The 72089-nt window shown below is 37.7% G+C and overlaps 2 protein-coding genes across 2 annotated transcripts; both read left to right on the forward strand.

The window, feature by feature from the left end:
* The first annotated feature begins 18277 nt into the window (after nucleotides 1–18277).
* LOC142606109 (uncharacterized) lies at nucleotides 18278–19318 on the forward strand. The gene has a single exon (XM_075777511.1). The coding sequence runs from the start codon at nucleotides 18278–18280 to the stop codon at nucleotides 19316–19318; it is 1041 nt and encodes a 346-aa protein (XP_075633626.1).
* A 3719-nt stretch (nucleotides 19319–23037) lies between these two features.
* Nucleotides 23038–25191, forward strand: LOC142606110 (uncharacterized). The gene is made up of 4 exons (XM_075777512.1): nucleotides 23038–23414; nucleotides 23520–23610; nucleotides 23845–24279; nucleotides 24781–25191. The coding sequence occupies exons 1-4, from the start codon at nucleotides 23038–23040 to the stop codon at nucleotides 25189–25191; spliced, it is 1314 nt and encodes a 437-aa protein (XP_075633627.1).
* The last annotated feature ends 46898 nt before the right edge of the window (nucleotides 25192–72089 follow it).

Below are 72089 nucleotides of genomic sequence, written 5' to 3' on the forward strand. Positions count from 1 at the left end.
CAAAATCATTTTTTTTTCTAATCATTAATATAGATCTGAATATTTTAAACAAAAGATGATACATTCATAAGTGGTTTTGTGTTGTTTAGTTTATTTCACATGTTCAACATATCATTCATGACATGCATAAAATGGTACATTGATCACCAGAATTTAGAAGACCAGACTTTGTTTGGGTGGAATGGGTGCCTAACACTTTCCCATTCCGTAACTTAGTTTCCAGATTTAGGTCTTTGGCTAAGTAGATCTAGCTTTATCTTTTTTTTTTTATTTTGGGTAGGTTGTAACTAGGGCAAAAAGCTATGTATATTCGGTAGATTGTAACTAGGACCCAAAGCCATGTAAAATTCAATTTTCAAATTTGTATTTCTTTTTTTATTCAATCAATGAGACGAAGCAATACAGTCATGTATTTGTATATTAGTTTTTCTTATTTTTTGTACATAAAAAATAATTGGCGACTTCATACCATTTACCCAAAAAGAAAGGTGCCCTAAAAAACACACCACAAAAATCTCTCTCTTTTTTGAGGGGCACTCTCAGGTGAGGTTTCTCACAGTGGTGACTTCACTGGGGATGTCGAGGGCTAAGTTTCGTATTAGACTTAAGTGACCAAATATGTACCATTATTTTGCATGGTCTTGCATAATATAGTTGTTGTTTGTTTATTTATGTTCGATGGGATGTTGTATGATATTTTGTTGTATGTATTGTTTGCTAAAATCTTTCCTTAACTGTCATTATGTGTGCCATCCAAACAATATGTATGCACCCCTTTTCAAAAATTTTGTGGTGGTAGTAACCATGGATCACTGGTCTTCTATTGATTCAGGTATGTTAGGACATATGTAATTTGATGTTAGGAACATATGTCAACATTTTATGTAATTGGCTAATCCTTTGACAAAACGCACTTTACTTGTAATTGGGTAGATCTAGAATGTGTTTAATACTTCAAGAAATAAAGTTTCAAGTTCAAGTGTTAAAGCCATGCAAGTTTGTCCAAGAATCAAGTAAGGAAGTGCTAGATTTTAAATCTCGACAGCTCTCTCAACAACTAGTATCTATCGAGGTTTGAAAGCTGCTGAAGTCCGTAGTTCGACAGCTATCTCAATTGATGGCTATCTATTGAGGTTTATGAAATTCAGTTTTTAGAGCTGTTTTTCATCCAATTCGCGAGTATGTGTTAAGAATTCTTTTCTCATGACCCTAAACATATATAAGGATTATTTTAAGGGCCTTCTAGGGTTACGCGAGTATTGAGCAAAGTCTTGTTCATGCAAATTGTGACCGGAGACAAAATTTGCCTTAGTTCATCTTCAAGAAGCTCCTGTGTTTGTACACCGTAGGGTTTTGTGACCAAGAAACTTCATGATCTTCATCGTGTGATGAACAAAAGAACTTTGCAGCCAATTGTTAGGATTGTGCTATTAAATCCTATTGTATGATGCTATGTATGATATTATGTATGACATTGTGCATGACATGATGTATGACTTAATATTGTGATTGATAAAGTTATTTTATTATTATCTAAAATAATAGTAACATGAATATGGGACATTATCATATAGTCCATGAGATGCATTGTATGTGATTTATGTGAAAAGTCACAGAAGATGTAAATCACAAGTTCTTTGTAAATTCAGAATTTATAGTTCGTAGTCGGTGATGAAATTGGGCATTATATCTGCGAAGACTATAACGTGTCAACTAAGATGATTTGTCTTGATCATGGAAGTGGAGACTTCTAGTTGATATGTTGATATGTTTTAAGAGTTAAAACATATTGAACAGGACCGCTGTGAGATTTATTATTCTCCCAATAACTGTCAAATGAATAATAAATCTCACAACTTCTATTTGCATGAACTCTTAATCCTGAGAGAATAATGGACCTGATCATGAGGTGTAGGTTGCTTTGATATATCAGGAGTGAGATCTAAAGTTACGGTCAAAACCTCAGTATGTTGGGCAGCCACATCTAGTGTTGATGGAACATATATTCTCAAGATGGAATTCATAGTCTCTTGATGGAGATATAAAATATTCCCTTGAGATAAGTTTAATGGGTTCAGTTATTCAGAGAGTTAGGCCTAACTACTTTAGTAAGAAATTGCTAAAGTATATATTTATGAAATTGGATTTCATAAATATATAATGAATAACTTTAAAGAATTAAACCGGGTACTTAAGGATAAGATGTAGTAATTTACAAAGTGGCAGTCTACATTTATGACTTTGTGTTACTACGAATATTTTATGAAGGGGTTGCATGTATAATAATGTCTTGGGATATAATTTATTAATAAGGCCTAGAGTGCAATTATATTTATATAGTGGTATTAAATATAATTAATGGTAACTTTGGACTTGTCAAGAGTTGATGGAAAAGCCTAAGGCCCATTGGAGCTAGTGTCTTATTGGTCCCTTTTGGTCCCACTCCAAGCCACACACTAAAGCCCAATTGGAAAGGCCCAATAGGCCAGCCCAATTAGATAATCAGTTAGTTATAAAGGGAGAATCATACATAATTTTTTTTTTTGATTTTTGAAAAAGTGAAGTAAGAAACGGTGTGTGAGAGAGTGTGAGACACACTTTCATTCTCCCTTGAAAACTGATTGAGAGACCACACATCTTGGGCGTAAAGTGGAATTGGAGTGAAGATTAAGAGTGTTCTCAAGTGCTTCTAATCTTTGTTTTGAATTTCTCCACACCAAGATACGCTATCTTGTTCTTAAATTTCTAAAATTTACATAGTGCACGTTATCAATCATGAATGAAATAGATCCTTGTTTGTTGCTTCCGCTGTGTGTTTTGCATGAGATGTAAATGAGATGTAAAACCAGAATTTTTCCTTCAATTGGTATCAGAGCCAGGTTTTCATATCATGATTGTATAGCGTGTGATTGAATTTTAGAATTTAAGAAAACCGTTATCTTTATGTAGACATGGTTTGATAATCATGATTTTATGAATTTACGTTATTAGCGTTGGAATTCATATACCATGATTCATATATGTAATATATAGATTGAAGTTTTATAAACTTATAGATGATCTATATATATGCGAAGCCATTGCAGATAAAACTCGGCATTATTCATTAACTACTTTCTTTGAATGGACACCTTTGTTTGTAATACATATATATGGGGCCGTGTCTTATTAATTGTGAGGATGTAGTTATTGGATGTAAGTGTGTAACTGTTTTACACATGAGTTTCTTATTGCACCATTTGGCTTATATGATACATGCATGTGAATTATTATATAATATAAAATTCATACGGATGGAAGGACACATGCAATTGAATTATGTGTTATACGGATGGAGTCTTGGTTTATATGGCTTGCATGGTTTGAATGTGGGTTGACTATTCAAAGTTTTGAATTTGCACACCAAGCATTCAACCGTGGGCCATAATACATATAATATATATATATATATATGTAAAGTACATATATAGGTATATTATATTATATATATATCGTGTAATAATTATATATTACATATATTAATTTATATATTATATAATATGAATTTTTATATGTAATAAAGGTTTTTATTACGTTATATATATTTATATATGTTAATGCTAGTTTAATTAAATTTATTCCTAATGAGATTAGGATTATGTTTTTTCACGTGTCTAGCATTATTATGGTTCTTAAACTTAAAAACCTTTATTTTAAAATATCTAGTGGGAGAGAGATACAAGAGTTGGATCTCATGGCCTCCATTGTTGGTTCATAGTAGTGTGAAATAGATACTTTGTCTTTGCCTTGAGCTTAGCATTCCATGCGGAGAGTATTTATTTCATGGTCCTACAAAATTGAATTTCCTGGTTTATAGTGGTTTGATAAACACCTTGCCTTAGCTTCGAGCTTTGCATTCCATGCGGAGGGTGTTTTATCATGGTACTACAAAATAAGCCTGTTAAAGGGATGAAATGTGGTTACACATGATTCTAGACAATGGTATACACTAGACTAAGTATTATAGTATCCTCTATGCTGAGTTCTTGCTACTATTACTTAGAGGCTAAATGTAAAACGGCATATTATTAGTGTTTGATAAGAGTTATCATGATAGCACTAATAATGAGAATAGTTCTCAATCAATCATAGTATTTTATGTTCACTCTATGCTGAGGGATATTGAATATGAGATTGGGTTGTCGTTGCATATATTATTTTATGGTTTTGTTAAGGTTCCATATTATATGCTTATATGCTAAATTGATAATGTCCAGTTTACTTATTATATTCATGTTTATGATTTTCAGATTTTGTCATGGCATCATTTAGCCCACTTGTTTATATTCTTAACCAAAACAAACTGACTGGATCCAACTATGTTGATTGGAAAAGAAATTTGGACATTGTTCTTACTGCTGAAGAACACAAATATGTGCTTACTCAACCATGTCCCACCTTTCCTTCATTAGATGCTCCTCTTGAGGAAAAACAGTGATATGATCGTTGGCAGAAATCTAATGAGATGGCCAAGTGCTACATCCTAGCATCTATCTCAAATGTTCTACAGCATCAAATGCAGGATGTAGAACTTGCTTCGGACATAATGCATAGTCTGAAGGAGATGTTTGGTGAGCAATGCCGTTCTGCAAGGCAAGAAACCATGAGGCAAATTTATAATACCAAAATGGCTGCAGGAAGTTCAGTGAGGGAGCATTGTCTTAGGATGATTGCTAATCTGAACACATTAGAAGTTTTAGGTGCCGACATTGATGGAGAATCCCAAGTGGATATGATACTCCAGTCACTACCAGAATCATTCAAGGAATTCAGACTCCATTATAATATGAACAAAAAATTTATTCTTTGTCTGAATTAATGAATGAGTTAGTGGCGGCGGAAGGCATCCTTGGTACTTCTAGTGTTGAAGCCAATGTGGGTGAAGCTTCTACTTTTCAACCTAAGTCGAAAGGCAAGGGTAAGAAGAAGAAGAAGAAGGACTTCACTAAGAAAGATGGTAAACAAATTGCCTTAGGGGTTGCCAACAAAGGAAAGAAAACCAAAGGAAAGTGTTTCCATTGTGGTGAGAAAGGACATTGGAAGAGGAATTGTCCAACATTCAAGGCTGCCAAGAATAAAGGTATGAAAAGTTCATTTCTTCTTGAAATATGTTTGGTACAGAATCCAACAGATTCCTGGTGTGTGGATTCAGGTTGTACTAATCATATCTGCAATTCTTTGCAGGGGTTCCAGGAGACCAGAAAGTTGAATGAGGGAGAACTATTTCTTACTTTGGCTGATGGGAGCAAGATTCCAGTTGAAGCTGTTGGAGTGTTTAATTTGTGTTTTAAGTCTAGAGTTTTAATATTGGAAGACTGTTTGTATGTACCTAATGTTCGTAGGAATTTAATTTCTGCAACTTACTTAGGTAAACATGGATATTGTGTTATCCTGAAAGACAATGTTGTAATAAAGAAGGATAAAGTGTTTATCTGTTCTGGCAATATTGTAGATGGTCTTTAATTTTAACTCCTGATAAGCATGAATTATACAATTCTGAATTAGATAGTAACTCTCATGTGAAATTATTAAAGAGAAAGTTTCCTTCTACTAGTGATGCATATCTATGGCACTTGCGTTTAGGTCAAATCAATTCAAGTAGGATTCAAAGACTAATCAAAGATGGACTTTTACAGCCCATGGACTTTGATAGTTTTCCAGTTTGCGAATCTTGTTTGGAAGGTAAGATGACCAAACGACCTTTTAATGCAAAAGGTAGAAGAGCGCAAGATTTGCTAGAACTAGTACATTCAGATGTATGTGGTCCTATGTCAATCCAAGCAAGAGGTGGCTATGAGTATTTCATTACTTTTACTAATGATTACTCTAGATTTGGTTATGTGTACCTAATGAAACGAAAGTCCGAAGCCTTTGAAAAGTTCAAAGAGTTTAGGGCTGAAGTTGAAAATCAATTGGGTAAACACATAAAGGCCATTCGATCTGATCGAGGTGGCGAATACCTTCTTGGTGATTTTAAGGATTACTTGACTGAAAATGGGATTATATTCCAGTTGACTACACCTGGAACTCCACAACAAAATGGTGTAGCAGAAAGAAGGAATATGACTCTTTTAGATATGGTTAGGTCCATGTTGAGTTATTCAACTCTACCAATTTCTTTTTGGGGATATGCCTTAAATACTGCAATGTATCTTCTGAATTTAGTACCTTCGAAGTCTATTCCTAAAACACCTGTAGAGTTGTGGAATGGGCGTAAGCCTAGTATGAGACATCTCCGTAAGCCTAGTATGAGACATCTCCACATTTGGGGTTGTCCAGCACATGTGTTGAAAGGAAAGTCTGACAAGTTACAGTCTAAAATAGAAGTGGTATTTTTTTGTAGGGTATCCAAAAGGAATAGTTGGAGGTTTATTCTATAGTCATAAGGATAATAAAGTGTTTGTTAGTACAAATGCCAAATTCTTGGAAAATGACTATATGAATAATTTTACTCCTAGAAGTAGAGTTGTCTTGGCTGAAATGAATGAACCTATAGTTGAACAACCAATGGATGAAACTAGGGATGATGTGACTGTATTAGATACACCACAAGATACTACTCATGAGATGTCTAGTACACAGGTGCCTCGTCGTAGTGGAAGAATTGTTCGGCCTCCTATAAGATTCATAGGTTTGGGAGAAACTTATGAGGCTATCTCAAAAGAGGCTGAATCGGATCCTTACACTTATGATGAAGCAATGAATGATATAGATGCACATCATTGGGTCCAAACTATGAAATCTGAATTGGATTCTATGGATTCCAATCATGTATGGGATCTTGTAAAGGCGTCTAACGACATTAAACCTGTTGGTTGCAAATAGGTTTACAAGAGGAAGAGAGGGATAGATGGAAAGGTTGAAACCTTTAAAGCAAGACTAGTGGCGAAAGGGTATACACAAAAAGAAGGTATTGATTATGATGAAACTTTTTCGCCAGTAGCCATGCTTAAATCTATCAGAATTCTCTTATCCATTGCTGCTCATTATGATTATGAGATTTGACAAATGGATGTCAAGACTGCATTTCTTAATGGCAATCTTGAAGAAGAAATATACATGTTGCAACCAGAAGGTTTCATAGCGAAGAACCAAGAGCATATGGTATGCAAGTTGAATAGGTCCATTTATGGACTTAAACAAGCATCTAGGTCATGGAACATCAGATTTGATCAAACAATCAAGTCATTTGGTTTTGAACAAAATCTTGATGAACCATGTGTGTACAAAAGACATCGAGACAAAGTAGTAATGTTCATGGCGCTTTATGTTGATGATATTCTACTCATTGGGAATGATGTAGGGGTAATGTCATCGGTTAAAGTTTGGTTGTCAAGCCAATTTGATATGAAGGACTTGGGTGAGGCTAACTTTATTCTAGGGATTAAGCTTTGGCAAGATCGAAAGAATAAGATGTTAGGCTTATCACAAGCTGGATATATAGATAAGGTCCTAGAACGGTTTAGCATGCAAAACTCCAAGAAAGGATTGCTTCCTTTTAGACATGGAGTTCCTCTGTCTGATGACCAAAGGCCTAAGACTCAAGAGGAAGAAAATATGATGAGACAAGTTCCTTATGCTTCTGCAGTGGGAAGTCTCATGTATGCCATGCTTTGTATTAGACTAGATATTTGTTATTCAGTTGGCATGGTCAGCCGATATGAATCAAATCCAGGACCAAAACATTGGCAAGCTGTAAAGAATATTCTCAAGTATCTTAGGAGAACGAGAGATTATATGCTTGTTTGCCATAGTGAGGATTTGATTCCCATTGGCTATACAGATTCAAACTTTCAGTCAGATCTAGATTTCAGAAAATCCACTTCAGGATGTGTTTTCACCTTGGGAGGTGGAGCCATAAGTTGGAGGAGTGTTAAACAATCTTGTATTGCGGACTCCACCATGGAAGCCGAGTACGTTGCTGCTTGTGAAGCAGCAAAGGAGGCTGTTTGGCTTAAGAAATTCATTTATGATCTTGGTGTTGTGAGAATGGAGCAAGTTCCTATCACATTGTTTTGTGACAATAGTGGAGCGGTTGCACAATCCAAAGATCCAAGGAATCACAAGAAAGGAAAGCACATTGAGAGGAAGTACCACATCATTCGAGACATTGTTGCTCGTGGAGATGTTGTGGTAGCAAAGATTGAAAGTGAAAACAATCTAGCAGATCCCTTTACCAAAACCTTGCCTCAAAGGACTTTCGAGTCACATTTGGAAGCAATGAGAGTTAGATTAGTGCACAATAGTCTTTAGGGCAAGTGGGAGATTGTTAGGATTGTGCCCTTAAATCCTATTGTATGATGCTATGTATGATATTATGTATGACATTGTGTATGACATGATGTATGACTTAATATTGTGATTGATAAAGTTATTTTATTATTATCTAAAATAATAGTAACATGAATATGGGACATTATCATATAGTCCATGAGATGCATTGTATGTGATTTATGTGAAAAGTCACAGAAGATGTAAATCACAAGTTCTTTGTAAATTCAGAATTTATAGTTCGTAGTCGGTGATGAAATTGGGCATTTTATCTGCGAAGACTATAACGTGTCAACTAAGATGATTTGTCTTGATCATGGAAGTGGAGACTTCTAGTTGATGTGTTGATATTATTTAAGAGTTAAAACATATTGAACAGGACCGCTGTGAGATTTATTATTCTCCCAATAACTATCAAATGAATAATAAATCTCACGACTTCTATTTGCTTGAACTCTTAATCCTGAGAGAATAATGGACCTGATCATGAGGTGTAGGTTGCTTTGATATATCAGGAGTGAGATCTAAAGTTACGGTCAAAACCTCAGTATGTTGGGCAGCCACATTTAGTGTTGATGGAACATATATTCTCAAGATAGAATTCATAGTCTCTTGATGGAGATATAAAATATTCCCTTGAGATAAGTTTAATGGGTTCAGTTATTCAGAGAGTTAGGCCTAACCACTTTAGTAAGAAATTGCTAAAGTATATATTTATGAAATTGGATTTCATAAATATATAATGAATAACTTTAAAGAATTAAACCGGGTACTTAAGGATAAGATGTAGTAATTTACAAAGTGGCAGTCTACATTTATGACTTTGTGTTACTACGAATATTTTATGAAGGGGTTGCATGTATAATAATGTCTTGGGATATAATTTATTAATAAGGCCTAGAGTGCAATTATATTTATATAGTGGTATTAAATATAATTAATGGTAACTTTGGACTTGTTAAGAGTTGACGGAAAAGCCTAAGGCCCATTGGAGCTAGTGTCTTATTGGTCCCTTTTGGTCCCACTCCAAGCCACACACTAAAGCCCAATTGGAAAGGCCCAATAGGCCAGCCCAATTAGATAATCAGTTAGTTATAAAGGGAGAATCATACATAATTTTTTTTTTGATTTTTGAAAAAGTGAAGTAAGAAACGGTGTGTGAGAGAGTGTGAGACACACTTTCATTCTCCCTTGAAAACTGATTGAGAGACCACACATCTTGGGCGTAAAGTGGAATTGGAGTGAAGATTAAGAGTGTTCTCAAGTGCTTCTAATCTTTGTTTTGAATTTCTCCACACCAAGGTACGCTATCATGTTCTTAAATTTCTAAAATTTACATAGTGCACGTTATCAATCATGAATGAAATAGATCCTTGTTTGTTGCTTCCGCTGTGTGTTTTGCATGAGATGTAAATGAGATGTAAAACCAGAATTTTTCCTTCACCAACATCCTTCTTAAGTTGGTGATCAAGTTGCGTATTGCAATCTGCACATCTTTTGGTTAGTTACATACTAAGAGCCATGCAATACAAGGAGAGATTGTCACTCTAGAATAAGCCCAATTGGGTATTGGGGTAAGGGTTTAACTGTAGGTTGATATAAGGTACTAGGATTCTTTTACTTGTAACCGCTTGTTTTGATAATATTGGATTCTCTTGAGTGGTGACCTTAAAATCACCTAGTAAGATTTTTTCCTTGGAGGTTTTTCCCATTCGTAAACAAATCACTGTGTCATTTAATTTTCGCTGCATATTTAGTTATTTGGTGATTTGTTTGTGCTGCAACGTACATTGTATGTTTTGATTAATTAATTACACTTGGCTAATTAATCAATTAATCCATCACAAGGGGTCAATACATTTTTGGCCTGTCAAGTGGTATTAGAGCGAGCACACTCTAATTAGGGTTTAATCTTTGTTGTATGATCCACTGACCCCTGTTTGTCATGGATAGAGCAAAATCACTCATTGTACCTCCTTTATTGGATGGAACTAACTATGCATACTGGAAAGTATGCATGAGAGCTTTCTTGCAGTCATTAGATGAGAAAGTGTGGCAAGCTGTAGAGATAGGCTGGACCAAGCCGAAGGAAGCGCCGACCAAATGGGATGATGCAAAGATCAAGGCGAAAAACTTCAACAAGCATTGAATGCTTTATTTAGTGCGGTTACAAATGAGGAGTTCAAGAAGATCTCCTCAACTGAAACTACAAAGGAGGCATGGACCATTCTCTAGACAACTTATGAAGGAACCAAGGCTATCAAGAAGTCGAAACTTCAGAGGGTCACTACTAGCTTCGAAGAAATCAAGATGAAAGAGGATGAGTCATTTGATGAGTTCTATGCTGGGCTCAAAGACATAGTGAACTCAACTTTAAATCTTGGGGAAACCATTCTCGAACCCAAGATTGCGAGAAAGGTGCTCAGATCTCTACCCTTACCCCAGAGATTTCATGCCAAGATCACCGCCATTGAGGAATTAAAGGATATTGACAAGATTCCTCTAATAGAGCTCGTTGGTAATCTGCAGACCTATGAGTTAGGTCTGACAAGGATTGGCAAGTTGGGTAAGGGTAAGAGTATGGCATTAAAGGCCAAGAACAGTGACACGAATGAGTCTTTCGATGATGAAGATTCTAAAATCAAGTCCTACATCACCAGGAAATTTAAGAAATTCATGAAAAATTCAAATGCAAAGGGCTTCGACAAGGACCGTAGGCAATGAAGTTCTTCTCATTCTAAAAGCTAAGACAAAAGGAAGAAGGATACTAGGGATGGTAGTCAGTACATTGTTCCCTCAGGACCCAAGTGTTTTGGGTGTTAAGGTTTTGGTCACATGAAATAAGAGTGCCCTACCTATCTTAAATCCATTGGGAAAAGTAAGGCACTTTCTGCAACTTTGAGTGACACCGAACTTGAGGATGATTCCGAAAATGAGGATAACAAAATCCTAAATGCCTTCACCGCTAGAGTTAATCCTACTGAGGGTATTGTGGAAGATGTGGATGAAGAAGAAGACTTGGTGGAATCAAAATTTGAGAAGATGGATAAGCAAGATGACATCCACACAACCAATGTAAACATACAAGGTCTCAAAAAAAATCATAAAAAGCTATATAGGTTGGCCACCAAGAAGTTCAGTGATGTGGAGCTTGAACGAAAACAACTCTCCACAAAATTTGATGAAGCAAATCAAACTATTAAAGCATTGAGGTTTGAAAACAATTTCTTGGCTGAGAAGATCAAGAAGCTTGAGGCGGAACTGTTCCAAGTTAGAGCTTAGTTGGGGAGGACCTCAAGTGCAAAGCTTGATGAGATGCTCAGCATACAAAAATCTGTCTCTGATCGATCCAGTTTTGGGTATGATTTTTCTTCTCCTAATATTGCTTCTTCTAATATTACTTTTTTTGTCTCTCCATCTAACAATATTGATTCTGAGAATAATGATGCTAAAACTGTGATAGCTAGTGAGAACATAGACAATGTTAAATCTATCTTAGGAGCACTCCCTAAGCTCGCTTAAAAGGAAACCAAAAACCCTAGGGCTAAGAAGAGTAATGCTCAAAAGTCTAAAAAGAAGAAGCAGCATCTCTTTCATTACTGCGCACAGCTGGACATACTCGACCTAATTGCTATAAGTGGCTAGCCACTCAACAGAGCAACCACATGATTTTTTCGGGAAACCAGAATCAACTTCCATCCTCTCTTGCCCCTCTTGGAGATCTCCTTAAGGCCCTCATGTTCCTTTTAAACTTGAATGGTTTCAATTCTTCCCCTTCATCATCAATTCAAGGGTTTTCTCAAAGGAAATGTTCTTCCAAAGTATGGAAGGAAAAAGGCTCCAAGTGATTCTGTCACTTTTTCTCCTTCTCTCCCTCTTTTTGTTATGTTTGCATTACTTGTCTGTTTTTCTTTCTTATTTTAAGACAGTCTAGCTTTTATGCTTTGCTTTATTTGACATGTTTTTGTTTGGTTGTTTTTCAGTTTTGTTTTTATTTTTTTTTTCATTCCTAAAAATAAAAAAAAAAATTGAAAAATCAGAAAAATACAAAAACAATGTGTTTTTGTGTACATTGGTACTTATGTATCTTGAATGGCCAAAGAAACAAAGTTTTCTAAACTTTGTATTTTTTTGTAGCTTAGATGAGCATCTCTATGCACAACTAAGCAAGTGAGCCTTGTGGCTCATGTTTGTGATGAGTAAGATTAAGTGATCTCTTGTACTTAACACTTGTATCACTCTTTTTGACGGGAAAGACTAGAAATCCTAAGAGAAAGGCATAAATAACCATCTCATCACTGTTGTCCACCAATCATGAAATGACATCTGTATGCTTCAGCATAACAAAAGTGCAATGTCAAAAAACTTAACATAATTGGGTATTTTTGTTGGGAAATTTAAACCCCAGTTGATAGAATTAACAAGTTTTAAACCCAATCCCTGTAGATGAACTTACAGTAGAAACATTCTACCGCTTCAGAACCTCTGAACTCTTCAATATATGAACGTCACCCTTTTGATACACGGATCCCAATAATTGACTAACTCCTTTGCATGAATCCAGTACATAACTCACTCACCAACTTAAGGAAGAAGAATGTTGGCTACAAAGTTCTTCACTTCATCAACAATGAAGATCAAGAAGCACTTGGTTACGAAACCCTAAGGCGTAAAGACGCAGTAGCTTCTTTTTGAGAGAATAAGGCTTTGGTCATCTTTTGCATGTGTTCTCCTTGCATTCTCTTGTGTGATAGCCTCTAAAATAAGCCTTATATATGTCTAGGGTTGTGAGAAAAGAAACCCTACACAAATACATAAGCATGGGCCGAAAATTAGATTTGAAAATTCTGATTTTTGTAACCTCGATAGATACCTCGATAGATAGTATCTGTCAAGCCTCATTAAACCTCGATAGATAGCTATCTGTCGAGCAGCTGTCAAGCTATCTGTCTGCAGGTGTCGAGCTATGTATCCAGCTTTAGTGAACAACTTTTCTTCACTTGTTTCTTAGTCTAGTCTTCATGGCTTTAATACTAGACTTGAACAACATGTTTTTTGAAGTATTAAACATATCCTAGATCTACCCAAATACAAGTAAAGTGCATTTTGTCAAAAGATTAGCCAATTACATAAAATATGTCTTAACAATTTATTTTCCCTCTTTTATATACCCATGTATTATATTCTCAATAAAAGAAAAACATGCAAAGAAAAATAAAAGCAAAAAGATCTAAATACTTTATATATGATTGCAAGCGCGTATTCAAGAAGATATGAGAGTTATAGGATGTACCTAAAAGGTGATAGTCCCCATCAAGCAGTTATGATCGTGTGTGAGTTAAATTGATTTACTCATATCTAAAATCATCATAACATGTAGACACACTTGCAATCTTGCGACATTTTTCACACACAACATGCAATATTCTTTGGTACTTTTGATACATGTGCAGGTACAATGTGATTTGGCCATCACAAGGTTTACATGTGTTGATGTATGCTAATTAAATTGTCTTAACTTTTTTTTAAAATATAAAATTTGTTAGACTTGTTTAGTGTGTGTGTGTGTGTGTGTTTTGGATCTAAATGCATGACATTTATCTTGATTGAGAGATGATTTTGAGAGCTTAAATTGTTGTTTCGATCTTTGTTTTAGTAGCATGCTTGATTGCATTCATATCTGTGTTTTTCTCTTCCTTGAAAACCTATTTTTAAGTAATCTCGATAGCTTCTCAATAGCTCTCGACAGCTAGGCTATCTATTGAGACCCTTCAGCTTTTTTTTTTATCGCAATCTCGATAGCTCCTCGATAGCTCCTTGATCCATCGAGAAACTTTTTGTCTCCTCGATAGCTACCTTGATCCATCGAGCTTCTTTGTTGAGAAAACCTTTCATTAGATCCTCGATAGCAGGTTCGACAGCTGAAACATGCCTCTTTACTGCTCGATAGCTCTCGATCGATCGAGCTTTATAGAGTTCTATATAAAGAGGCATCGCAATTTCAGATCTCATTCATTCGATCTCTCTCGATACTTTCAGCGTCTTCACCTCCCAAAACACTTCTCAAGCACTTTAAAATTCTTCCTCACCTTAGTTTCAGTCTCAAAATCTCTGTTCTCATTTGGTATGATACTTTCTTCATCTTTATCATGCATTTTCATGATCTCTGACCTAACTTTTGGGATTTTTTGAGAAGTTTTGGGTTTTTTCAAAATTAATGAAGTTCTTGTGAAATTTTGGGATGGGTCTTGTTTAAATGGTTTTTAAATCATTATGCATTGCATCATATGTGCATTATAACAAAGTTTAATACATTTTAGGTGTGTGTTTACTTTGTTGGCTATGTTTTGTGTTGGTAGGTTTGGATTGGGCTGAGCCCACGATGAATTTATATTTGCATGTCACATGTTCATGCATTCTCATGTATACGTACCTTCAATTCTATATATTTTGATATATGTGTTACTTGGTACTTTTCTGATTGTCTCCCTCTCTTTCTCTATCTCTCTCCCTCTTACGTTAGTTGCATCATGGCACCGAAACATAAATCCACTTCTTCTCGGAACCCTCTTCCTTTCGGGGTATCTTTATCTTCTTCTCCTTTTGGCCCCACTCCATCTCATATTCGGTTTTGTGATGATAAAGCCTGCAAGGACTTTTTGGAGAACTTTTCACGACGAGGCATTCATTCGGAACGCCAAGTCATTCTGTCAGATTTTTCTGACACTGACCTACCCACTGTCATCCACAGTAGGGGTTGGGAGTCACTATGTGACATCCCGGTCACATGCCCTTCTATGATCATATAGGAGTTCTACTCAAATATGCACGGATTTGATTATTCTATACCCTAGTTTGTCACTTGTGTTCGGGGTATATCTCTGATTATTCTACCCTGGCTATGAGCAACTAAGGACAGTGTCCAAAGATGAACTCTTGTCTCGATTCTGTGAGACACCTTCTTTTTGGGGTGACTGTCAGTACACCCGTTGCTCGTCCTTTGCTAAAGGTCCGAGGTTCATTAACATGGTTATGACTTTTGTTTTGCATCCTCCCTTTCATTATAACACTATCACAGAGCCTCGTGCTCGCTTTTTTCTTTCTCTCATTGAGGATCTTACCATAGATTTCCCTTCTCACTTCATACTCTCCCTTATAAATGTTTATAGGGATACGGTGACTCGTGATAAGCTCATCTTCCCTTCAGCTATCACGCAGCTTTTTCGCCATTTTTCTATCTCCTATCTTGAGTTTCCCCATTTCATGTTCATGTGTACTATTGATGTCACTACCGTTAAGCAGAGTTTTGCACAACTTCACTCGAGGTGGACTCAAATCAAGACAGTTGCTCCTTCAGCTTCTACCGCTCCATCCACCTCCACTCCTTCATTTTCAGTGGGTGGAGTGACACTTGAGGCCATCATGGCATAGTTTGTGTGCATGGATGCTTGCCTTGACGTACTCAGTGATGAGTTGTGTCAGGTGAACACCCGTGTAGGTCGTATTGCACAATGACAAGTTGTCATGGATGGTTTCCTGATTGCTTTTTCTCCATCTCCATCGATGTCCGAGGATGAGAGTGATGATGGCTCCAACAATGATGATGCTAATGAGGGTGATGATGTTGGCTTGCCTAGTGATGATGAGATGTCTACTTGATGCACTTACTCATTTGTCACTCGTGACAAAAATGGGGAGTAGTTTTGAGATGAAAGTAGTCATACTCATAAGGGGAGGGTTAGTTTTGGAGATAGGGGGAGTGTTTATAAGAGTTCATATTTTCAAGGGATGTAGTGAGGATTTTGATGTGTCTTTTTCTTTTCTCTCTATTTTAGATACATTGTTCATGTACCTTAGATCTTGTGATCATATTGTGATAGCGAACCTTGTACTTGTTAATATATATACATTTGAGGTTGTTATTGCAGTTCTTTCACCTATCTCTCCATGTGTTGTTTCTTTTCTCTCTTTAGACACATGTTTCTTATATATTGTATACAATCTTTTATTTCTGTCTCACACTAAGATGCATTGATGAGTTTTGTTTAAGTGTTTAAGAAATATAGGTTGTCAAAGTCTTCCTTGCCAGGAACTCTCTTCTTACAAAATTTTTCAAGAGTTTGTGTTAGGATAGATTTTATTGTATTCAACTAGTGAGTATGAGTTAAGTGATTTATGACTTCTCTCATATGTTCATTTGTTTGTTGTGGTTTTGTCACGGATTACCAAAGGGGGAGATTGTTAGGACATGTGATTTGATGTTAGGAACATATGTCAACATTTTATATAATTGGCTAATCCTTTGACAAAACGCACTTTACTTGTAATTGGGTAGATCTATGATGTGTTTCATACTTCAAGAAACAAGGTCTTGAGTTCAAGTGTTAAAGCCATGCAAGTCTCTCCAAGAATCAAGTAAGGAAGTGTTGGATTTCAAATCTCGATAGCTAGCTCGACAGTTAGTATTTATGGAGGTTTAAAAGCTACTGAAGCCCATGGCTTGACAGCTATCTCGATAGATGGCTATCTATCAAGGTTTATGAAATTCAGTTTTTCAGAGCTATTTTCCATCCAATCTGTATGTCTTTAGGCTTTCTTTTCTCACTACTCTAAACATATATAAGGATTATTTTAAGGGTTGTCTAGGGTTGCACGAGTATTGAACAAAGTCTTGTTCATGCAAAATGTGACTGGAGACAATATTTGCCCTAGTTCATCTTCAAGAAGTTGCTATGCTTGTATACCGTAGGGTTTTGTGACCAAGCAACTTCATGATCTTCATCATGTGAGGAACAGAAGAACTTCACAACCAACATCATTCTCAAGTTGATGATCAAGTCGCATACTGGGATTTGTGCATCCTTTGGTTAGTCAAGTACTCGAGCCATGCAAAACAAAGAGAGATTGTCACTACAAAATAAGTCCAATTAGGTATTGGGGTAAGGGTTCAACTGTAGGTTGGTATAAGGCACTGAGATTCCTTTACTTGTAACTGCTTGTTTTGATAATAGTGTATTCTTGGGAGTGGTGACCTTAAAATCACCCGGTGGGGGTTTTTGTCTTGGAGTTTTTCCCCATTCGTAAACAAATCACCGTGTCATTTAATTTCCGTTGCATATTTAGTTATTTAGTGATTTGTTTGTCCTACCACATGCATTGTATGTTAATTTGATTAATTAATTAGATTTCGCGAATTAATCAATTAATCCATCACAAGGGATTAATACAGTTTTGGCCTGTCAGGGTACCCAGTGGTGAACTCACCAAATCATAGCCCAAAGTCACTAGATCATTTCCTGTTGACTGTAAAGGACAAACCATGCCTTTTGGACCAACACAATGTTCATTACATTACAAGTTGAGAGGTGTAACGTCCTATCTATGGGAAATAATGAAACAACAAACCCACCCTACAACGTAATGACTTAGAACCTATCCCTAGGTTGGTCCCGGTTCAAATTGCATTGCATGTTATACGTGTTTTTTTTGGTTGATTGAAGGATGTGGATGGGGTCTTAGCTTTGATTAACCTGACCAAGCCTACCATTAGGGGAGAATTTGGTCAAGATCTTAAGGAAGGCTAAAAAGAGAACATAAGTCCAACACTCAAGCCAGTAGCTCTAAGCCCGTCACTCCTATTACCATACTGAAGCCGTCAAGCATAGAAGAAACTCCTTTATTGCAGCATCACAACCCTATCTTCGACCTCTAAGGTAGTTCAAGCCACTAGAAGTTTGAAGCTCCCTACATTATGGCAGAGGAAGGAGGACACCCAAACCCAAAGGAACCCATGAACACCCAAGAGCTACTCAACACTATGGTAGCTAGTCAGATTCAGTTGAGGGAAGACGTGAGCCGTATGATGCAACCGTTCTAGAATTTAAAGAGTAATCAAGAGAAGGACAAGACTAATCATGATTCGCTAGCCATAGAGAGTGAGAAGAAGATCAACGAGAGGATGAATAAAATGGAGGAGATGATTAGAAGAGCTCGTAAAATGGAGGACCTTATGGACTACGATTCTTTCTCATTGTTCGCTAATGTAAGATTTCCACCCAAGTTCAAGATGGCCATCCTGGACAATTTTGATGAGACCGGATGCGCAAAGTCCCATCTGAAGATGTATATGAGCACTATGCAGCGTTTAGGCGCGATTGAGGAAGTACTGGCTCAAATGTTCCAAAGCACACTGATTGGAGCCGCTCTTAGGTGGTTCCTCAACCTAGATGATGCGAGGGCAAGAAGTTTGGAGGACATCTACCGAGAGTTTCACAAGCAATACAAGTACAATATGGAAGTGGACATCACAAGAAGAGATCTCGAGACTACCAAGCAAGAGCTGAAGGAGTCCTTCTCCACTTTCATCACCAAGTGGAGAGTTAAGGCCGCACAGATGATGAATAGGCCGAGTAAGGAAGAAAAATTAGCCATGGTTGTAAAGAATTTGTTACCTGTGTATCATAAATATTTGTCTGCACAATACTTAACTAATTTTAAAGCTCTAATTGTTGCTGGGACCCAAATTAAGGATGCTTTAAAAAATGGAACCATAAAAACTGATGACCCACCAAGGTTTAAAAAGAATGTAGGATCTAAGTCTGCAGAAATTTCCAACATCCATAAAAATGATCCTTACCAATTGATTGCACCTGTGCAAGTACCACAAGGGCCTAGACCTAGGAGAGAATTTCATGAGTTGTATATGCCCAGAAGTCAAGTGTATGACAAGCTGAAAGCCAAAGGGTTACTGAAACCCTTAGACCCAAGATCAATTCCAAATCCCTTGCCTTCACAGTTTGACGTTAATAAAAGATGTGTTTACCACCAAGGCCCTCATTATGATACCGACCGTTGTTTTTCCCTTCATCATGCGATTCAAGACCTAATAGACAACAAAGTGAATGTGCTACCTACAAGGCCTAGCATCACTAATAATCCTTTGCCTAATCACAATTTTGGGAAAGGACCAAGGATTAATTTCCTGATTATCGAAAAGGAAAATAAGTAAGATCCATCCGACCTGATTTATGACCTACCCGAATGCCTCATGATGACATAGGAAGAATTAATGGATAGGACATCTACCACCACCACAGATATGACATATGGAATGATGAATTAGAACCCGAGGATTACCAAACAACCACAAATGGGGGGAGACACTTCAAACCCCAAATAAAAAACTGAACACCCACAAATGGGGGGAGACACTTTAAACCCTAAATAAATAACTAAACACCCACAAATGGGAGGAGACACTTCAAAACCCAAGACATTGACCTCAATGACCCAACAAAAATTGCTCACATCATACGAGGGGAGGCATTTCAAACCCCCACATTTGGAGACCGACAACCCTGTGGAAGCCTTGAATAGATCTACCAAACAAACACCTGCCGAGGAAGATGAAATCCTCAAGCAACTACAAAAGACACAAGCCAACATACCCTTATGGGGTTTACTCACGGCCTCATACAAACACCGTTAAAACCTAGTAGACCTGCTCAAGTGAATCCAAGTCCCTACAATCACAACCTCGTAGGATCCGAATGCTATGATTGGTCCGTAAATAGGAAACTCACCATCTCCTATTTTGACAAGGATCTGACCAAAAAGGGGACGTTCCACAAAGACCCTTTACATATAACTGTAGATTCTATGGGGAGAAGGATACCGATGGTTTTGATAGATGATGGAAGCACTTTGAATGTGTGTCCTTTGAAGACTACAAGTTGCCTAGGCCTCAGTATTGAAGATTTTGTGCCTACTAACCAACATGTGAAGGCATATGACAATAAAGAATGTACCTTCTTCCCTATATCAAAAGGTTCGGTTTCCACATGAAGAAGCTATTATGACCATCTATTGGGATACTTTGACTGTGCCTAAATTTGTTTATGGTATTGATTCCAAGAAAGAGCCATTGACCTTGGATGGCTTTGAGATTGAGAGGCCTAGTATTGAAAAGAGAGAGGGAGAAGTTGAGAAGATTCCAATGGACTTTGCTCCTTATGGTAACAACAATGTGGTAACAATGATGAGAAGAATGAACTAACTTTTAGGGATGAATTTGGGGAAAATTGTGAAGAAGCCAACTGTTCAAGACTCAATGATCCCTACTGCCATGCCACTTTTTGGGTTAGGCTACAAGCCCACTAATGATGATTTGCTAGAGATGGAAGTGAGAAAGATGGCCTGAGCCAAAGCCAAAACAAAAGAACTCCCTTATCCTCCAGAACTGTTAAAGCCCTACACTTCTATGTTGAATGGGAAGTTTGTAAAAGTTGGAGAGAGTCAACGTTATTAAAGATTCCCCAAACCGAGTTTTGATCGTATGACAAGAGCAATAGTGCCTGGGTTTGAGATACTACTTAATTGCCACTACAAGGTTCCAGAATTGAAGGAAGAAGACAAAACTTGGGTTCCTACCGATTTGGCTAATTACATAGATCCTGATGCCATGACTACACTCCTTGGAGATCCCATTTGTAACATCGAAGAAGAAGAATATTGGAAGGCTAGTTAGCATGCATTGAAGAGCCCATATGAATTAAGAGCCCATAATGAAGATGAAGAAAGGGGAGCAACCCCTAGTGATAAGGAAGATGAAAGCGATGACAAGAGCGATAGTGGTAGTGATAGCAGCAGCAATGATGATGGACATGATGATGACAACAACACCAATAGTGAAGACAATAGCAGTAGAAGTTATGATAGCCCATATAATGGTGATGATTGGGGTGAACCCCCTAGTGATAGAGAAGATGAAAATGCGAACCTATTCTATGAAGAATATGATAGTGGTGCGGACTATTATGATTAAAACATTGAAGACGACACCGTGGTTAACAGGTGGAGCGATACTGATAGTGATCAATATAGACTAGTGAATGTGTTAGATAATGCAAGAGAAGAGAATTCGTAAGCCAATTGAATGTACCATGAAGAATATCCCTATGGACACCTTTCAAATTGAAGTGATATCACTAATGTTAGCTCAAGGTCTAGCACAAGGTATGACAAGCATGGAAGAGAAGTTCTAGAATTGGGGTTGTATTGTAATTTAGAACCAAGTTCACCAACCCCACATACTAAAGAGGAAGATGACATAAATGCCAGATTGATCGCACTAGATCATAAGCTGATGGTCCACAGTCTCAAAATCATGACACTTGAGAGTGCTAAACGTAGTGATGAGAGGGAAGAAGGAGGCGAGCCAGAACATCTCCCTCAATCCACATACTTAGGCAAAAGAGGCAAGCATGACCTGTTTGATGAGTGGATGGATAGCATAGAGTGCCTGGATGCTTTTGTGATCAACAAGCCTACAGATATGGAGATCAAAGAAGAAGCTACAGATTATATGGATATAGATCCTGCGGTACTGATGCTGAGGGAAGAAGGAGATTACTGAGAGCCACCTGCAATTGTGCAAGCCACGACCGAGTTGAAGAACTGGGCGTGGAGGGGGCCGCCCACCCCATGGAGGACTATGTGAGGAAGATCGAGACCGTCAAGTCATTCACCTTTGCTAAGAGATCAAGACCATTGAGCCACTCACCCCTGCCAAGAACATTGTTTCTATTCTTATTGAATATATATTTTTTTATAGTATTTCTCTTCCTGTTAAGTCTGTTTGTGATAGTTTATCAGTTGAGGCTGCTTTAGTTGAGTCTATTAAGTCTGTTAAGAACTCTTTTCCTTTTAATATAAATTCTGATTCAGCTTATTTACTGGCTTTAAATGTTTTTATTTCTGAAATTGGTAAAGAAACTCTTAATAATAAGGAATTAAAACATGGATACATAGAACCTATAAAAGAAGAAACCTAACCCATTAACCTGGGAACTGAGGATGAGCCCAAAATAGTCTAAGTGGCACTGCTGAAAGAGTTCAATGAGGTCTTTGCCTAGTCATATGAAGACATGTCTGGGATCGATACAGATATGGTACAGCATTGCATTCTAACCGATCCAACCATGAAACCGGTCAAGCAGAAGTTAAGAAGAATGAAGTTAGGGTGGACTCTCAAGATCAAGGAAGAAGTGGAAAAACTGTACAATGCTGAATTCCTACAACTATCCAAAATGGTTAGCTAATGTGGTTCTGGTACCAAAGAAAGATGAGAAGGTCGGGATGTGTGTAGATTTTCAAAATCTGAACAAGGCCAGCCTGAAAGATGATTTCCCTTTACCTCACATTGAGGTCTTGGTCGACAACAAAGTGGGTCATGCTCTGCTATCATTTATGGACAAATTTTCAAGGTACAACCAGATCAAGATGGCTCCAAAAGATATGGAGAAAACCTCCTTTATTACACCATATGTGACATACTGCTACAAGGTTATGCCATTTGGCCTTAAAAATGCTGGTGCTACTTACCGACGTGCAGCCACCATTTTGTTGCATGATCTGATCCACAAAGAAGTAAAAGTTTATGTTGATGACATGATAGTGAAGTCCAAAGACCATGAAGGGCATATACCAACTTTGAGGAAGTTCTTTGAAAGAATCTGGTTCTACAAGTTACGATTGAATCCCAAGAAATGCACTTTCGGAGTTACATCTGGAAAATTGTTAGGGTTTATGGTAAGCCAAAGAGGAATAGAAGTTGATCCTAACAAAATCAAGGAAATTGTGGAAATGAAACCTCCAAAAACTGAAAAGGAGATCCAAGGATTTCTAGGGAGGATATAGTACATCAGTAGGTTCATAGCCCAACTCACCATGAGATGTGAACCAATCTTCAGACTGCTTAAGAAGGAAGTCCCTACAATGTGGAATGAACAATATCAAGAAGCCTTTAAGAAGATCAAGAGTTATCTGATGAAACTACTAATACTTGTCCCACCAGTACCCGAAAAGCCATTGTTGTTGTATCTCACCTTTACAGATATAGCACTGGGGGCTCTACTTGCTCAATACCTAGAAGAGACTAGGAAGAAGAATGCGATTTACTGCATCAGCAAGAAGATGCTGCCTTATGAAGAGAAGTATTCACCATTAAAGAAGATTTGTGCGACACTTGTTTGGGAAACCCGCAAACTTAGACATTATACGCTTGCTTATAGGATTTTGTTGATTGCAAGGATGGATCCTTTGAAGTACTTAATGGAATAACCAATACAAGATGGGAAGACTACTAAATAGGTCTTACTTTTGTCAAAATTTGATATTAAGTATGTGACTCAAAAATCTGTGAAAGGAAGGGCAATTGTCGATCACGTAGCCCATTGTTTACTAGAAGAAGCTGAAGAAATCCAAGGGGACTTTCTGGATGAAGACATCATGGGGATTGAGGTAGAATCATGGAAGATGTATTTTGATGGAGCAACAAATCAAAACAAAAGTGGAATTGGTGTCCTCTTAATTTCACCAAAAGGGACACACATTCCATTTTTTGGCAAACTTAACTTTCCTACCACCAATAATGCCATTGAATATGAAGCTTGCATTATGGGTCTACAAGCAGCCTTAGGCCTAGGAGTGAAGTAGTTGGAGGTATATGGAGATTCAACTTTAATCATCTCTCAGATTCAGAATAAATGGAAGATCAATGAAGAAAGGCCGATGCCTTATCATGATTGTCTTCAAAAATGGGCATCAAAATTCAGCATGATCCAATACCAGTATGTGCCAAGGATGCAGAATCAAATTACAGATGCTTTAGCAGCCATGGCATTTATGATGGATGGATCGAAAGAAGAGAGAGTTAGACCAATAGTGTTGGAACAGAAAGAAGAACCAGCCTACTGCATGACTAAAGAGGAAGATGAGGGAAAGAGTGAGGAAGGTGAATGGTATTCAGAGATCCTATTGTACCTTAAGGATGGGACATACCTACCATATATAGACAAGAATGACCAATTAAGCATCCAAAGGTTGTCTACTAATTACATTATTTGTGGTGAAAGACTTTACGGAAGATCATATGATGGAATTTATCTCCTTTGTGTAACCGCTAAGGAGGTATAGCAGATAATTGAAGAGGTTCATGAATCAAGTTATGGGTCACATATGAATGCACACATGTTATCAAGGAAGATAATGAGACAAGGCTACTACGGGACTACCATGGAAGCCGATTGTGTGGCTCATGTTCGAAAATGTCATCAATGCCAAGTCTATGGGGATCTGAAGCACATGCTACCCATGCCACTGCATACTATGACATCACCCTGGCCCTTCTCTACATGGGGGATAGACATTATAGGGAAGATTCATCCGATTGCATTCAAAGGCCATGAATTCATATTTGTAGCCATAGATTAATTCATTAAATGGGTAGAAGCTACCTCATAAAAAGTTCTGAATTCAAGGAATTTTGCTTAATTTATTCAGACCAACATCATTTGCAGATATGGGGTACCATATGAAATTATCTTTGACAATAGGTTGCATTTTAAAGGAGAAACAGAGAAGCTACTGCAACAGTTCAACATACAGCACCACAAATCTTTACCTTACTAGCCTCAGACTAATGGAGCATTTGAGGCTGCTAACAAAAATATAGGACGAATCTTGAAGAAGAGCACAAATAATTATAAGGATTGGCATCTACAATTGCCCTATGCGCTTTGGGGATATAGAATATCAATTCAATCTTCCACAAGAGCCACTCCTTATTCATTGGTGTATGGGATGGAAGTAGTCCTTCCCATTGAAATGGGTGTCCGATTACTAAGGATAGTACTGGAAAGTGAAATCCTTGAAGCAGATTGGTTGCAAAGCAGATACAACCAGTTGTGCATGCTGGATGAAAAAAGACTAAAAGCCCTGTATCACATTCAGGAATACCAAAGGAGACTTAGGAAAGCTTTTGATAAGAAAGTGAGAACTAGAGATTTGAAGTTAGGAGATCTGGTGTTGAAAGAAAACTGAGCCCCGGTCCAAGATGCCAACGGAAAGTTCAAGCAAATATACTCGGGAGGAGCAGTAAGATTGATGGACTTAGATGCAAATCCTTTAACTAAGCCAACCAACATGGATCAATTGAAGAAGTACCATGTCTGAAGTGGTAGTTGCAAGCCAAGCCATAAAAGAAAAAAAGAAAAAACTCACTAGGTTGAAAACCCAAAAGGGTGGCCTAGGCAAAAATTAGAGCAACAAAAAAAAAAGGTAGGTTGAAAACCTAAAAGGGCGACCTATGCAAAAAGAGAGTAAAAAAAGAGAGAGTGAGAGCCTGCTAGATTGAAAACCAGAAAGGGTGGCCTAAGAAAAAATTAAAGCAAATAAAAAACAATCAATGAACTACGTGATGACTTGATCCTTCTATCAAAAGGGGTACATAGGCAACCATGCAATGGTTCGGTCACCGAACCATAGCAACCCTCTCAGCTTCCTTGTCAAAAATCTTGTCTATCAGCTAGTTAGAGTATTCTGTAGTCATCCTATGAAAGTGAACCTTGACAAAAGATTGGTCCACCCAATCAGCCATCTCTAAACCTAATAGCATGTTCTTCTCAATAGTAGGATTTGTGTCCACAAGAGAGAAATGTCTCCTTCTTATGCCACTTGGCATACATTGTTCGTATTTGAATTGCCTCAAGAGTCTATCTCCCTTGTAGAAAGTTGTACTCCACAACCTAGAGACCGCAGTAGAAGGGGTGGGCACTTCCATCAATAACAGTCCCATTGAATTGAAGTACTAGATTTCTTGTCTAGAAATTTCACCCAATCATTCTTAGTTTGGCACTCAGTTTTAATTACAGCCCTGCTAAGAAAACTACAAGGCCCATAATTACCGATGGTGGGCTTGGCAATTATGTCTAGTCTCTCCATCAGCCATATCTGCAAAGTCAAAGGACTCCCTAAGAAGTTTTGAGTTTCTCCACCATGAAATATAGCATCCAATCCTAGAAGAGTGTTTGCCAAGATCAAAGAAACAAGATTGTTACCATCCTTAATTTGGCACACAATACTTATGGCTCAAGCATTCATAAAACCGTGTCTCTTAGAGCAAAGTAAAAAATTTCCCACGAAACATAAGGCCAAACCGAAGTTTTTTTGCATGTTTTCGGTCACTCCATAGGTGCGTTTGTCAATCAGTTGAGAGGTAATTGCATGAAGAATCACCATATGGCCTTCAATCATATTATCAGTAATGGAAGTAGGAAGACCGATAACATCAGAAAAAGATTCCTTATGCCTGGGATCACAAGAAACTGCAATAGATTTTCTGCTTGGATCATAGCCCAGAATAGCGGAAAACTCTCCAATTGTCGGACAGAGTTCAGCATTGTTAAACCGAAACACATGATCTTCTGGATCCCAAAATTTCACGGCAGCATGAAGAAAGTCCCACTTGATCTTGACATTCCTCAAAGCCTTAATTCCCTCTTGTTTGAAGGTTGTTAAATTGGTTTTGGTGCTAAAATCAAAGCTATGAACCCATCTATTGATATCATGAATTGTTGGATGAGAGAAGTTTTGATTGCTAGCCATGGATGACTTTTGCTTGTGATTATTGTGTATTGCTAACCTTTATGCAGAGAATTGTCGTAGGAGGATTCATTTATAGAGCTACATCTATTCCCAATTAGGTTTGAAATAGGTTTCAGAGAGTTTGTAGTTGACTAGGAGAGTGTTTCATGATCACAAACGAAGTAAACGTTTTTCAAAAAACGTGAAAACACGAAACATGCATTGAAAAATCGTAAGGAGTCAACTCACCATGGCACGAAACTCATAATGTGGCCCAGTGCCATTCGACACTCTAAAAGTGCCAAATGGCACTCCTCACCTGCCAAGTGGCGGCCTCTCCATTGCACACCCATGCAATTTCACATTTTCGAACTTTTTTTTAGATCGTTTAACACTCAAAAGATTTTTTAAAGTCAAACTAAGACACTCTGATGTGTCTAACTCACTTGTCTTCAAAAATCATTGCTTTCATAATTGTTTTCAAAAATTGATCAAATCAAGTTTTTTCAAAGACTCATGAATTTATGTTCCAAACTAGGGGCATTCACCCATGCCTCATGCAATTTAAAAAAAAAAAATTCCATCATTATCTTTTCAAAAAATCATTGTTGAGATTTCCAGAATTCATGCATTCCTTTTTAAACTAGGGGCATTCACCCATGGCTCACTTATTTTCAAAAAGGGGGGGATAGGGGGGGGGGGCGCTAAAAAGAAGAAGAAGAAGAAGAGATTTTCATCATCAAGACTTCCAGAAATCATGCATTCGTTTTTAAACTAGGTGCATTTAACTCAACCTCATCCAAGCAAGTGCAGATTCCAACAGAGTTAATCAAGATAAGTTTAAATTGATACTACAAGACCTCATCAAGTGAATTCTAAACTTATCTTAGTTAAAGTTTCTACATGATCTAAGATGGTGTGAAGGACAAAGTGCTAAATGAGGAAATTAATACAAGATTGTCTAAGGAACAATTCCTTATTGTTTTACAGGAAAAATAAAAATACAAGTCATACATCATTGGGACTTCAAGTCTGCTTGTGTGAGGATCTCCTTGATCTCCCTCTAGAGGAGTCACCTTCAGTATTTCCTTCTTGACTCGAGAAAAAGCAAGGATCGCATTGACAATTTTCAAGTTTAAGGCTCCTGATCCTTTCCTCCAAAGTTCTTCAAATAGCATCAGTAGCTTCCATTCTATGTGCCTAAAAAGTCAGCAATATCAGGTGTTAATTCTACCATCAAGTACAATTCAAGCAAAAGATACTCAGAGAATGACAAGGCATACCCAGCTCAAATCATTGAGCATATATTGGGAAGATTAAGTGCGAGCCAACGATTGCGACCCTCCAATCATCCGCATGCTTTCCTCTACAAAATCCAAATCCTAAAGCACAAATCTGCTAGATCATGAACCATCCAATAAGCCAAGAAGAAATAAGGACAAGGAACTGAAAATTCAAGAACACACCGGATCGGGCCAAGGAACATTCAGCACATGCCCTGGCCTATTCAAGGGCATGGAGCTGTACGTTCCATCAGGATTCATCACATCGTATTACCATGCTAGAAAATGAGGATAAGTCTCTGTAAAGGAACTAGAAGAACTACCAGCATGATAAGGAGAAAGAATTTCTTCCTCTTCATCTCCCCCTTCCTCTCCCCCTTCCTCTCCTCCAGATAGTGGAGGCTGAAAATCCAACATGCAAATTGTGTGACCAAGCAAAAATATGGAAAGAATTTGCAAAATGAAGATTTGACTTTAGAAAGGAAAAGAAGTACCATTTGGCCAGCCAAGCAACCTTGCAGATGAGTTTTAATAAATTCAGAATAAGATCTTGCTGTTCCTGGAATAACAAAGCCCACGCGGACCTGAGCAATCTCTTCATCAGTCAGAAAGTTAGCTAACCAAATGGAGGGACAAGGAGGAACTGGAATTCTTGTAAAAGGATATACATGATGAACTTAGGGTGACACCCGATCATCAAAATACCAATACCTTCCATGCCCACATTCAAACAATGCCTAACAACCATTCAACTCCAAAGCCCGTTCACACTCTACATACCCCTCACATCCAGCCTAAGGATCTAAAGACATCTAAAAAATCACAAAGAAACCCAAATTGAGAAATGGCCAAACCATAATCAAGCACCAATGATCCCAAACAATAAATGAAGAGGTGGAAAAGAAGGACTCACATCATCAACAATCAAATTGTCAATCACCAAGCGCCAAATTTCCAAAGAACTCTTGGAGGTCACTAACAAACGATACTGAGGCAACCTACGGAGAAATCTAGAAAAAATGATAGCAACTTCCTCTTCAGTTTCATGACCCACTCCAAAATACTCATACATCCAAACTTGAGAATTGCCACAACACCATTACCATAAAGCCAAGATAATTTTCTAAAAGCCTACATATAGCCAAAAAAAAAAAAATCCAAGTCTCACCTACCATACAAATGGAGCCCCATCCAAACTTGAAAGACTCCACCTAGAGAGTTGGGTCATGAAGTGCATCAGAGTAGCATAGGTCATGCCGCCCCAGTCATAATTCTGGATTTGTCCAACTCTTTTCAAGCTTTCTAGGTAGCGCAGATTCACAGTACTGCCTAAATCCAGACACAAGAAAGTCCCAAAAAAAAAGAAGCATGAACATACGAGCACCTTTTGCCACAGTCTCACAATGAGGAATATTTTCACATAACCAAGACAAAGGGATATTGTTACTCCTTATTCTAGAAGGCACTACACCTAGAAGTTTGTTGAGTTCAGTTCGAGTAAAGGAATCCTTCACAAGAATTCTTTCACCACCCAACCTTAGATTAGTGATAACAGAGAAGTCATAAGGTGTTAACATTACCTCCCCAATATAAGGAAAGTGGAAGGTACGGGTAGTATCCAAGAAGCGTTTTGCCAAGGCGAGAAGTAACTGAAGATCTTTGTATTCATGTGTCTAATGATTCAACAAAGCTTCGAAGAATGTGACAAAGCCTGCTTCATTGATGATGTTTTTGATGCTAGAAGACAACACTGCCCATGCACTTTTTAACATTTAGAGACTGCCTCTAATTTTAAGGCTCTGCAACCCACAAATTCAGCTTATTAATTTCCATGACCAAACTACATGTCCAAAAATATTTCCATGACCAAACCCACATCACAACAAAAAAAGCCAATGCCCCACCAAAATTTTACCACAATCAAAATTCTTCACATATCCATACACAACTACCAAATTTTTTTCCATAGCAAAAAAGTTCCCACATTTCCAAAATAGCTAAAAAAATTCCACAAACTCATGCCCATGCACAAATAAATTCTCACATGGCCAAAATCATTATCACAAAAATTTCCAAGAACCAACATCACATGCCTAACAAAATTCTTTCAAAATTTCATGCCCATAAATTTTTCTATGTCCACAAAATTTCCCATACCCATAAAATTTACCCACAAAATTTTGCCATGTCCATAAAACAAAGTCTACACATGCCAATAAATTTTTTTCATATCTATCATGAACACATTCACATAAGCCTAACACAAATTTTTTACAATGCCAATACTCCCAAAATCCAAACCAAAATTCATTCAGCAACATTACAATATCTACCTACATTGTCAAAATTCCATAAGCTACCAACATTGTCCAAATTGCACTATGATAAAAAAAAATAATACTTCAAGAATGCTCCAAAGCCAACATTTTTCCAACATAACCTGTCACGCCCCGAACCCAAGTATAAAGATAGGCACGTGATAACTACCGCACACTTATAAAGTAGGCACCTTACAAGTGTGCAAGGCCTTTTTAGCAACTAAAATTTATCCTCAAAAAATTAATTCAAATAAATTGTAAATACCTCAACAATTACTTTATGAATAGATCTCCAATAATTTAATAGGAACAAAATCCAAACCTCATGGACATAATGCCAATTGGCTAATAAATATAAAACTATTAGAAGACCATCCAATCCCAAAATCACTAAGCTTCTTTTCCTGCTCACAACACAACATCAAAACTCCCAAAACTTGCTATTCTTCACAATATGAAACTGGAGGGGAAAAAGGGGTGAGCTAACAACTCAATAAGTAACCAAAATCCTAATAAGTTCTATAAAGCAATAAATCTATAAAGTAATAAGATGTAATATAGGTTTTCAAAAGTTATAATATACTATGGGTTTTTCAAAAATAACTAAGAAGTTTCATAGTCTTAAAATATAAGTTGCAAATAAATCACATACTTTAATCTTAAAAATATACCATGGATGGTTTAGAAAGTAGTCAGTTTTTCGTATATCAAAAAACTATAGTTTACAATAGGTTCCAAAAGTACATAAGTAGTTTTAATGACTCAAAATAGTTGAAATAGTCAAACATTTTCAAATTCACATATGTAGTTTTAAGGACTCAGATGGTTCAAATACTCAAACGTAATTCATATTGTTAACAATCTTATGACTATGGTCACGCTATATCCCCGTGACTGGGTATCAGAGTACCAATGAATAACCCACATTGGTTGGGTATCAGAGTACCAATGAATAACCCCCATTGGTTTGGCTGGGTATCAGAGTACCAATGAATAACTCCCATTGGTTTGGGTATCAGAATACCAATGAATAACCCCCATTGGTTTGGGTATCAAAATCAATTCATAATCAGATTATCCATAATCAAATATATGAAATCATAGTTTCTAACAAAAATATATCTTATTCAAATACACATATATAATCATATATTCAATATTCAAATATATTTGTGATATTTCTATATTCTTTACTTTAAATCAATATAGCTAAAAAAATAATTATATAAAATAAATCTTTTTTCAATGCTCATATATATTTGTGGAAATTCTTTATTCTTTACTTTAATCAGTATAGCTAAAAATAATTAAACAAACTACATCATACATTCAGTAATTAGATATATTTGTGATAATTCTTTACTTGAAATCAGTAATACAATATAAATAAAATTTGTAACAACTATATACAATTTTTAGTAGTTAAAATACGCAAAATAAAACCAATTAGGATAAGGTTACTTACCTCCAGAAGCTATTCCAAAAGAAACTTTTCCTAAACAATTCCTCTAAAATCCTTAGATATCACCTAAAACAATTTTCAAATATTTTTACTCAATAATCAAATAATTTAAGAAAAACTTATAATGGTACTCGGCCAGATAGAGAGACTACTAAAAATATCTCATAACTATCCACTGTTATCTCACACCAAAATCCACCTATTCATATCATATATTTTCTTTACTTTCTGCCACAAACAGTGTCCTAGGGTTAAAGACTATAGAATACCTATAGGGTCAAAAGTCAATTTATACAAAACACCACTTGAACACAATTACGTTAACACCTTTCTTTTTCTTTTTTTCTTTTTACTTGTAATAACTGATAACTTGTCACGCCTTGAAGCCTAGACAAGTTACTATTCTTTTTTATTTCTCATACTCCCTAACTCCATCACTTCGGTATAAAGGCCTGTGTAGAAACCTAACCCATGAAGCCTAAAAATTCTATCTCCGCTCAACGCAACAAAAAGCATAGATAAGATTAAGTTACTGAACATAAAAAAAATATATATGCAATAACAGTGTCTAGTTTATCAAAAATAAATCCAAACTTTTCTTCATTCGCATCATTAAAACTTTTGAATGATGAAATAGTTTCACTATTGTGCCGTCATACCTTCTCTACTTGAGAATTTTGGATAGTCTCCTCTCTCAAAACACCTCTCCATATAAGTTGACATAATAAGCTTGTATATAGTTAGGGTTTCAACCTTATTTTCTAAAAACTCCCTTATAATTATAAATTGTCAAATTGACCCCACAAAAGATTTACTTAAATACCCTTCCTTTTTAATCTTTTTTTTTTTCCAGGGTATTACATAACCAGTTACACAATGCCTCAAATTTCAAACCACCAAATGACAATATCTCACCATGAAACTTTCAATGAAACATGCAACAACATTTTTCTAAGCATAGAAACCAAAGAAAAAACTCACCTTGGTGTCTACATGACAATATGGAGCATGTGTCCTAGGGTCTTGAAGAAGTCCATCATCCTCATGCCAATCAAATGTTGGATCATATTTCTTACCATGAAAAGTAAGAAAAGAAGGTCCTTTGGAAGAAGAAGCCATCTTGATGCAAAGAAAAATGGATTTGGAAAATGGATTTCACCAAAATGGGTGTGTGGTGAAAATGTTCAAAACACAAGGATCTAAAGAAATATTGCTAGAGATGGATGAGGGAAGCTTGAAAAGCTTAGAGAAGTGTTTTTTATGTGAAGAAATGGAGAGATGAAGAAAAAAATCAAGGTGAAGAAGAAGATGAATAGTGACAATGGAGGAAGAAGAAGGATGAAACAAAAAAGAAAAAAAGAAAAAGAGAATCAAGGGAAGTGGGGGGCCAAAATTCAGCCCCCACACTTTAAACTCAGCCAAAGCTGAGTCAACTTAGTCAAACTGAGTTGATTCAGTCAATCCAAAAAAAAATTTCAAAGTTTTCCAAATATCTTTTAAACTCCAAATTTTCAAAATTTTCATCTTCAAATCATGAAAAAAAGAAGAAGAAGAAAATGAAAATTTTGATATTTTCTTTAATGCCAAATCTTTTTCTAAATCCAAACCTCTAGATTTCAAACCCCAGATTTCATGATCAAAATTTCGAGTTTTAATTTTCAAAATTCCAAATCTCAAAATTTCAGATTTCAAATCAAAATCTCAAAGTTTCAAAGTCTCAAAATTTTAAAACTCAATTCCAAAACTTCCAAGTTTCAAAAATCAAATGTTTCTCAAAAATAAATTTTTTTTCAATCAAAGCTTTTCTTGATGAACTTCAAATCAAAAAAAGGAGTGAATGAAGATCGCACATCCTAGAAACAGTGGGAACACAAAGCACTTATCAGTTAGAGACTGATTCAAAATTTTAATTTTTGCAGGCAACAACTTGGTTTCAAGGACAAGAAGCCCTACATTATCTCAGTCAAGATCAGAATCATTGGTCCCAGGAACTGACGAATCCAAAATCAATAACATGGTCGTAGACATTACCTTAGTCAAGATCAGATTCATTGTTCGCAGGAACCCACGTATCCAAGATCAATGTCATGGTCGTAGACACCCCTTTTGTCAAGATCAAGCTAGTTGATCGCAGACGCTCCTTCAGTCAAGATCAAGCCAGTTGATTGTAGACATCCCTTTTTGTCAAGACCAAGCCAGTTGGTCGCAAACACTCTTTTTGTCAAGTTTAAGTTAGTTGGTTGCAAACACCTCTTTCGTCAAGATCAAGCCAGTTGGTTGCAGACACTCCTTTAGTCAAGATCAAGCTAGTTGATCACAGACACCCCATTTGTCAAGATCAAGCCAGTTGGTCGCAAACACTCCTTTCGTCAAGGTCAAGCTAATTGATCGCAGACACCCCTTTTGTCAAGATCAAGCCAGTTGGTCACAAACACTCCTTTCGTCAAGACCAAGCTAGTTGGTCGTAGACACTTCTCTAGTCAAGATCAAGCCAATTGATTGCAAACACTTCTTTAGTCAAGACCAAGCTAGTAGGTTGAAGACACTCCTTTCGTCAAGATTAAGCAGTTGGTCGCAAACACTGCTTTTATCAAGACCAAGCTAGTTGGTCGAAGACACTCCTCTCGTCAAGATCAAACCAGTTGATTGCAGACACCCCTTTTTGACAAGATCAAGCCAGTTGATCGTAGACATTTCTTCAGTCAAGATCAAGCCAGTTGATTGCAAATGCTCCTTTAGTCAATATCAAGCTAGTTGATCACAGACACTCCTTTAGTCAAGACCAAGCCTATTGGTTGCAGACATTACCTTCGTCAAGATCAAGCTCCCTTGGTCTCAGACAACTCCATTATTAAGATTAGAATGAAAAAAGTCTCTCAATCCTATCAACTGTCAAGAATCATTTCAAAGTTTATCAATTAACAGCTAAGTCAAATATTCTCATTGTTTTGCCAAAAAGATAAGGCACTAGTCTATGTTCCAAAGTTTTAGGTCCAAGGGCTAGGTAATCTTTGAAAATTCAACCTCAATTAAATCATGTTTGCTAAAATCAGTATCTTTGTTTTACATTGACATTCGCTTTCCAAGCTCTGTCAATGAGAGGCATTCTGTAGACACTCGATTTTGCACCCATGATTTAATCAAAGAAGATGACTAGAGCTACCATCCATGTACCAAAAAAAACAAAAAAATTATTCATGTATTACATGCATCATTTGTCTTTGCTTCACATGCATCAATTTGTTCTTGCATTGCATGCATCAATTCATTCATTGCATATCATAACAATGATCTTGAGATTCTAACGATCGCAATGGTGTGTCCGGTTTCTAAATCAAACCATCGAATCGAAAGATATTGCATGATCAAGTTTGCATAGTTCATATGCATTGTGTCTAGGTAGAGTCAACTACACACGATTAATTTAAATTAATTCTAATTGGCTGAACAACTAACATTAATTAAATAGTTTGTGTTTGGTTGATAATTAGTGTTTAAAGTAGGGTTGCATGCATAGGAATAAAATGGGTGATTGGATAACAATAAAATTGTGGATAATATAAACTTTATCAAGATTTATTTTAAGGGAATTATCCACAAGATAATTTTTCAAGATAATTCTTAAAAAGCTTGAATCATCTAGAAAGAGATAAAAAAGAATCATGGATGGAGGATGAAAACATGTCTAGAGACAAGAACCGGAAAAAAAAAAACCCTAGAAGGAGAGTCTAAAGGGCACCCGAACATGGAAGTACATTCGGCATCCAAGAGCCAATTTGGCAATTTTGGAGTGCCGAATTGCCCTTCTTTAGGCTTTGGCCTAACGGCCTTCAGGTGACGATAAGGCACACCCTTTTCAACCTTTCACAAAAGGATGCATCTAGATTCACACCCTAATTGTCTGTAGCTATGTTTTAGAGTTTTCTAGTCCCTATAAATAGAGGTTGGGTCTCATAATTCAACACCTTTTTTTTATGCTCTGAGAGGCATACGTTTTGAGACTTACAAATTGCTGATATTAGTTGATCATCTCTAAGATTTGCTACAAGAATTAGGGTTTTTAGGTTTCAAAGATAACTGAATAAGTTTCTTTGAACCCTAAAACATCCTCTCAAGTAAAAGGGTGCTTATGCAAGAGGTTGCTTTCTAACTCTTTTGTTTTTATGTTTTTCTAAACAAGATGGCGCATGCTTTCTTGTTTTAAATATTCATATTCTGATTTGTTAATTTAGATTATAAAAATATATTCTTGATTCTTTTTTTGTTACTATAATCTATTTCTTAGTTTTATTGATCTGCATGTACTAAACTAATTTTTCTTCAAAATAAAACGGATCTACATCTTTCTTAGATGTAGATCTGAATTTTTCTTAAGATAAAAATGGATTTTGTATCTTTTTTAGATATAGATCTAGTTTTTTAATGCATGCAGATTTTTGAAATAAAGAAAGAGATCATGAATTGTTGTTTTGTTGTTTGTTTTATTTGAGTCATGTAGCATGAAATTATTTTGTGAATGAGATCCTCTACATAATATATATATATATCTTTTTCAAATATAGAAACAGATTTGATCTTTTACAAAACTCAAAACCATTTTTTTTTGTCCCTTAAAAAAAATCTAAATTTTTTTTTAACAAACCAAAAAACTTGGTGTTTTATTAAATAAAAAAACATATCTGAATTTCCTCTTCAAAAATCATTTTTTTACACATACAAAACAAATCTGATTTTTTTTTTTTTACAAATCAAAATATTTTTTTTTTCTAATCGTTAAAATAGATCTGAATTTTTTTAAACAAAAGAGGACACATTCATAAATGGTTTTGTGCTATTTACTTTATTTCACATGTTCAACATATCATTCATGACATGCATAAAATGATACATTGGTTACAAGAGTTTAGAAGACCAGACTCTGTCTGGGTGGAATGGGTGTCTAACTGTTAGGGTTTATGCCCTAAAACCCAATTTATTGGCATGTATTTAATAATTAAATTGTTTAATTATATGAGACTATCTATAAATGAACTAAGACATTATCATAGTCCATGAGATGCATTGTATGTGATTTATGTGAAAAGTCACAGAAGATATAAATCACAAGTTCTTTGTAAACTCAGAAGTTTAGTTCGTAGTCGGTGATGAAATTGGGCGTTTCATCTGTGAAGACTATAACATATCAACTAAGATGATTTGTCTTGATCATGGAAGTGGAGACTTCTAGTTGGTATGTTGATATGTTTTAAGAGTTAAAACATATTGAACTGGACCGCTGTGAGATTTATTATTCTCCTAACGACTGTCAAATGAATAATAAATCTCACGACTTCTATTTACATCAACTCTAAATCCTGAGAGAATAATGGACCTGATCATGAGATGTAGGTTGCTTTGATATATCAAGAGTGAGATCTATTAGTTACGGTCAAAACCTCAGTATGTTGGGCATCCGCATTTAGTGTTGATGGAACATATATTCTCAAGATGGAATTCATAGTCTCTTAATGGAGATACAAAATATTCCCTTGAGATAAGTTTAATGGATTTAGTTATTCAGAGTGTTGGGCCCAACCACTTTAGTAAGGAGTTACTAAAGTATATATTTATGAAATTGGATTTCATGAATATATGACGAATAACATAAAGGATTAAACCGGGTACTCAAGGATTAAGATGTAGTAATCTTCAAAGTGGTAGTCTATATTCATGACTTTGGATTACTACGAATATTTTAATGAAGGGGTTGTATGCATAATAAAGTCTTGGGATATAATTTATTAATAAGGCCTAGAGTGCAATTATATTTATATAGTGGTATTAAATATAATTAATGGTAACTTTGGGCTTGTCAAGAGTTGACGGAAAAGCCCAAGGCCCATTGGAGCTAGTGTCTTATTGGTCCCTTTTGGTCCCACTCCAAGCCACACACTAAAACCCAATTGGAAAGGCTCAATAGGCCAGCCCAATTAGGTAATCAGTTAGTTATAAAGAGAGAAACATACAGAATTTTTATTAGAAGAGATTAGTGAAATAAGAAACGGTGTGTGAGAGAGTGTGAGACACACTTTCATTCTCCCTTTGAAAACTGATTGAGAGACCACACATCTTGGGTGTAAAGTGGAATTAGAGTGAAGATTAAAAGTGTTCCCAAGTGCTTCTAATATTTGTTTTGAATTTCTCCACACCAAGGTACGCTATCTTGTTCTTAAATTCTGAAATTTACATAGTGCATGTTATCAATCATGAATGAAATAGATCCTAGTTCGTTGCTTCCGCTGTGGGTTTTGTATGAGATATAAAACCAGAATTTTTCCTTCAATTGGTATCAGAGCCAGGTTTTTATATCATGATTGTATAGCGTGTGATTGAATTTTAGAATTTAAGAAAACCGTTATCTTTATGTTTTAAATTTCTGCATAAAGATATTGTTCCATAAATCTTGTGTGCATTGATCAATATATGTAATATATTGTTTTGCTTGATTCCAAGAGTGCATGGATTGGATATTATTGGCAGTTGGGAGTAGTTATTGAATTCATTCAATAACCATCATTGGAAATCTTGGTTTGTATTATATATATGTGCCGTGTCTTTTATGGCCAAAGATATATATATATATATATATATATATATATATATATATATATATATATATATATATATGCTTAATGTGGTTATTGAATGGCATTTCAATAACTGCCATACGCGTGAATCATGATCACTCTACTGCTTGGGTTTCTTTTGCACCGCTTGGAAGTTTTAATTCTATATATTATATATAATATACGGATTCAAGCTTTTGACTTATCATGTCTATCTTAAGAACTTTTCTTCAATCCGTACGTATATATATATATATATATGAACCCATGTAAAGAAGTGTTATAAGGATTCAATGACTTGGATATTATTTTTCCTTGCATCACTTGGTCTTTTAAAAGCATGGTTGATACGGATTGGTGCTTGGACTTTTCTCTTGCACAGTTTGAATGATTATTTCCTGGCTTAAGTTATGGCACTAGTTGGACTTTCTTGCACCTTTTGGCCATAGAAAGATCATTTGGTATTAATTGTCTTCATGGCCCATGGTTGAATCTTTTTTCATGCAACGTTTGGCTTGGAATGGAAGCCTTGATGTCCACCTTGTTTGCATTAATTTACAAGGGTTCTAACATTCTGACATGTATATATATATATATATATATATATATATATATGGGGTATGGGAGAGTTATCATGAAATAGATGTAAAACAAAATATGGGGTATGGGAGATATATCCATAAAATAATTCAAAATAATTATAATGCCAAAATAATCTGGATAACTATTGCGGCAGTGCCGACCAACTTGATTTAATGATAAACAGTAACTTTCCTACACATGTAGTCAACCCTGTGGAGATTTGGAATAGCAGTGGAGTATGGTTTGTTGGTGAAAACGGAAATTCTTCCTGTGTTACCAACATGATGGTAGTCTCTCCATAAATCTTGCACAGTATCAAGGATTTCATTGGTGGAATGTTTTTTCCAGCATTCTGCAAGAGTGTAGGGATAACTATATGATAAGTGGGAATCTCCTTCATACCAGGGCCCTTGATGGGTATGGCCATTAATGAGGACTAGATGAGTGGATGGTTGGACTGTCATCCAGTTGTTTCTTTCCCATTGTGGGATTGTGCTCCAGCATCTGATAGAAACAAAAGGACTTCTGACTTGTTTCACAACCTGTTGGATGATTTGGGGAAACTGGCTGATCTGGTTATGGCTTGATAGTTTGATCATTTTTATGAAGCCATATTCAAACATTTTTGATAACCAGCTGGGGTCCTTGTTAGGTTCTACTTCAAAGTTTATGAGGAGTCCTGGAAAAGGAAGATGTTGCTCATATATTCTGAGACTGTTCCCAAAATGCTTCTCCCACTCATTCTGCACTGGGTTATCACCTATATCTCCTAAATTTGCATATGGATAAGGAGTGGTGATCAACACTTTGAAATGCCAGAATCATGAATAGGTTGTTTAGAAGTTACTCTTCTACCAGCAGTAGATGTTCTCAACCCACATCCATTCCAGATATCCCAGCAGATGTAGGAATACTTAATTCGGAGTCTTATGAGCTATCCGATCTAGATTTAGACATAGGAGATTGGAATATCCCAAAAATAGCCACCAGCCAATTCTATAAGTCTTCATGGTCTTTGAAAACAGCTTTCAAAACAGACTACCATGTTAAGACCATAGAACAAGTATATGGAATCAACAAGGAGTACGAAACGTGCTACTTGTTATCCCCTTCAGCTATCCAGAAGCATAAAGACAAAGGGCATAACTTCCTACACATAGGATTAGTCCAAGTTGGAGTGAAACCACTCACTAGAAGAGGTTTGAACAGCTCAATCCTCATGGCCCTTAGAGATGCTCGTCACATCAGATTTGATGACAGCCTCCTAAGAACCATAGAAACCAGTCTTAGCAACGGACCCATTCATTTTAACTGTTTCCCAGATTTTTCTATCTATCTCCATGACAGCACAGTTATCAAAGCCCTTACACTCAATATCAAGACGCATGGAACCTTCATGACGCAAGGAACCAGTCAGTTCGCCTTGATATACAGAGTATACTACAAGTGCATGAGAACGAACATGAATGTTGGAGCACTTGATAGGAGACAGAAAGGTGAGACAACCCTCATCTAGACCACTGACCCTAGCACCAAAATTAGGGTTCCAAGGACCCTCAAATGGTCAGAAGTCACTTTCCTAGTGTAGACGACTAAATTTCTTAGTTCGAAATAAATCAAACAAATAAAATAGTTTCACAAATACGAATTTGTATTGATAAATGTGTGGTACAATTCTCTGTAATTACAAAAGAGTGATCCTCTGATTCGATCTCCTTGAAAGATTTTTGATTGGAATTGTGGTAATGTGATTTTGATTTGAACATAAGATATTCTTCAATTTGGCTGAGGAATGGATCGAAGATCTTTGAAACGGAATTACAATGAATCTCTGGCTATGAGCTTGTTAGAAATTCTTTGTTCTTCGTGTTCTTCGTGTTCTTCGTGTGTTCTTCGTGTTTGAAGGTTTGTGATGGAAATTCTTCGGTGCTTTAGAGGCTTGATTCCGTAGAGCTTCGTTGATTTATGGTTTGTTGAGGTTTCTGGAGGCTTTTGAGCTTGATTCCAGTGAACTTTGAGATTTAGGAATATGATTTGGATGATTCCTCTTTGATTGTTCTTCGTATTTGAAGGTTTGTGGTGGAAGTTCTTCGGGGCTTTGGAGGCTTGAATCCGTAGAGCTTCACCAATTTGTAGTTTGTTGAGGTTTCTGGAGGCTTTTGAGCTTGATTCCGGTGGACTTTGAGATCTGGACGAGTAGTTTGGATGATTTTGCTTCGAATGTTGTTTGCATTCGAGGTTGAAGTTCTTGAAGTTCTTGGAGGCTTCGGGGTTTGATTCCGGCAGAGCTTCTGGATTTCTGAACTCAAGATATCTTCTTCCTTCTGTCTCAGTCCTGTCTGTCTGTGTGTTTGTTGTCTCTTGTCTTGTCCCTCCTAAATGTTTTAGGAAGGCTTCTATTTATAGGAGTTTAGGGGTAGGTGAGCGACACGTGGCGGAGTTTGATTGGTCCGCTTATGTCATCGCTTACACGTGCTGAGTGCTTGTGTCACTGCTTACACGTGCGAGGCTGCCTGTGTCATCGCTTACATGTGCTGAGTGCTTGTGTCACTGCTTACACGTGCGAGGCTGCCTGTGTCATCGCTTACATGTGCTGAGTGCTTGTGTCACTGCTTACACGTGCGGAGCTGCTTGTGTCATTGCTTACACCTGCGATGCGCTTCATGCCTTTATTTCAATGACACTTGGCAAATTTCTATTGGTTTCTGAATAGCGATGGCAAAACCTAGCAGCAGTACGTGGCGCTTTGTAATTGGTTGTATTTTGTGGACTTTGGTAGTATGATGTGTCAGCTTGTGATAGGTCGGGAATTTTCCCTCTCTACACCTAGCCAATTGGACTTTAGAGAATGAGAACCATACTCTACAGATCCAAAACCCAGCCCAGAATCCAGATCTAGAATTTGTCCAACAACTAGCCGACGGCATGGTTAGGTTAAGTTTCGACAGATCTAGGCTTAGCACTCCTCTAGATTATGAGTCTAGGTAACCTCTGGACATATCCCGGTTTAGATATCCAACCGATCTACAGCAGCCCCATAGGCAGTCACCTATCTACCTTAGAGATAGATCTGCATCCCAGTGTAGCTCAACCAGACCTCTAGGATCACCATTCCCAAGGTCTAGAAGAGACTTAGGTGTTCAACATCAGGAAGTTAGAACCAATTCCCAACTCACCACACCTTGCTACACAGCCAAACAGGATTCGATTGTCAATGAGGAAGACGATCGTGAGCAATTCCCCCCATCCCCATCTGGAACTGATATGGAACAGCCTCCAGATCAGCAAGAAGAATCTCTGAACATTTTGGTCCTAAACAGAGAATTCGTTCCTGACCTAGAAGAATTAGGTAAGGAGTTTAGTTCTGAGGAAAACAGGACTAAAAGAGAAGCCTACAAAGCCAATTATACCAGAGATAAAAAAGAAAAGGTATTTGAATCATGGACGGCATTCATGAGGGAAATATCCTGTAATGTCCCCTTTTTCATATACTTCGAAAGGTATTTTGGCCAGCACAAGCAGTTTTGTGTCCTCACCAGAGCCTGGACCATAGAAGGACCCAATGCAACCAAAGAGGTTGTAAGATCTAGCCATCCACCCTTAGAAGCCATAACCTTCAACCATCGTAGGACGGAGATAATAGCCTCTCCCTTCAAAGCCACCACTGATAGGCATCAACTAGTTGACAAGGTTATTGAGCAGAACAACTATACCAACCAGTGTCTAAATGTCATAGGAAAACAGCTTGACAGGATAGAAGATAGGATCGAAAACAAAGTTATCCTCCAGCCAGGAAACTCTAGTAAATCGACCCAAGCCTTAGAAAAGCCTCTAGTCAAGTTACCTACTACTAGACACACCAGCCTTAGTCATCCTAAGGATAAGACAGCCTTAGAGATAGTCACCCAGAAGCTAGATGAATTAGTGAAGAAGGAACCTTCATCAGTTAACGTTCTAGACATCCAGACAACCTCTAGCAGTTCTAGCCAAGCCTCTGACCAGGAGTTTGAACAACTAGAAAACCAGTTTTAGGATTTAGAGGTAACACGACTTTACCATCATGATCCAACCAGCTCAGCCAAGAATTGGTACCCTAGACCATCACCCCCTGACCTCCGGTATGAGGAAAGGAATGTTAGTAACCAATTCTCAGTATCATCTGGTAGACTCTATGAGTGGAACATAGATGGTTTATCAGAACAGGAAATCCTAAACAAAATCCAGCATATGACTATGGTAGCCAACAACTACCTGGACGAAGGCCGTCCCCATAGAGAAGTCATTGAAATGATGGCATTAGGATTCACAGGTAAACTCCAGCAATAGTGGAATAATTGCCTTTCTGAAGTGTCTAAAGAACACATCAAGTACGCCATCCAGAAAGATGAGGAAGGAAACCCCATCATCAATGAAATTGAACATGGAATTCCTGATGGAGTTAATACCCTGATTTATACAATCATGAAACACTTCATAGGAAAACCCAGCAATATCACAGCAAGGATTTATGAGCAACTAAGTAACCTTAGGTGTAAAACCCTAGGAGATTACAAGTGGTATGAAGATATCTTTACCACTAGGGTCATGCACAGAAGAGATTGTAATTCTCCATTTTGGAAGGAGAAATTTATTAATGGTTTACCAACCCTCTTCAGCCAAAAGGTCAAGGAAACCCTTTGTAGCCCCTTAGGTGTCATAGATTATGATAACCTAACCTATGGAGACATCTCTAGCACCATTCGAAGTGAAGGAATGAAGATGTGCAGAGATCTCAAAATCCAAAGCCATATCAACAAGAACAAAGCCAAGTACGAAATAGGACATTTCTGTACACAGTATGGCTTACCCTCAGTCAAACCTTCCAAGAGGAAATCCAAGCACAAAGGAAAGGAGTCCTTTGAGAAATCCTATAGGAAGAAAGCACCCAAGTATTATAGAAAACAGAAGTACAAGACTGATGATTTCTATAAGAAAGGAAAATCCAAGGAACCCATTCCACAAGCATCAGGCAAATGCTACAACTGTGGAAAGAAAGGTCATTTCAAGAGCGAGTGTAGAGCTAAGGCCAAATCCCTTATCAATACCCTCATTAGTGACCAACCCAGCAAAAATGAGATCTTCAAGTTACTAGAACTTGACCGCTCAGTCAGCGAGTCATTCAGCAGTGCTAGTGACAATGAGCTTAGGCAGATATACAGGTCATCCTCTGATTCCTTTAGTACCAGTACCTCTAGTGGCCCGGATGAACCCACGCCATGCAAAGATGGTTGTTGTAGGAACAAAACCATCAATGTATTGAACAGGCAAGAAGAACTTCTTTTAGACCTCATAGAGGCTATAGAAGATCCCGTCATCAAAGCTCAGAAGCTTACCCTTTTCCATCAGGCCTTAGTAAAGGAAACTAGCAAACCTGCACTAAGGATCCAGCAACCCAAAGTAGATTTAGAGCAAATCTACAATAGGTTTACCCAGTCCAAGAAGGAAGTTACTATCAACGACCTTCAAAGAGAAATTAAGGAAACCAAATCAGAAGTTAAAACCCTAAAGCAAGAATTAACCATTCTTAGGGTCGATTATGATCTCCTTAATCGTAGAATCCAACTTTTGGAAAACTCTTCTCATCAAAGCAATGAGGAAAATCCCTCAGATGAAGAAGTTGATCAAACAGTAAACCCTACGGCTGACCTTATCCAGGAACCCAGCAAAGATTTGTTCCTAGATACCATCAGTAGGATTAACTTCCATAAATGGCATTCCAAAGTCAGGATTGTCATCAGCAAAGATTTTGAATTTGAGGTCATAGCCCTAATTGATTCAGGTGCTGATCTTAATTGCATTCAAGAAGGAATCATTCCCTCCAAGTATTTTAAGAAGTGCAAGGAGAGATTGACATCCGCAAGTGGCGGAAGAATGCAAATTGATTTTAATATCCCACAAGCTGAGGTTTGCCAAGGCGGCATATCCTTTATGACAAAATTTGTCCTTGTCAAAAACATGACAGATAGAGTCATCCTAGGAAACCCTTTCTTGTGTTTGTTATATCCTTTCATCACAGATAATGAAGGAATCACAGCCCATCCCTTTGGTCAGTCAATCAAATTTGAGTTCATAAGAAGCCCCGAACCTTGGGAAGTCAGCTCCCTCCAGAAAGCTTCTATATCAAAAACTCTCAGTATTGTCACCATTCTTCCATCCTATAATCAAGCCCAGCATCTTGACTCAGCTAAAACAATTGATGATGCTTTTGACTCCAATCAATTGTCATCATGCATTCATCATGAAAATATTTGCATCTCTGCATCCATCAGTTTTAAAAATAAAAAGGTTTTTAACAATTATTTGAAATTCTCAAATGACCCAAACCTTTCTTCGCAGGATAAAGAGAAAGCAATATTTAATACCACTAGTAAGTGGACAATGACTTCTTCAGCAGAGAAGAAGGGCAAGGGGAAAGCACCCGCAAGGGGCAATCCTCAAGACAAAAGACTACCAGCGGGACAGTCTCTTGTAATGCATGAAGGTGTATCCTCTACCAGCCATAGAGGATCAATATCCCTTCAGGAACTTGTCACTCCAACAGTGACATATTCCAATGGTGATATGGCTATTGTTTTACAGGAAGTTGTATCCAGGACCTTGCAATTCAATAATGGAATATACACAGACTTACCCTACTCCATTAAATGCCTCCTTGATAACCTCCACTTTGCCTACACCAGAAAAAACCAAAACCTTTTCCAAAAAACCCTCAGAGCATTGGAAATTCACCTAGTTAACCTTGAGGCTATGAATGAAGTCTTAACTAGTCAACTCTCTAGCAAAGAGGATACCCATTCAATGGGTAAAATGACTATCATGAGCACTAATTATACCAAGTTCAGTCTTAAGGCTCGAACTACCCTAAGAAGTGCTACTGCCAACTTGCCCTCAGATTTACAATCTCGTATTCTGAGAAGCAAGGCTATGAACGAAAGTCTGAATCTTTGGTACGAGCATTTCAAAATGCTAGTCACAACCACTATCCCTAATCCAGATGATTCAGATGATATGGATAACATCCTAGTACAAGCTGAATGGGAAGAATACTTTGGAAGCAGCTCTAGAGTATATGAAAATAGGCATCCCTTTCCGGGACTTTTGGTCAATTATGAAGATGGAGCAGACGAAGATGAAAGAGATCCTGCTTGGCTCTCACAAATGTTTGAATCAGGTTTCATCAGACTTATCAAGCTAACAAGCCATGACCAAATCAGCCAGCTACCCCAGATCATCCAAAATGCTGTCAAACAGATCAACAGCCCTTTTGTTTCTATCAGATGTTGGAGTACTTTACCATATTGGGCTAGAGAGAATTGGATGGAAGTTCATCCATCAAAGCATCTCATCCTCATCAATGGTTTTACTTATCAGGGCCCATGGTATGAAGGAGACACATACATTTCATACAAATACCCTAAGGCTCTAGCAGAACGCTGGAGGAATTACTTCAACAACCAAATTGTTGATATAAGCCAAGAGCTTTGGAAAGATTACCATTTTATAGGCTCTACAGACAGGATCTACGTTTTTGGGAGACGACCATATGACTCAGCCATTAGAAATCTTAAAAAACTTAGTCCTGATAGTCCCAGAGAATTTCTTACAGGGAAAAAGCCTGTCCATGAACCACTTCTCTACTGTGGACTCTGCAACACCTATGCCAGATATCACGAGCACGATTGCGATAACGATTCCCCATGGGATCCTTATGATGGATATCCATCAGATGCTCTTGATACTGACTAAAGCATCCTGTCCCAGCAAGATAGCAATCCGGTTACTGTTCAAAATCAGCACCAGCCACTAATATGAACAGTACCCACATCCGCACCCAACAGATTCCCCGACAGGTTACTATTTCAACAGTGACCGAATCCGGAAAAGTAAGGGGACAAAGCACTATTCGTGAACAGTGAAAGTTTTACTGTTCACCGACACAATCATCCAGAGATCTTATTGCTTTCGGTGGAAACAGCTTTCACCTCAGTAAAAGCAATTTACTCTCTGTAATTTCAGCAATCTCCATCCAGCATCCAAGGCTCCCTCCAGTCTATTTAAGGAAGCCAAGACTCCAGTCTTCAGCAGGTCCAATTTTGAGAGAAACCTCAACTCCAAAATTCCCTCCTCTTCCAGCCAAGAGTACAGCTTTGCCTCCTCTTTACAACCCTTAGCATTGTAATCAGATGGCACTATCTTATTTTTATACTTGTAATAGCATGGCCTCAGTTGGCCTTTATCTGTATTTTCCGCATATGGCCTCAGCCGGCCTTTAGCCTGTAACTTACCCCCCTTTTGGTATCAGAGCCAAGTTTGGCCCGGTCGGATTGTAAGTTACTGTTTATCATTAAATCAAGTTGGTCGGCACTGCCGCCATAGTTATCCAGATTATTTTGGCATTATAATTATTTTGAATTATTTTATGGATATATCTCCCATACCCCATATTTTGTTTTACATCTATTTCATGATAACTCTTCCATTCCCATTTATTTATTTCTTCGTCTGCTATTATTTCATCATCTTCTATTACATCTGCAAATGGTAGGCTGAGCCTCCTTCTAACCATTTTATTTGTTACTCTGTGATTATTTGTTCAAATTAACCTTTGCTTCCCTATTATCCCGATTCTTCCTATTTTTGTGTTTAGCCCTAAAAGTTTGTTGCAGATTTATATGCCTGTGAGATTTGTTACCAAAGTCTGTGGTGTTCTCTGTTTTATAAAGTGGCCGAAAATCTTCCTAGGTTTGGTTTGGTCAGGACGGAGATCGTCTTCCTAATTTGATACCAAAAGGGGGGTAAGTTACAGGCTAAAGGCCGGCTGAGGCCATATGCGGAAAATACAGATAAAGGCCGACTGAGGCCATGCTATTACAAATATAAAATAAGATAGTGCCATCTGATTACAATGCTAAGGGTTGTAAAGAGGAGGCAAAGCTGTACTCTTGGATGGAAGAGGAGGGAATTTTGGAGTTGAGGTTTCTCTCAAAATTGGACCTGCTGAAGACTGGAGTCTTGGCTTCCTTAAATAGATTGGAGAGAGCCTTGGATGCTGGATGGAGATTGCTGAAATTACGGAGAGTAAATTGCTTTTACTGAGGTGAAAGCTGTTTCCACCGAAAGCAATAGGATCTCTGGATGATTGTGTTGGTGAACAGTAAAACTTTCACTGTTCATGCTACAGTGATTTGTCTCCTTGCTTTTCCGGATTTGGTCACTGTTGAAATAGTAACCTGTCGGGGAATCTGCTGGGTGCTGGTACTGTTCATGATGCGGGTACTGTTCATATCAGTGGCTGGTACTGATTTTGAATAGTAACCGGATTGCTATCTTATCCTGAGTTGCTGAGTCAGGATGCTTTTTAATCGCTATCCAGATTATACCCGCTGTAAGGATCTTGGGAATCCTGAAAAGGGTCAATTGGACTGTGGTTAACTGACCCTTCAGAAGCAGTAGGAGAGACTTGTTCTTCTGACTCTAGCTACTGAGAATGAGCCATTAGCTGCTGGGCTAATTCTTTTAACTCTTTGCTAGATTTTTCGGCAAGCTGGACAAAATCTAGGCCAGACTGAGATCTTGTCCTGTGGGCAATAGGTTTCTAAACTGGGGGAGGATAATCCTTATAAACCTGACTGATGATTGGATTAATCCTAAGGCTGTCCCACCTTTTGATTGAGAATTCTCGGTCTAAGAGGTTGCTGTTAATTGTGTATTTCCACATGCTGATCCAATGGACCTTGTACCTCTGGGAGAAGACCAAGATTACTGGGAACTGGGATCTGTGCCTAGAGGAGCTGCACCTTGAATCAAAGTACCTCAAAGCATCTTGTAATGGTTCTGGGAAGATCTGAGGAATGGATCCAAACATTTCCCACCACTTAAGGAACCAGGAGGGGGTTTGGCTATCAAAATCTTTGCTGAACATTAAGAACCATGAATGGTTAAATCTCTGATTCTGGAAGAAGAGCACTTTTTCAAAGGCATCCATGTAGTCATAATAACTGTAATGGAGTACTGAGCCTGATGGAGATCTGTAGTTTTTGAGGATCCTTAACAAAGAAGGATGTTGTCCCCATTCTTTACTACTGATGAAATCGGTGATGATGAACTTGTGATAGAGGACTATTGGGGGGTCCCCTTTGCTGTAGATATTTTCTATTTGAGCAGACTTTTCTTGGGAGAGGATGCTCTTATAGAACTGGATATTTTTCTCCGGATGTTTGGGTAAGAAATGCCAGTTTGGTGGCAAGACTTCCATGGCTAGGGCTAGGGGATCTGTTATATGAACCAAGTGGAATTCAACATAAGAGATATGCTGGGTAAAGGTCTTTTTGACATAAGAGGACTGTCCTCCTCTTTGGGTTGGATAGGAAGAAGGCCTCTGAGTTTGGATAAGGCTGAAATGTTCTTCTATCTGATAAGAGTTGATTGCTTTGGGTGCTGGGGAGGCTAAGGCTGAGCTGTAGCTGGGCTGACCATATGGTAGCCTTTCATAATTTGGTTTTGGGATTGATGAAACCAAATAACGATTGGCAATGCTTGATGGTGATGCAGGGTTATCTTGTCTAGGGCTTTTAGCTTGGGATATTGGGACGATTTGGCTAGGGGTGATTGGTACAAGTTTTTCTGAGCTCTGTGCTTGGCTAGTACCAATAGGGTTTTGCTGTTTAGACAATTTAGGGGGTTGTTGTACGGGTTTCTTCCCGGACATCTTGGCTGTGATTCTGCAAAAATTCACGGGTTAGGAAATCAGGGATGCTGTTCTGGTTTCCTTCAATGAATTCTAAATCAAAGTAAAAAACTGAAAGGACGGCTTGCCATCGTGCAAAAATCTGTTTTGATGCAATGTTTTGAACATCTTTTTCTAAAACATGTTTTGTAGATTTACAATCAATCCTGATTAAAAACTTTTGATTTAAAAGATCACTTTGAAATTTTGAGATGCATAGTACTATAGATAGTATCTCTTTCTTAATAGTACTATAATTAATCTGAGTGGGAGTCCATATTCCCGAATGGAAACAGACTATCTGTTTAGGGGAATTCGGACAAGCACGCTGGAGGAGGATGCCACCATAACCTATGTTTGAGGCATCGGTCTGGACAATCTTGAAGGAATTGTCAGCAGGGATTCCTAAACAAGGAAGGGTTTTGACATATTTTTGATGTGCTGGACCACTGTAGTATGGGCTGGAGGCCAAGGGGATGGATTCGTTCGAAGTCTATCAAAAAGGAGTTTGCATTGTTGCCTAAGGTTTTGATAGAAATCTGAGATGTAATTGAGAGATCCTAGAAATCTTTGAAGCTGGGTTTTATCTAGGATTTCATCTGGAAATTTATCAGCAAACTGGATATCTGTCTATGGGTTTGATAACACCATGATGGATATCAAAACCTAAGAAACAAACTTTAGTTTGGAAAAGTTTGATCTTGGGGGCTAAAACAACAAGACCATAGAAGGACCCAATGCAACCAAAGAGGTTGTAAGATCTAGCCATCCACCCCTAGAAGCCATAACCTTCAACCATCGCAGGACGGAGATAATAGCCTCTCCCTTCAAAGCCACCACTGATAGGCATCAACCAGTTGACAAAGTTATTTAGCAGAACAACTATACCAACCAGTGTCTAAATGTCATAGGAAAACAGCTTGACAGGATAGAAGATAGGATCGGAAACAAAATTATCCTCCAGCCAGGAAACTCTAGTAAATCGACCCAAGCCTTAGAAAAGCCTCTAGTCAAGTTACCTACTTCTAGACATACCAGCCTTAGTTATCCTAAGGACAAGACAGCCTTAGAGATTGTCACCCAGAAGCTTGATGAACTACTGAAGAAGGAACCTTCATCAGTTAACGTTCTAGACATCCAGACAACCTCTAGCAGTTCTAGCCAAGCCTCTGACCAGGAGTTTGAACAACTAGAAAACCAGTTTCAGGATTTAGAGGTAAAACGACTTTACCATCATGATCCAACCAGCTCAGCCAAGAATTGGTACCCTAGACCATCACCCCTTGACCTCCGGTATGAGGAAAGGAATGTTAGTAACCAATTCTCAGTATCATCTGGTAGACTCTATGAGTGGAACATAGATGGTTTATCAGAACAGGAAATCCTAAACAAAATCCAGCATATGACTATGGTAGCCAACAACTACCTGGACGAAGGCCGTCCCCATAGAGAAGTCATTGAAATGATGGCATTAGGATTCACAGGTAAACTCCAGCAATGGTGGAATAATTGCCTTACTGAAGTGTCTAAAGAAGACATCAAGTACGCCATCCAGAAAGATGAGGAAGGAAACCCCACCAGCCTTCGGTTCAGGAACCAAGTAAATCTGAACCTAGTAAACACCAACCCAAGGAAGATTTGGACCAATCCCACAATAGGTTTGTCCTGAAGAGAGTTAATATCAATGATCTTCAAAAGGAAACCAAGGAAACTAGGAATGGAATTAGAACCCTAAAGCAAAACCTTAGAGCCCTCCAGAAAACTCAACCTTTGGGAAACACTTCTTATCAAAGCAATGAGGAAGATCCCTCAGATAAAGAAGCTGGCCAAACTGTTAATCCTACAGGTGATCCTGTCCAAGAACCCAGCAAAGAATTGTTCTTAGATGCTATCACTAGGATTAACTTCCATAAATGGCATTCCAAAGTCAGGATTGTCATCAGCAAAGATTTTGAATTCGAGGTCATAGCCTTAATTGATTCAGGTGCTGATCTCAACTGCATTCAAGAAGGTATCATTCCCTCCAAATACTTTAAAAAGTCTAGGGAACGATTAACATCCGCAAGCGGCGGAAAAATGCAGTTTGAATTCAAACTTCCTAAAGCCCATGTTTGCCAAGATAACATGTGTTTCAAAACCACATTTGTTCTTGTCAAAAATATGACAAACAAGGTCATCTTAGGAAATCCCTTCCTTTGCATCCTTTACCCTTTCACAGTGGATAGTAAAGGAATCACTACCCAACCCTTTGGCCAAACCATCAAGTTTAGGTTTATCAGTGAACCAGTGCCTAGAAACATTAGCACCATCCAAACTGACACAGTCTCCAAAACCTTAAACATGATTAGTGCCAAGGCCATACATCTTAAGTACCTTCAGGAGGAAATAAGATACAAGAAAGTTGAGGACCAGTTAACTTGCAAAACCCTCCAAGAAGAGATCAGAAGCTTTGAGGAAAAACTTAATTAGGAAGTCTGCTCTGATCTACCCACAGCTTTTTGGCATAGAAAGAGACACGAGGTAGCTCTCCCATATGTCAAAGATTTCAATGAAAAGGATATCCCTACCAAAGCTCGACCTATCCAAATGAATCAGGAACTTATGGATACTTGTAGAGCTGAAATAGAGGACCTCCTTAAGAAAGGGATCATCAGAAAATCTAGATCACCATGGTCTTGTCCAGCCTTTTATGTCCAGAAGAATGCTAAGATAGAAAGAGGTGTCCCTAGATTAGTTATCAACTACAAGCCCCTCAACAAAGTCTTAGAATGGGTAAGGTACCCAATTCCCAACAAAAAGGACTTAGTTAACAGGCTTAGCAAAGCAGTTGTCTTCAGCAAGTTTGATATGAAGAGTGGATTTTGGCAAATACAAATCAGAGAGCCTGATAGGTATAAAATAGCCTTTACCACACCCTTTGGCCATTATGAATGGAATGTAATGCCCTTTGGTCTCAAAAATGCACCATCTGAATTCCAAAATATCATGAATGAGATTTTTAATCCATTCTCCAGCCATGCCATTGTATACATCGATGATGTACTCATTTTCTCAGAATCTCTGGAACAACATCGAAAGCATTTAAGAACATTCCTCAATACCATCAAGTTCAATGGTCTTGTTGTTTCAGCCCCCAAGATCAAACTTTTCCAAACTAAAGTTCGTTTCTTAGGTTTTGATATCCATCATGGTGTTATCAAACCCATAAACAGAGCTATCCAGTTTGCTGATAAATTTCCAGATGAAATCCTAGATAAAACCCAGCTTCAGAGATTTCTAGGATCTCTCAATTACATCTCAAATTTCTATCAAAACCTCAGGCAACAATGCAAACTCCTTTTTGATAGACTTCGAACGAATCCATCCCCCTGGACTCCAGCCCATACTACAGTGGTCCAGCACATCAAACAATATGTCAAAACCCTTCCTTGTTTAGGAATCCCTGCTGACAATTCCTTCAAGATTGTCCAGACCGATGCCTCAAACATAGGTTATGGTGGCATCCTCCTCCAGCGTGCTTGTCCGAATTCCCCTGAACAGATAGTCTGTTTCCATTCGGGAATATGGACTCCCACTCAGATTAATTATAGTACTATTAAGAAAGAGATACTATCTATAGTACTATGCATCTCAAAATTTCAAAGTGATCTTTTAAATCAAAAGTTTTTAATCAGGATTGATTGTAAATCTGTAAAACATGTTTTAGAAAAAGATGTTCAAAACATTGCATCAAAATAGATTTTTGCACGATGGCAAGCCATCCTTTCAGTCTTTTGACTTTGATTTAGAATTCATTGAAGGAAGCCAGAACAGCATCCCTGATTTCCTAACCCGTGAATTTTTGCAGAGTCACAGCCAAGATGTCCGGGAAGAAACCCGTACAACAACCCCAACCCCCTAAATTGTCCAAACAGCAAAACCCTATTGGTACTAGCCAAGCACAGAGCTCAGAAAAACTTGTACCAATCACCCCTAGCCAAATTGTCCCAATATCCCAAGCTAAAAGCCCTAGACAGGATAACCCTGCATAACCATCAAGCATTGCCAATCGTTATTTGGTTTCATCAATCCCAAAACCAAATTATGAAAGGCTACCATATGGTCAGCCCAGCTACAGCTCAGCCTTAGCCTCCCCAGCACCCAAAGCAATCAACCCTTATCAGATAGAAGAACATTTCAGCCTTATCCAAACTCAGAGGCCTTCTTCCTATCCAACCCAAAGAGGAGGACAGTCCTCTTATGTCAAAAAGACCTTTACCCAGCATATCTCTTATGTTGAATTCCACTTGGTTCATATAACAGATCCCCTAGCCCTAGCCATGGAAGTCTTGCCACCAAACTGGCATTTCTTACCCAAAAATCTGGAAAAGCAAGGAGACAAATCACTGTAGCATGAACAATGAAAGTTTTACTGTTCACCGACACAATCATCCAGAGATCCTATTGCTTTCGGTGGAAACAGCTTTCACCTCAGTAAAAGCAATTTACTCTCCGTAATTTCAACAATCTCCATCCAGCATCCAAGGCTCCCTCCAGTCTATTTAAGGAAACCAAGACTCCAGTCTTCAGCAGGTCCAATTTTGAGAGAAACCTCAACTCCAAAATTCCCTCCTCTTCCAGCCAAGAGTACAGCTTTGCCTCCTCTTTACAACCCTTAGCATTGTAATCAGATGGCACTATCTTATTTTTATATTTGTAATAGCATGGCCTCAGTCGGCCTTTATCTGTATTTTCCGCATATGGCCTCAGCCGGCCTTTAGCCTGTAACTTACCCCCCTTTTGGTATCAGAGCCTGTAACTTACCCCCCTTTTGGTATCAGAGCCTGGACCATAGAAGGACCTAATGCAACCAAAGAGGTTATCCAGGAAATACCTCTTCTGGTGAGTGGTTTCATTCCAACTTGGACTAATCCTATGTGTAGGAAGTTATGTCCTTTGTCTTTATTTTCCGCATATGGCCTCAGCCGGCCTTTAGCCTGTACCTTACCCCCCTTTTGGTAGGGAATATCAGGTATGTCGGCACTCGTAAGTCGCGTTGAGCCCTTTTGGTATCAGAGCCAAGTTTGGCCCGGTCGGATTGTAAGTTACTGTTTATCATTAAATCAAGTTGGTCGGCACTGCCGCCATAGTTATCCAGATTATTTTGGCATTATAATTATTTTGAATTATTTTATGGATATATCTCCCATACCCCATATTTTGTTTTACATCTATTTCATGATAACTCTTCCATTCCCATTTATTTATTTCTTCGTCTGCTATTATTTCATCATCTTCTATTACATCTGCAAATGGTAGGCTGAGCCTCCTTCTAACCATTCTATTTGTTATTCTGTGATTATTTGTTCAATTTAACCTTTGCTTCCCTGTTATCCCGATTCTTCCTATTTTTGTGTTTAGCCCTAAAAGTTTGTTGCAGATTTATATGCCTGTGAGATTTGTTACCAAAGTCTGTGGTGTTCTTCGTTTTATAAAGTGGCCGAAAATCTTCCTAGGTTTGGTTTGGTCAGCCCGTTGAAGCTGAGAGAAGGCGTGTTAGGGTGGTCCCCATTATTGGAGGAGAGTCTCGCGAAAAGGAGTTCACAGATCAGGTGTCTATCCCATAGTTGTATACTTGTGCTTCAGATCTAAAGGTTAGATCCAGAAGTTTGAGGATAAAGGTGACTAGGTTGTAATCGTTGATTTAAACTTGTAACCCCAGAATCATGAATAGGTTGTTTAGAAGTTACTCTTCTACCAGCAGTAGATGTTCTCAACCCACATCCATTCCAGATATCCCAGCAGATGTAGGAATACTTAATTCGGAGTCTTATGAGCTATCCGATCTAGAATTTGTCCAACAACTAGCCGACGGCATGGTTAGGTTAAGTTTCGACAGATCTAGGCTTAGCACTCCTCTAGATTATGAGTGTAGGCAACCTCTGGACATATCCCGGTTTAGATCTCCAACCGATCTACAACAGCCCCATAGGCAGTCACCTATCTACCTTAGAGATAGATCTGCATCCCAGTGTAGCCCAACCAGACCTCTAGGATCACCATTCCCAAGGTCTAGAAGAGACTTAGGTGTTCAACTTCAGGAAGTCAGAACCAATTCCCAGCTCACCACACCTTGCTACACAGCCAAACAGGATTCGGTTGTCAATGAGGAAGACGATCGTGAGCAATCCCCCCCATCCCCATCTGGAACTGATATGGAACAGCCTCCAGATCAGCAAGAAGAATCTCTGAACATTTTGGTCCTAAACAGAGAATTCGTTCCTGACCTAGAAGAATTAGGTAAGGAGTTTAGTTTTGAGGAAAACAGGACTAAAAGAGAAGCCTACAAAGCCAATTATACCAGAGATAAAAAAGAAAAGGTATTTGAATCATGGACGGCATTCATGAGGGAAATATCCCGTAATGTCCCCTTTTTCATATACTTCGAAAGGTATTTTGGCCAGCACAAGCAGTTTTGTGTCCTCACCAGAGCCTGGACCATAGAAGGACCCAATGCGACCAAAGATGTTGTAAGGTCTAGCCATCCACCCCTAGAAGCCATAACCATCAACCATCGCAGGACGGAGATAATAGCCTCTCCCTTCAAAGCCACCACAGATAGGCATCAACCAGTTGACAAGGTTATTGAGTAGAACAACTATACCAACCAGTGTCTAAATGTCATAGGAAAACAGCTTGACAGGATAGAAGACAGGATCGAAAACAAAGTTATCCTCCAGCCAGGAAGCTCTAGTAAACCGATCCAAGCTTTAGAAAAGCCTCTAGTCAAGTTACCCACTACTAGACACACCAGCCTTAGTCATCCTAAGGATAAGACAGCCTTAGAGATAGTCACCCAGAAGCTAGATGAACTAGTGAAGAAGGAACCTTCATCAGTTAACGTTCTAGACATCCAGACAACCTCTAGCAGTTCTAGCCAAGCCTCTGACCAGGAGTTTGAACAATTAGAAAACCAGTTTCAGGATTTAGAGGTAAAACGGCTTTACCATCCCGATCCAACCAGCTCAACCAAGAATTGGTACCCAAGACCTTCACCCCCTAACCTCCGGTATGAGGAACGGAATGTTAGTAACCAATTCTCAGTATCTTCTGGTAGACTCTATGAATGGAACATAGATGGTTTATCAGAACAGGAAATCCTAAACAAAATCTAGCATATGACTATGGTAGCCAACAACTACCTGGACGAAGGCCGTCCCCATAAAGAAGTCATTGAAATGATGGCATTAGGATTCACAGGTAAACTCCAGCAATGGTGGAACAATTGCCTTACTGAAGCGTCTAAAGAAAACATCAAGTACGCCATCCAGAAAGATGAGGAAGGAAACCCCATCATCAATGAAATAGAACAAGGAATTCCTGATGGAGTTAATACCCTGATTTATACAATCATGAAACACTTAATAAGAAAACCCAGCAATATCACAGCAAGGATTTATGAGCAACTAAGTAACCTTAGGTGTAAAACCCTAGGAGATTACAAGTGGTATGAAGATATCTTTACCACTAGGGTCATGCACAGAAGAGATTGTAACTCTCTATTTTGGAAGGAGAAATTTATTAATGGTTTACCAACCCTCTTCAGCCAGAAGGTCAAGGAAACCTTTTGTAGCCCCTTAGGTGTCATAGACTACGATAACCTAACCTATGGAGACATCTCTAGCACCATTCGAAGTGAAGGAATGAAGATGTGCAGGGATCTCAAAATCCAAAGCCATAGCAACAAGAACAAAGCCAAGTACGAAATAGGACATTTCTATACACAATATGGCTTACCCTAAGTCAAACCTTCCAAGAGGAAATCCAAGCACAAAGGAAAGGAGTCCTTTGAGAAATCCTATAGGAAGAAAGCACCCAAGTATTATAGAAAACAGAAGTACAAGACTGATGATTTCTATAAGAAAGGAAAATCCAAGGAACCCATTCCACAAGCATCAGGCAAATGCTACAACTGTGGAAAGAAAGGTCATTTCAAGAGTGAGTGTAGAGCTAAGGCTAAATCCCTTATCAATACCCTCATTATTGACCAACCCAACAAAAATGAAATCTTGAAGTTACTAGAACTTGACTGCTCAGACAGCGAGTCATTCAGCAGTGCTAGTGACAGTGAGCTTGGGCAGATATACAGGTCATCCTCTGATTCCTCTAGTACCAGTACCTCTAGTGGCCTGGATGAACCCACACCATGCAAAGATGGTTGTTACAGGAACAAAACCATCAGTGTTCTCAATAAGCAAGAAGAACTTCTTTTAGACCTCATAGAGGCTATAGAAGACCCTATCATCAAAGCTCAGAAGCTTACCCTGTTCCATCAGACCTTAGTAAAGGAAACTAGCAAACCTGTACTAAGAATCCAGTAACCCAAGGTAGATTTAGAGCAAATCTACAATAGGTTTACCCGGTCCAAGAAGGAAGTTACAGTCAACAACCTTCAGAGAGAAATTAAGGAAACCAAATCAGAAGTTAGAACCCTAAAGCAAGAATTAACCATTCTTAGGGTCGATTATGATCTCCTTAATCGTAGAATCCAACTCTTGGAAAACTCTTCTCGTCAAAGCAATGAGGAAAATCCCTCAGATGAAGAAGTTGATCAAACAGTAAACCCTACTGCTGACCTTATCTAGGAACCCAGCAAAGATTTGTTCCTAGATACCATCAGTAGGATTAACTTCCATAAATGGCATTCCAAAGTCAGGATTGTCATCAGCAAAGATTTTGAATTTGAGGTCATAGCCCTAATTGATTCAGGTGCTGATCTCAACTGCATTCAAGAAGGTATCATTCCCTCCAAATATTTTAAGAAGTCCAAGGAGAGATTGACATCCGCAAGTGGCGGAAGAATGCAAATTGATTTCAATATCCCACAAGCTGAGGTTTGCCAAGGCGGCATATCCTTTATGACAAAATTTGTCCTTGTCAAGAACATGACAGATAAAGTCATCCTAGGAAACCCTTTCTTGTGTTTATTGTATCCTTTTATCACAGACAATGAAGGAATCACAGCCCATCCCTTTGGCCAGTCTGTCAAGTTTGAGTTCATGAGAAGCCCCGAACCTTGGGAAGTCAGCTCCCTCCAGAAAGCTTCTATATCAAAAACTCTCAGTACTATCACCATCTTTCCATCATCTCATAATCAAGCCCAGCATCTTAATCCAGCCAAAACAATTGATCATCCCTTTGACTCTAATCAATTGTCATCATGCATTCATCACAAAAACATTTGCACCTCTGCATCCATCAGTTTTAAAAGCAAAAGTTTTTTTAACAATTATTTGAAAATCTCAAATGATCCAAACCATTCTTCGAAGGATAAAGAGAAAGCAATATTTAATACCACTAGTAAGTGGACGATGACTTCTTCAGCAGAGAAGAAGGGCAAGGGGAAAGTACCCGCAAGGGACTATCCTCAAGACAAAAGACTACCAGCGGGACAGTCTTTTGTAAAGCATGAAGGCGCATCCTCTACCAGCCATGGAGGATCGATATCCCTTCAGGAATTTATCCCTGCAAAGGTGGCATATTCCAGTGGTAATATGGCTATTATCCTACAGGAAGTTTTATCCAGGAAATACCATTTCAAAAATGGAGCCTATACCAATTTGCCAGCCTCCATTAAATTTATCCTTGATAACCTACAAATGGCCTTTACCCAAAACAGCAATAAACTTTTCCAAAAAACCCTCAAAGCAATTGAAATCCACTTAGTAAACCTTGAGGCGGAAAAACTATCCTTCCCTAGTCAACTCTTTGGCAAAGAGGATATCCATTCCATGGATAAAAAGACTATCATGGGCACCGACTATGCTAGGCTCAGTCTTAAGACTCAGTCTATCTTAAGAAGTGTTGTTGCCAACTTGCTTCTTGAGATACAAACTAGTATTTTAGGATCCAAGGCAATGTTCGAATCATCTGATGAATGGTTTGAGCATTTCAAAGTATTGATCACCACTCCTTATCCATATTTAGGAGATACAGGTGATAATCCAATTTCGAATGAGTGGGAGAAGTATTTTGGGAACAGCCTTAGAGTATATGAGCAACATCATCCTTTTCCAGGACTCCTCATAAACTTTGAAGTAGAACCTGACAAAGATCCCAGCTGGTTATCAAATATGTTCGAATATGGCTTCATAAAAATGATCAAACTATCAAGCCATGACCAGATCAGCCAGTTTCCCCAAATCATTCAACAGGTTGTGAAAAAGGTCAAAAGTCCTTTTGTTTATATCAGATGCTAGAGCACAATCCCACAATGGGAAAGAAACAACTGGATGACAGTCCAACCATCCACTCATCTTATCCTCATTAATGGCCATACCCATCAAGGGCCCTGGTATGAAGGAGATTCCTACTTATCCTACAGGTATCCATACACTCTTGCAGACTGTTGGAAAAAGCATTCCACCAATGAAATCCTTGATAAAATGCAAGATTTATGGAGAGACTACCATCATGTTGGTAACACAGGAAGAATTACTGTTTTCACCAACAAACCCTACTCTACCACTATTCCAAATCTCCACAGGGTTGATTACATGAATCTCAACCGGTTCATCACAAAGGAACCAGTCTATGAGCCATTGATATATTGTAGACTTTGCAACCATTATGCCAGATATCATGAGCACAATTTCGATAATAGTTCCCCATGGGATCCCTACGATGGTTATCCATCAGATGCTCCTGATACTGACTAAAGCATCCTGACCCAGCAGCTGAGGATAAGGTCACAATCCGGTTACTATTCAAGATCAGCACCAGCCACTGATATGAACAGTACAGTACCAGCATCCAGCAGATTCCCCGACAGGTTACTATTTCAACAGTGACCGAATCCGAAAAAGCAAGGGGACAAATCACTATTCATGAACAGTGAAAGTTTTTACTGTTCACCGACACAATCATCTAGAGATCCTATTGCTTTCGGTGGAAACAGCTTTCACCTCAGTAAAAGCAATTTACTCTCCGTAATTTCAGCAGTTTCCAGCCAGCATCCAAGGCTCTCTCCAGCCTATATAAGGAAGCCATTTCTCCAGTCTTCAACAGGTCCAATTTTGAGAGAAACCTCAACTCCAAAATTCCCTCCTCTTCCAGCCAAGAGTACAGCTTTGCCTCCTCTTTACAACCCTTAGCATTGTAATCAGATGGCACTATCTTATTTTTATATTTGTAATAGCATGGCCTCAGTCGGCCTTTATCTGTATTTTCCGCATATGGCCTCAGCCGGCCTTTAGCCTGTACCTTACCCCCCTTTTGGTATCAAAGCCAAGTTTGGCCCGGTCGGGTTGTAAGTTACTGTTTATCATTAAATCAAGTTGGTCGGCACTGCCGCCATAGTTATCCAGATTATTTTGGCATTATAATTATGTTGAATTATCTCCCATACCCCATATTTTGTTTTACATCTATTTCATGATAACTCTTCCATTCCCATTTATTTATTTCTTCGTCTGCTATTATTTCATCATCTTCTATTACATCTGCAAATGGTAGGCTGAGCCTCCTTCTAACCATTCTATTTGTTACTCTGTGATTATTTGTTCAAATTAACCTTTGCTTCCCTGTTATCCCGATTCTTCCTATTTTTGTGTTTAGCCCTAAAAGTTTGTTGCAGATTTATATGCCTGTGAGATTTGTTACCAAAGTCTGTGGTGTTCTCCGTTTTATAAAGTGGCCAAAAATCTTCCTAGGTTTGGTTTGGTCAGCCCGTTGAAGCCGAGAGAAGGCGTGTTAGGGTGGTCCCCATTTTTGGAGGAGAGTCCGGCGAAAAGGAGTTCACAGATCAGGTGTCTATCCCATATTTGTATACTTGTGCTTCAGATCTAAAGGTTAGATCCAGAAGTTTGAGGATAAAGGTGACTAGGTTGTAATCGTTGATTTAAACTTGTAACCCCAGAATCATGAATAGGTTGTTTAGAAGTTACTCTTCTACTAGCAGTAGATGTTCTCAACCCACATCCATTCCAGATATCCCAGCAGATGTAGGAATACTTAATTCGGAGTCTTATAAGGTATCTGATCTAGATTTAGACATAGGAGATTGGAATATCCCAAAAATAGCCACCAGCCAATTCTATAAGTCTTCATGGTCTTTGAAAACAGCTTTCAAAACAGACTACCATGTTAAGACCATAGAACAAGTCTATGGAATCAACAAGGAGTATGAAACGTGCTACTTGTTATCCCCTTCAGCTATCCAGAAGCATAAAGACAAAGGACATAACTTCCTACACATAGAATTAGTCCAAGTTGGAGTGAAACCACTCACCAGAAGAGGTTTGAACAGCTCAATCCTCATGGCCCTTAGAGATGCTCGTCACATCAGATTCGATGACAGCCTCCTAGGAACCATAGAAACCAGTCTAAGCAACGGACCCATTCATTTTAATTGTTTCCCAGATTTTTCTATCTATCTCCATGACAGCACAGTTATCAAAGCTCTTACACTCAATATCAAGACCCATGGAACCTTCATGACGCAAGGAACCAGTCAGATCGCCTTGATATACAGAGTATACTACAAGTGCATGAGAACGAACATGAATGTTGGAGCACTTGATAGGAGACAGAAAGGTGAGACAACCCTCATCCAGACCACTGACCCTAGCGCTAAAATTAGGGTTCCAAGGACCCTCAAATGGTCAGAAGTCACTTTCCCAACCAACTGGACTTTAGAGAATGAGAACCATACTCTACAGATCCAAAACCCAGCCCAGAATCCAGATCTAGAATTTGTCCGACAACTAGCCGACGACATGGTTAGGTTAAGTTTCGACAGATCTAGGCCTAGCACTCCTCTAGATTATGAGTGTAGGCAACCTCTGGACATATCCCGGTTTAGATCTCCAACCGATCTACAGCAGCCCCATAGGCAGTCCCCTATCTACCTTAGAGATAGACCTGCATCCCAGTGTAGCTCAACCAGACCTCTAGGATCACCTTTTCCTACGTCTAGGAGAGATTTAGGTGTCTAGCTTCAGGGAGTTAGAACCAATTCCCAACTCACCACACCTTGCTACACAGCCAAACAGGATTCGATTGTCAATGAGGAAGACGATCGTGAGCAATTCCCCCCATCCCCATCTGGAACTGATATGGAACAGCCTCCAGATCAGCAAGAAGAATCTCTGAACATTTTGGTCCTAAACAGAGAATTCGTTCCTGACCTAGAAGAATTAGGTAAGGAGTTTAGTTCTGAGGAAAACAGGACTAAAAGAGAAGCCTACAAAGCCAATTATACCAGAGATCAAAAAGAAAAAGTATTTGAAGCTTGGACGGCATTCATGAGGGAAATATCCTGTAATGTCCCCTTTTTCATATATTTCGAAAGGTATTTTAGCCAGCACAAGCAGTTTTGTGTCCTCACCAGAGCCTGGACCATAGAAGGACCCAATGCAACCAAAGAGGTTGTAAGATCTAGCCATCCACCCCTAGAAGCCATAACCTTCAACCATCGCAGGACGGAGATAATAGCCTCTCCCTTCAAAGCCACCACAGATAGGCATCAACCAGTTGACAAGGTTATTGAGCAGAACAACTATACCAACCAGTGTCTAAATGTCATAGGAAAACAGCTTGACAGGATAGAAGACAGGATCAAAAACAAAGTTATCCTCCAGCCAGGAAGCTCTAGTAAACCGATCCAAGCTTTAGAAAAGCCTCTAGTCAAGTTACCCACTACTAGACACACCAGCCTTAGTCATCCTAAGGATAAGACAGCCTTAGAGATAGTCACCCAGAAGCTAGATGAACCAGTGAAGAAGGAACCTTCATCAGTTAAAGTTCTAGACATCCAGACAACCTCTAGCAGTTTTAGCCAAGCCTCTGACCAGGAGTTTGAACAATTAGAAAACCAGTTTCAGGATTTAGAGGTAAAACGGCTTTACCATCCCGATCCAACCAACTCAACCAAGAATTGGTACCCAAGACCTTCACCCCCTGACCTCCGGTATGAGGAACGTAATGTTAGTAACCAATTCTCAGTATCTTCTGGTAGACTCTATGAATGGAACATAGATGGTTTATCAGAACAGGAAATCCTAAACAAAATCCAGCATATGACTATGGTAGCCAACAACTACCTGGACGAAGGCCGTCCCCATAAAGAAGTCATTGAAATGATGGCATTAGGATTCATAGGTAAACTCCAGCAATGGTGGAACAATTGCCTTACTGAAGCGTCTAAAGAAGACATCAAGTACGCCATCCAGAAAGATGAGGAAGGAAACCCCATCATCAATGAAATAGAACAAGGAATTCCTGATGGAGTCAATACCCTGATTTATACAATCATGAAACACTTCATAGGAAAACCCAGCAATATCACAGCAAGGATTTATGAGCAACTAAGTAACCTTAGGTGTAAAACCCTAGGAGATTACAAGTGGTATGAAGATATCTTTACCACTAAGGTCATGCACAGAAGAGATTGTAACTCTCTATTTTGGAAGGAGAAATTTATTAATGGTTTACCAACCCTCTTGTAGCCCCTTAGGTGTCATAGACTATGGTAACCTAACCTATGGAGACATCTCTAGCACCATTCGAAGTGAAGGAATGAAGATGTGCAGGGATCTCAAAATCCAAAGCCATATCAACAAGAACAAAGCCAAGTACGAAATCGGACATTTCTGTACACAGTATGGCTTACCCTCAGTCAAACCTTCCAAGAGGAAATCCAAGCACAAAGGAAAGGAGTCCTTTGAGAAATCCTATAGGAAGAAAGCACCCAAGTATTATAGAAAACAGAAGTACAAGACTGATGATTTCTATAAGAAAGGAAAATCCAAGGAACCCATTCCACAAGCATCAGGCAAATGTTACAACTGTGGAAAGAAAGGTCATTTCAAGAGCGAGTGTAGAGCTAAGGCCAAATCCCTTATCAATACCCTCATTAGTGACCAACCCAGCAAAAATGAGATCTTCAAGTTACTAGAACTTGACCGCTCAGACAGCGAGTCATTTAGCAGTGCTAGTGACAATGAGCTTAGGCAGATATACAGGTCATCCTCTGATTCCTCTAGTACCAGTACCTCTAGTGGCCCGGATGAACCCACGCCATGCAAAGATGGTTGTTGTAGGAACAAAACCATCAATGTATTGAACAGGCAAGAAGAACTTCTTTTAGACCTCATAGAGTCTATAGAAGATATTGAGTGAAGAAGGAACTAAGGCTAGATCCAGGGTTGACTACATGAATCTCAACCGGTTCATCACAAAGGAACCTGTTTATGAGCCATTGATATATTGTGGACTTTGCAACCATTATGCCAGTTATCACGAGCACAATTGGCTGTTCAATAGTAACCTGTCGGGGATCATGTAGTCAACCTGTTCAATAGTAACCCTAATTAGAATCACCGACTATGGTGATTCTTCCTCTAGGATCACCATTCCTAAGGTCTAGAAGAGACTTAGGTGTTCAACTTCAGGAAGTTAGAACCAATTCCCAACTCACCAAAGTCATTGGCCGAAAATCTTCCTAGGTTTGCTTTTACTGATACCAAAAGGGGGGTAAGTTACAGGCTAAAGGCCGGCTGAGGCCATATACGGAAAATAAAGATAAAGGCCGACTGAGGCCATGCTATTACAAGTATAAAAATAAGATAGTGCCATCTGATTACAATGCTAAGGGTTGTAAAGAGGAGGCAAAGCTGTACTCTTGGCTGGAAGAGGAGGGAATTTTGGAGTTGAGGTTTCTCTCAAAATTGGACCTGCTGAAGACTGGAGTCTTGGCTTCCTTAAATAGACTGGAGGGAGCCTTGGATGCTAGATGCAGATTGCTGAAATTACGGAGATAATATAATATAATAATCATATATTGTATATATTGTATTATATATATATATTATAATATAATATAGTTTTATAATATATGAGTTTATATTACGTTATCATTATCTAACTAAAAGACCTACTGAGATCAAAGATGTTAGTTAAATAGAACTCTTAGTCCTAAATTGTTTTATGATTAAAAGTCCTTAATTTATTTTAATTAGAGGGTTTTAATGAGATTAAAATTCTAATTAATAAGTTATATAGTTTCTAATGAGATTAGAATCTTTTATTTAGTAAATTAAGGAGAGAGTTCTATATAACTAATTTTTGATTCATTAGTGTTTAAGGAATCCTAAATAGTTTAGGACTTCCATTTTAGTTAGTGATTCTAATGAGATTAGAGTCTTGAACAAGTGCAAGGTTATTAGTTGTGATAGGATCACAATTATTTAAGAAAAACCCAAATAACGAGTGGGAGTGCTTAAATAACCCTTTTGTTAAGTTTATTGTAATGTGAATAAATACTTTGTCTTGACTTCGAGTCTTGCATTCCATGCGGAGGGTATTTACTTCACGGATTACAAGGTTAAACTTCTTTGTGATTAAGCGAATGTTCGTTACACTAAAGTGACGTGACTTAGTAACATCATATCGAATTTAAACAATTAAACACATTTGATGTGTAGGGTTAAATTTGTGATTAGATCACAATGTTTTTAGGACAATCCACTTGTTTTAAAATTTCTAGTGGGAGAGAGATACAAGGGTTGGATCTCACGGCCTCCATTGTTGGTTCATAGTAGTGTGAAATATATACTTTGTCTTTGCTTCGAGCTTAGCATTCCATGCGGAGAGTATTTATTTCATGGTACTACAGGATTGAATTTCTTGGTTTATAGTAGTTTGATCAAACACCTTGTCTTAGCCTCGAGCTTTGCATTCCATGCGGAGGGTGTTTTGTATCATGGCACTACATAATAAGCCTGTTTAAAGGGATGAAATGTGGCTACACATGATTCTAGGCAATGGTGTACACTAGACTAAGTTTGATAGTATCCTCTATGCTGAGTTCTTGCTATTATCACTTAGAGGCCAAAGAAATAGCGGCAAATTATTTTGTTTGGTAAGAGTTACCATGATAGCATTAATAATGAGAGTAATTCTCGCCTGATCATAGTAGTTGGTATTCACTCTATGCTGGGGAATATTAATTGCGGGATTAGGTTGTCGTTGCACCTAGTATAGTATGTTTTTCGGGTTTTATACTATATGGTTATGGATGTAAAATATAATGTCCCTGTAATTATGTTCATAGTCTCGAATTGAAGTTGCCATAAATTTTTGTTCTCTAACTATTTTTTTTTATTGAATCACATTAACTAAGATATAATTTTGGACATGGTGCTTAAGGAGCTGAAGTACATATATATGTTTCAATTCAGCATTATCATAATTTCCTATGCATGATGCATTGATGGAAGATGGCTTATGATATGATCATAATCTCCATTGAAATGCTAATATGTTACATTGGCTTTTATCTCAAATGTGCTACAGCATGAGATGCAAGAGTTAGTACTAGACTTAGACTTTGTATTAAGTCTAAATGAGATGTTTGGTATGAAATATCGTGCTACTAGACGATATTTAATATAAGTCATTTGGGTGCCAAGAAAAGCTTAAGTAGTTCCAATTCTATATCATTTTATGAAAATATTTTCATTTTAAAATGAATTGGAATTCTTGGATGTAGAGATTAAATGTTAATCTCATATGGATATGATCCATAAGTCCATGTTAGAATCATTTGACCAATTCAGATTGTTTTGAAAATAAATTTCTTTTATATTATCTGAATTGATGAGTGAGTTCTACACAACGAAAGACATCCTAAAAGCTAAGGCTAGGATCAATATGATTTAATTCAAATTCTTAGCCTAGACCGAAAGGAAAAGGTGGTAAGAAGAGGAATTAAAATACCAAATAGTTGGGCAAGCTATTTGCCCTAGTAGTTGCCAAAAGGAAATTAGACTCAAAAGTATGACCAAAAGGAAAGTGTTTCCGTTTTGGTAAAGCTAAGTTTTGTCCATGATTATTTTCTAGATGGAGATTTACATGTTTTACTTTTTAAAGAGAAAGTTTTCATCCTTTGGTATTGTATGTTTTTGGCACTTATGTCTAGATCTTATTAATCTAAATGATATTCAAGATTGGTGAAAGATGGGCTTTTAGAACCATTATTTGTTAAATTTTCAATCTATGAATTCTATTTAGAGGATAATATGATCTAGGGTTCCTTTATTGTAAAGGAATATAATATCAATGACTTCTTTAAGTCAGTGCATACATAAAGGAGGAATAAGACTCTTTTAGAAATAGTAAAGTACATGATAAGTATTTCCATTTCCTTATTTCTTTTGGAGATATACTCTATGTATTACTATACATTTTCTAAAATTGATTTCAAAAGTTTGTTCCTAAGACATTTGTCAAATTGTGGATTAGGTAAAAACCTAGTATATGATACTTCCACTTTTGGGGATGTCCAGCACTTGTGCTAGAAAGGAAGTCTAACAAAATGAAATCAAAAGGTAGAAAAATGTGTGTTTATGTTGGGTATCCAAAAAGAATTTCAAAAGATTGTTTTGGTAGTCATAAAAAGATAAGATGTTTGTAAAGTACAAATACAAAGTTCTTGATGATGACTATGTGAATAATCTTAAAGCTATACATAGAATCGTTCTAGAAGAAAAATGTCAGAATTTGTTGTAAGACAACTATGAAATACATTTAGAAATGAGATGGTTGTATTAGATACATCACAAGGAATTATTCTAGATATATAGCTAATACACCAATACAATATCGTAGTGGGAGGATTATCAATTATCAAATAAATTCATACTTTTGGAATAAACTTTTGAAGTCATTCCGCAAGGATATGAATTTGATCCTCGGTCCTACATTGAGGCAATAGATGATATAAATATGGATTACTGAATCAAGGTTATGTAAATAGAATTAGATTCTATTTAAAGTCTAGAACTTGTAGAGGAGCCTAATGGCATTAAGCCTATTGTTCTCAAATAGGTCTACAAGAAAAATTGAGATTGATAGATTTGAAGGTGCAAACCTTCAAAGTCAAGACTAATGGTGAAAATATTTATTCAGAACGAAATGGTTCGACTATGAAAAGATTTTTTCACCAATAGTTAAGTTTGACTTTATCTAGATTCTCTTATCCATTATATTTCATTTAGATGAAATATGACAATGGATATCAAGAAAGCTTCTTTTAGTAGCAATCTTGAGGAAGACATCTATATGATGTAACTAGACTTGTACATAGCAAAGAAACGGTAGTATTTAGATTGCAAGTTCCTTAAATTCCATTTAAGGATTAAAGCAAGCATCTAAATCATAAAATATTATCTTTGATCAAGAAATCAAATTGTTTGATTTTGATCAAATATTAAAAGGCCTTATGTGTGTATAGCTATATAGAATAATAAATTTCTTAATGTATGTTGATGACATTCTAGTCATTTAGAATGATGTTGATTTATTGTCATCAATGTGTTTTTGGTTGTCTAGTCCTGTTTGATATAAAGTACTTGGGAAAGACTGGTCACATCCTAAGAATTAAACTTTGTTATAATTCAGAAATTAGGATGTTGGGTCTATCTCAAACTGCTTAAATAGATTAGATTCTAGTCAAGTATAGCATATAATACTTCAAGAAATGATTCTTTCCTTTTAAGTTTGAAGTTCCTTTATATAGGATTGTGGTCCTAAGACATATAAAAGGAAGAGCATATTAAGACGGTCCCTTATATCAAATAGATAGGAAGTCTTTATACTATGCTACATGCTAGGCTAAATATCTATTTTACGGTGGGCATAGTAAGCAAATATCAATTGAATCAAAGATCATTTAATTTAGTGGGAGTAAAGCATATACTCAAATATCTTATGGGAATAAGGTGTTATATGCTTGTCCACAGAAGTGAAGTTTTGATCATTACTGGATGTGCAAATACTGATTTGTAGTTTGATTGTGATTCATGAAGTTGGACTTCAAGATATGTGTTCATCCTTGGTAGTGAAGATACACATTATGAAGTTGAACTTCAAGATATGTGTTCACTCTAGGTGGTGAAGATACACATTAAGTGTAAATGATATCTTCTCATTAGAGAGATATGAGTACATGAGAAATAGTAGTAGTAGAAAAGATAATTTATGCAATAAATTTGGCTGTAACTTGTTTCCAAGCCTTGCCTTAGAATGATTATGAATTACTCTAAAGGGAAATAAGTGTCAGATATATGATAAATTGTCTTTGAGGGCAAGTGGGAGATTGTTGGGGTTTATGCCCTAAAACCCAATTTATTGGCATGTATTTAATAATTAAATTGTTTAATTATATGAGACTATCTATAAATGAACTAATTCATTATCATAGTCCACGAGATGCATTGTATGTGATTTATGTGAAAAGTCACAGAAGATATAAATCACAAGTTCTTTGTAAACTCAGAAGTTTAGTTCGTAGTCGGTGATGAAATTGGGCGTTTCATCTGCGAAGATTATAACATATCAACTAAGATGATTTGTCTTGATCATGGAAGTGGAGACTTCTAGTTGGTATGTTGATATGTTTTAAGAGTTAAAACATATTGAACTGGACCGCTGTGAGATTTATTATTCTCCTAACGACTGTCAAATGAATAATAAATCTCACGACTTCTATTTACATCAACTCTAAATCCTGAGAGAATAATGGACCTGATCATGAGATGTAGGTTGCTTTGATATATCAGGAGTGAGATCTATTAGTTACGGTCAAAACCTCAGTATGTTGGGCATCCGTATTTAGTGTTGATGGAACATATATTCTTAAGATGGAATTCATAGTCTCTTAATGAAGATACAAAATATTCCCTTGAGATAAGTTTAATGGATTTAGTTATTCAGAGTGTTGGGCCCAACCACTTTAGTAAGGAGTTACTAAAGTATATATTTATGAAATTGGATTTCATGAATATATGACGAATAACATAAAGGATTAAACCGGGTACTCAAGGATTAAGATGTAGTAATCTTCAAAGTGGCAGTCTATATTCATGACTTTGGATTACTACGAATATTTTAATGAAGGGGTTGTATGCATAATAAAGTCTTGGGATATAATTTATTAATAAGGCCTAGAGTGTAATTATATTTATATAGTGGTATTAAATATAATTAATGGTAACTTTGGGCTTGTCAAGAGTTGACGAAAAAGCCCAAGGCCCATTGGAGCTAGTGTCTTATTGGTCCCTTTTGGTCCCACTCCAAGCCACACACTAAAGCCCAATTGGAAAGGCCCAATAGGCCAGCCCAATTAGGTAATCAGTTAGTTATAAAGGGAGAAACATACAGAATTTTTATTAGAAGAGATTAGTGAAATAAGAAACGGTGTGTGAGAGAGTGTAAGACACACTTTCATTCTCCCTTTGAAAACTGATTGAGAGACCACACATCTTGGGCGTAAAGTGGAATTGGAGTGAAGATTAAAAGTGTTCCCAAGTGCTTCTAATATTTGTTTTGAATTTCTCCATACCAAGGTACGCTATCTTGTTCTTAAATTCTGAAATTTACATAGTGCATGTTATCAATCATGAATGAAATAGATCCTAGTTCGTTGCTTCCGCTGTGGGTTTTGTATGAGATACAAAACCAGAATTTTTCCTTCACTAACACCTTCCCATTCCGTAATCTAGCCTCCGGATTTGGTCTTTGGCTAAGTAGATCTAGCTTTATCTTTGTTTTTATTTTGGATAGATTGTAACTAGGACAAAAGACCATGTATATTTGGTCGATTGTAACTAGGACCCAAAGCCATGTAAATTCAAATTTTCTATTAGAACATATGTGATTCATGTTAGGAACATATGTCAACATTTTATGTAATTGGCTAATCCTCCGACAAAACACACTTTACTTATAATTGGGTAGATCTAAGACGTGTTTAATGCTTCAAGAAATAAGGTTTCAAGTTCAAGTGTTAAAATCATGCAAGTTTGTTCAAGAATTAAGTGAAGAAGTGTTGTTCATTAAAGCTCGACAGCTAGTATATATTGAGATTTAAAAGAGTTGTTTCAGCCCAAGGCTCGACAGCAACTCGATAGATAGGGTATTTGTCGAGGTTTATGAAATTTAGATTTTCAGAGCTGATTTTAATCCAATCTGTGAATGTATGTTTGGGCTTTCTTTTCTCACAACCCTAAACATATATAAGGATTATTATAAGGGCTGTCAAAGGTTGCACGAGTATTGAGCAAAGTCTTGTTCATGTAAATTGTGACTAGAGACAGAATTTACCCTAGTTCTTCTTTCTCTTAAAGAAGCTGCTGTGTTTGTACACCATAAGGTTTTATGACCAAGCAACTTCATGATCTTCATCTTGTGATGAACAGAAGAAATTTGCAGCTAACATCTTTCTTAAGTTGGTGATCAAGTCACGTACGGGGATCCGTACATCTTTTAGTTAGTCACATACTGGGAGTCGTGTAATACAAG

The sequence above is a fragment of the Castanea sativa genome, chromosome 8 (genome assembly GCF_040712315.1).
Source record: "Castanea sativa cultivar Marrone di Chiusa Pesio chromosome 8, ASM4071231v1".
NCBI lineage: Eukaryota > Viridiplantae > Streptophyta > Magnoliopsida > Fagales > Fagaceae > Castanea > Castanea sativa.

Coding starts and splice junctions, on each gene's coding strand:
- LOC142606109 (XM_075777511.1), top strand. CDS start 18,278: ATGGAGGAGATGATTAGAAGAGCTCGTAAAATGGAGGACCTTATGGAC.
- LOC142606110 (XM_075777512.1), top strand. CDS start 23,038: ATGAGATGTGAACCAATCTTCAGACTGCTTAAGAAGGAAGTCCCTACA. Junction 23,415..23,519: donor GCAAGGATGGATCCTTTGAA/GTACTTAATGGA, acceptor TGTGAAAGGAAG/GGCAATTGTCGATCACGTAG. Junction 23,611..23,844: donor AAGACATCATGGGGATTGAG/GTAGAATCATGG, acceptor ATCATCTCTCAG/ATTCAGAATAAATGGAAGAT.